At 51.6% G+C, this 56,530-nt stretch overlaps 4 protein-coding genes across 11 annotated transcripts; 2 read left to right on the top strand and 2 right to left on the bottom strand.

Annotated features, from left to right (window-relative positions):
* The first annotated feature begins 15,588 nt into the window (after positions 1-15,588).
* On the top strand, positions 15,589-18,404 carry SLC51A (solute carrier family 51 member A). The gene is made up of 9 exons (XM_061452202.1): positions 15,589-15,954; positions 16,133-16,227; positions 16,577-16,731; positions 16,846-16,919; positions 17,001-17,159; positions 17,293-17,404; positions 17,521-17,667; positions 17,811-17,916; positions 18,033-18,404. Exons 1-9 carry the CDS (start codon positions 15,920-15,922, stop codon positions 18,167-18,169), a joined length of 1,020 nt encoding a protein of 339 aa, XP_061308186.1. The 5' UTR covers positions 15,589-15,919; the 3' UTR covers positions 18,170-18,404.
* A 2,129-nt stretch (positions 18,405-20,533) lies between these two features.
* Positions 20,534-40,377, bottom strand: PCYT1A (phosphate cytidylyltransferase 1A, choline). Of its 4 annotated transcripts, none has more exons than XM_061452198.1 (11): positions 40,209-40,377; positions 38,110-38,293; positions 36,996-37,100; positions 33,473-33,612; positions 30,597-30,696; positions 28,797-28,913; positions 26,749-26,900; positions 25,876-25,954; positions 24,969-25,111; positions 23,714-23,902; positions 20,534-23,133 (listed from the first exon to the last, which is right to left on the bottom strand). In XM_061452198.1, the coding sequence occupies exons 4-11, from the start codon at positions 33,587-33,589 to the stop codon at positions 22,927-22,929; spliced, it is 1,104 nt and encodes a 367-aa protein (XP_061308182.1). In that variant the 5' UTR covers positions 33,590-33,612; positions 36,996-37,100; positions 38,110-38,293; positions 40,209-40,377; the 3' UTR covers positions 20,534-22,926. The 4 variants fall into 4 exon arrangements, with proteins under 4 accessions (XP_061308182.1, XP_061308184.1, XP_061308185.1 ...); XM_061452200.1 differs by having other exon boundaries at positions 38,110-38,276; XM_061452201.1 differs by having other exon boundaries at positions 38,110-38,131.
* Positions 40,378-41,478: 1,101 nt separating this feature from the next.
* DYNLT2B (dynein light chain Tctex-type 2B) lies at positions 41,479-46,771 on the bottom strand. 2 transcript variants are annotated; one of them, XM_061452195.1, is made up of 5 exons: positions 46,645-46,771; positions 46,052-46,185; positions 44,412-44,481; positions 42,531-42,594; positions 41,479-41,908 (listed from the first exon to the last, which is right to left on the bottom strand). In XM_061452195.1, exons 1-5 carry the CDS (start codon positions 46,710-46,712, stop codon positions 41,861-41,863), a joined length of 384 nt encoding a protein of 127 aa, XP_061308179.1. In that variant the 5' UTR covers positions 46,713-46,771; the 3' UTR covers positions 41,479-41,860. The 2 variants fall into 2 exon arrangements, with proteins under 2 accessions (XP_061308179.1, XP_061308180.1); XM_061452196.1 differs by having other exon boundaries at positions 46,052-46,168.
* A 413-nt stretch (positions 46,772-47,184) lies between these two features.
* PDCD1 (programmed cell death 1) lies at positions 47,185-54,871 on the top strand. Of its 4 annotated transcripts, XM_061452192.1 has the most exons (7): positions 47,185-47,558; positions 49,196-49,413; positions 51,089-51,433; positions 52,381-52,536; positions 53,146-53,180; positions 53,559-53,605; positions 54,012-54,871. In XM_061452192.1, exons 1-7 carry the CDS (start codon positions 47,536-47,538, stop codon positions 54,520-54,522), a joined length of 1,335 nt encoding a protein of 444 aa, XP_061308176.1. In that variant the 5' UTR covers positions 47,185-47,535; the 3' UTR covers positions 54,523-54,871. The 4 variants fall into 4 exon arrangements, with proteins under 4 accessions (XP_061308176.1, XP_061308178.1, XP_061308177.1 ...); XM_061452194.1 differs by lacking the exon at positions 47,185-47,558 and having other exon boundaries at positions 49,082-49,413; positions 53,559-53,622; positions 54,012-54,126; XM_061452191.1 differs by lacking the exon at positions 47,185-47,558 and having other exon boundaries at positions 49,102-49,413.
* Positions 54,872-56,530: the final 1,659 nt, after the last annotated feature.

The raw sequence follows: 56,530 nt of genomic DNA, 5'->3' as shown, positions 1-56,530 counted from the left end.
CACACCTGGCAGGGACGCTCCCTACTCCCCCAGGAGCACAGGGTCCCCCCGAGTCCCTCATAGCCCAAACCCCTTCACAAACAGGCCAGGCAGAGAGCCAGCACTCCGGGCACCTAACGGGGAAGGGAAGCTCCCTCCTCCCTCCACGCAGCCCAGGAGACGGCCAACAACCACAATCCCTCGAAAATAAGGAGGGCAGGAGGAAAAACCAACAAATAAAAGCATAGGACTGGGCTCCCGAGAGGGGCTGGGCGGCCCCGCTATCGCGGGCAGGGCCCGGCTGCGGGCTGCCCGATAAGCGGGCCGGGCGATACGCCGCCCGCCGAGGGCACGTCTCCCCTCCGCAGCGGAGCCCTGCCCGCCTTGAAGGTCAGGCGGTTATGGCAGCCTGCGCCACGGCCACGTGCTTGCGCGCACGCCCAGCCGCCAACGGGACTGCTGCTGCTGCTGCCACTGCACCGCCAGCGCGGGCCCTGCAGCCCCCGCACCCTCTGGCCGCGCCGCGCTACCTCTCCCCGCCTCGCCTCAGGTCGGCCGCCACCCCTTCCCGCCCGCCTGCCGCCCGCCCGCCCGCCCGCCCGCCTGCCGCCCAGCGCGCCCCGCTGCTCACCGCCACCGCTCCCGCTCGCCCCGCCGAGACCCAACTACTGCAGCCACCGCCGCGACGCGGCCCTACCCCTGCTCTGCGCGCCCCGCCCCTGCGCACCGCGGGGCCAATCAGCGCGCCCGTCGCAGCCACAGGCGCGCGCGGCACGGCTCTCCCCGCCCCGCCTCGGGGTCCTTAAGGGCTGCTCTCAGGCTGTGCCCGTGGCTCGGGCGCAGGGGCCGGGGTGGTTTTTGCCGCTCTGGTGAGGTTAGGTCCCGGAGCTGCGCAGGGGAGCGTCCTCGGCGCGGTGGCCCGCTACTGCTGCGCTGCTCAGCGCCCCCCTCCCCCCCGCTGCGGGTAAAGGGATGTAAGGAAGCCGCGGTCTGTCAGAAGTGTTTCTGTGTGTCCCGCGGCTAGGGCTGGAAGCAGCACGGACAGCAGCCTCCCGCATAGAGACGGCGGTCAAACCCCTCTTTAGGTGTTCCAGCACCTCTTAGATGTTCATACTGTGGACGGGTGTGCTCTTGCCACAGCATGCTGCGGCCAAAAGAAGTAGGGTGTCACTGATTGGGCATTCCCACCCTCTCTGTTTCGAGGGAAGAAAGCAGGAAGAATAATTTTCTCCCTAGGTGATGCAAACCAAACTCAGGGCTCGCTCTGGGTTGGGAAGTGCTCAGCATCTTCAGGTCCCAGCAAGTCATGCACGCTCAGGGCTGCCTTTTTAGACCTGAGCAAGCAGAGGCACCCGGGGTGCCTTTCCTTCATGTTGTGCTACTTGAGGTTTCGGTTTTGTTTGCACAATGAGAAGAGTGTCAAGCCTTGACAAGATCCAGCTGCAGTAGTGCACAGAAGCACAGACAGCCCATCTGGTCCTCACCCCGGCCCTCTCCCTGGGGCAGGCAGAGTGATCCCATTCCATGGTGGGAGCTCCCCTGTGTGCAGAGCTTGGTTTTTAATAACCAGCAGGTGCAGAGTGGTGAGGTCCTCTGGTTTGTTTCTGAGGAACTTGAAGGAGAAGTAGAATGCGTTGGTCGTTTGACAGAATGAAGTTCTAGCACGCATCTTTCAGTAGGCTTCATAAGGTGGAGCAATGGGTAAAGAGGCAGCCCAGTGTTTTTAGAGTGAAAGTGGTAAATAATATAATGGGGAGTATTAGGAAACCCATAAACCACCCATGCCCTTTGCAAGTAAGTCTATCTCCAGCTGTGAGTGTGATGCTGGGTTAAGGCTTGCGGCTTGGCGAGGCACTGAATGGGCTGTGAAAGGAGCTTCCCCTGGCAGGGGCTCTCTCTGCCATAGCTTCCCAACGACTACCAGGGCTGTAATATTTGCTCTGCTTCCTTTCAGCTGATGGCTAATCTCATACAGACCCCAACTAAATGGACCCTGCAGAACATCTTGCCCTCCTCACGCACCCACTGATGTTTGCTGCCTCAAGCATTGCCCATGGTCATTAGTGGGCCTTGGCTGTGGTTGCAGCTGGAGCCCTGTCTCTCTGGGCTCCAGCATGAACAGAGGTCCCTGTTTCCACCCTGCTTCTTCAGCTCAGGGCATCCCTCAAAGGCATGACAGAAGCAGGGACTGCTTCAAGGTTTGTGTGTGTATGTGTTCTGCAATGCTGTGCTGATTTGCCCCTTTCTCATTAGAGAAAATAAATTGGTAGGCCTGGATTATTGCCTCAAATCCTCTCCCAGGAAAGAAGGACGGGAGCAGAAAGTTGGTAGTTTGTCAGAACACATGACTGCAAAGAGGATTATGCTTTGTGAAAAGCATTACATTCCTGTGCTGATAAAGGTGGGATTAGCTAGACATGAAATTCAATGCGTCTGTCTAGAGACAAACCTCCTGTAAAGCAGCTCTCAGGCAAGACGTACTGGTGGACGTGCCAGGAGGTTTGAGCCAGGTTCCAGTACAGAGGCAGTCTCCCCTCCAGGCCATCCATCAGCACATGTGGTGATGCCAGTCATGGGGGAACACTGCTGTCACTGCCACAGAGCCCATGCTCAAGAGGCTCCCTGGAGTAACGCAGGAATGTAACCCAGAAAGGGGCAGTCTGATTTGTTTCTCCCCATAGCTTCTGTGCATTGTGTCTGCTTTCCTGCTGCCGGAGGAGCTGCTGTGTGCCCCACTGTGCCAGCCCCGGCTTGCCCTGACAGATACTAGCTGCAGGTGTTTTCTCTTCCCTCTCACAATATGTTTGACTATGCTGAGCAGTTCCTCATTTCTATACCTGCCAGGAAAAAGAGAAGAGAGCTGTCATTCTGGAAACTCGGATGGTTTTGCACTGGCAATGAAACACCTTAAAATGAGAGTTCTTCAGGTGCAACATGGTACCTGAGAGCAGCTGAGCACCCTTTACATTGTGTTGGCTACAGACTTGGCGTGAGAGTGGCTGATGCCACCTCTTTTTGGCCTAGCAACTCTATTGTTTGCAGAGTGGTGCCTGTGCTGTAGATGATGCTGAGCTCATGTGCTCAGGCTGCCCCGCTTGGCCAAAAGGTTTTGTAAGGAACAGAGATAGCTAGAGCTGGGAAATGACCAAAGAAGGAGGGGGGGTGTAAGACTGATGACTGCTGACCTCTGATCCCTCATCCCAGGAAGATGTGTGGTCTCTGTGTGCATGACTTTAGCATGGCTCAGGCCCATAAAAACTAAGAGTCATCACTCTCCACCTGGAGTTTTCTGCTTCCCAAAGACCAGGAGCATTTAAACTCTGAACTGGCTGCACCAGACTTTTGTTTGAGCTCTGCTGCGCCATGCCATAGGTATCTGTGGCTTGCACCAAGCTCCTGCGTGCTTCTGCCCGATCTGCTCCCTGCTTGTCCTGGCTCCTGCCTGCAGTTCAGTGCAGGAGCCTCCATGCTTGTCCTGACACCTCATTGTACCCCAGCTTCCATCAGGGCATTCCTCTTCCTTGCATCTTGGCCCTGGTATGTTTGTCCGTGTTTCCTCTGAGCTTCTGAGGGGCTTGTGAGTGCCTTGACTCAGACTCAAATGCTCCACATTTCTTTGTGCAATACCCCATGATGTGACAGTGTTCCTCCTGCAGGATTAATGCTGAAACATGAGACCAAAATATGGGAAGGAAAATACAGTTTCACTTCAGTTTTGCATGGCTGACCCTCGTGTGACTAGCTGTCCTATACACATTTTGGAAAGGCATTTGAAAAACAGAAGGAAAACAAGAGCATCAGAGGTAAACAGGCTGGAAAGGATGACCAGTGCTTCGTGAGCATCTTATCAAAAACAACACTGGGAGATTACTTGAGCACTTTTATGTCAAGAAATGCAGGGACTAACATGGCTCTTCAATCTGGAAGGGATGGAAAAGCCAAGATCCAAGTGCTGGAGCGAGGTGCCAAGTTGTGGGAGATATGATGGCTCATGGGATGGGAGACAGGCAAAAGGCTCCTATGGGCTTTATGTTCTGCAAAACAGGGGCACTGCAGGGTGCAGGGCCAAACAGACAACAGGCACCTGGGGACAAAGGAAGGACTTTGATCTTCTGCCCTGTGTGTCAGCTGCTTCCTCTGCATCAGAGCCACTGAAAGAAGTGGCAGTGCCAGCTCCCACCTTCCTGGAGCAGATTTGAGTGACACATTGGCTGTGCTTCCTGCTCAACTCATGGGCTGCACCAGCTCCTGAAAGGGAGCTGGGACACCCAGGTTTTTGCAACCTTGGAATCATGCTGCAAACCCACTCCATGCCAGGGATGGCAGGCATGGCTCCTGGGAGAGCCTGCCCTCCCTCCTCCTGTCTCTCCCAGCCACCAGTGCCATATCCAGTAATTTCACAATGCCATGAGTATCCCCTTGCTTGTGTTTTTGGGATTTGCTGCTGCCTTTCTCAACTGCCTTGACTTAAACAGGGGGGAGATATTTGGATCTGACCCTTGTAGAAAAAGCTATTGTGCTATGTTGGAAGAGGTCATCCCACCCTGCTCACTTCTGGCAATCCAGACACACAAAGCCATGCTCTGGAGCTTGGCTCTTCAGCTGCAGTGCCAGCATGTGCTGCCATGCTGCCTGAAGAAGGAGGGGATCGTGGCAGGCACTGGTACCTGGGAAAGGATCTGCTGCCTCTCCTGTAGCAAAGGGGCTGTGGGGGAGGCAAGGATGGGCCACGTGCAGCCAGGAAAATGTGCTCGAGAGAGTGGAAACATGGCAGGTAATTCTGAGAGCTGGCCACAGCTCCATCTTCCCTTCAAAATAACACCCTTGTTTGCTTCCTTCCTGAGGAAGCACCTGCATCTGGCCTGGCTCTCTGCATTGTCTGCATCTGACAGGTGGACAGGAGCCAGAAAGCATCAGGTACCTGGGGGAGAGACATGGGGTGAAGGCGGTGAAGTCCCTTCTTCCTTGGAAAGTGCAGACCTGGAGTATCCTGTGCTATCTCCTCCTTGGAGTCCTCCAGGGGTTGTTTTGCCTCTCTGCAGTGGGGAAGTTCATCTCTCCATCTCTCCTACCACACAAGGAGGGAAGTGAATGTGGTGATGCTCATTACCACTGCTCTGCTTGCCAGGGGCTGGGCACAGAGGGCCAGCATAGGTGTTCATGCTTGGACACTGTCAAAGTGGGATTAAAACAGGCTGGCTCTTCTAATGGGGCTTCCTTCTTTGCAAAGACTGGGGTTCACTGGGATTTTAACCCCCAGACCTCTGGGGACCCCTCTGTGCTCCTTCCACTAGTGACCCTGCCTACAGGGAGCAGGGCTGGCAGTTATCCCTGCTTTATCCTTGCTCAGAGGAAGCGGGGAGATGAAGCGATTAGCAAAGCGCAAGGCTTCAGCATTGCTTCCTGCCTGACAGTTACATCTTTTGGCAAGATGCTGTCCCTCCCAGGTGCAGCCAAGGGGGACAGCACCACAAGGACAAGCCCTTGGCGTGCGCAGGGCTGATACAGCTCCTGCCAACAGACAAAGTGCCCAGGCAGCCCTGCGGAGGGCAGCTGGGGCTGATGGAGATGGAGCAGGAGCTGTTGTTGACCTGGAGCCTTCAGTGGCACAGGGTCAGCCCTCTATCTCAGCGGCTGCACCGCGGGGCTGTGCTTCTTGTCGCTGCGCTGATAGCAACTGCCCAGCGAGCCCGGCTGCTTTTATCTGGCGGTCAGGGCGGCTGCCGCTGCGGCAGGGGGCTGCAGGGCTGGGTGCCGCAGACGGGTGTACAAACAAGCTCAGGATGTGAGCACAATAGCCAAAGACGGGCCTTTGGAAAGCAGGAGGACACAGCGCGGCTGCCCTGGGGCGCATCAAAGGTCTGTCTTGCTCTGCACCGCCAAAAAAGCCGGTGTGTTTGATGGCTACCTGTGGACCTGGCCCCAGCATCGCGTCACACGAGGGGAAGAGGGTTTGAGCGGTGGGAAGCGGAAAGGGAAAAGACAGCAGTGGGGAGAGGGACGACACAGGAGCTGGAACACAGTCCCGGGGGGTTCTGCCTCCAGATCGTGGGTCGCTCACATGTTTCCTCCATCCCACTTTGTTCTGGTCCTTGCTGATCTGTATCTGTGCACAGCATACAGCCCCTCTCTTTCCTCCTTCAGTTCACCTCCAGGCAAGCATTTCAGGCCACTTTTGCTAAGTGCTTTGTGTGCAATTTTGTAAGCACTTTTCTTGAATCAGCAATTGACACAGCTGGGGGGTGTTGGGGTTTTTCTCTTCTAGACTTGGTGGTTTGAATTCTAATCAGTCAGGGATGCCATCCAAAATTTGTGGTGTTTTGTTTTGAAGCCCACGTAGCCAGAAGGAAAGTGACTGTTGCCCAAAAACCTCAGAAAGCTGAGCTCTGAACGATGCCTGGATGGAGTTGTGGAAGGACATGAAGACGCTGTGAGAGGGGCCTGCTTTGTAAGCTGGACATGTGCCTGCCCTGCTGGAACCTGCAGTACCTGCTGAACCTCACTAGCAGGATCAGTGGGAAGGCCTGGGAAGGGGCTGGAAAGTTTTGCCTCCGATTTGCTCCGCATTGTATGCACATGCTGCCTTATCCTTTGGATAAAGGACAGCCCAAGCCTGCTCTGTGGGAACCACCCTCTGCGATAAGGGCACATGTTGACTCAGATTAGGCTTGTCCACTTATAAAGTGCATTTATTGGCAAAAGAGCAGCCCAAAGCACAACGGAAAAGAACAATATAAAGAAGAAGCCAGCACCATGCACAGCATCGGAGGCTCTGCTGGGAAAAAGTACTCCCAAGGCGGCTGGACGATGGTTCTGCTCTTGAGAAGCGGCTGTACTCTAAAGAAGCTGGCCCCAGGCATCCTGGAGTAGCAGGCTAAGCCAGTACCTCCTCTCTGGGTTTCTGATTGCAGGGCTTTCCTGGCCTCCGTGGCTTTTCTGCTTTTGAAGCCATTGTCAGGGTAATTAAAACCTCCCAGACAGATGCGGGAGCCATTGCCAACCTAAGGTTTGGCTTTGTCCTGTCCACCTGCTGGAAATGCCTTGTTTTAGAGCAGATTAATGCCTCACAGTAATATATGAAGGCAAAGAGGGGTCTTTAATTGGGGTGGGATTAGCACAGCAGGGCTGGGCAGGGGGAGCAGGAGCTTTCTCTCTACCTACTAATTGTCCCTTTTCTGCACTGGCAGTGGCTGTGGCACCTGCCCATGGCTGCCTGCATGCCAGCTTTGTGCTACGGGGGCCCAGGCAATGCCTTGTGCCTTGTAGGTTTTACAGAGCAGAGGGTGAGATGCAGTGTGCAAACAGGGGACCTCTGACAGCCAGAGGGCTGGGGATGCTTTTGGCACTCAGGTGCCTGGCATAGCCCTAGGCGGCTCATGCCTTTCCCTTGGGCTGTTGTGGGATCCCAGGGGCTGAGCTGTGTTGCAGGGGCTGCAATTTGCAGCCAGACCCTGCCCTGGATACAGACAGGCAGCAGGCATGGGTCATTTAAATGTGAGCCGGCATATGAAGCAGGGCAGTGCCTCAAGGGCAGATCTTCTGGGAGGTGTGTGGCTGGAGAAAGGCCATGACTCTCCCAGCTCTGGGAATCAAGAGATAAGCAGCCTTGTGCCTCGGCCAAGCTGCTGACCTTCCCATCCGTGCTGGTCTGCCCCATGACAGCCTTCTGCCCCAGGAAGGCACTTGTCCCCCCATGTCTCCTTGAGGGACAGGGTGCCAAAGGCAAATGTCCATGGTGGGCTATGCAGAGGCACAACCTTGTCTACCCTCTCCCTGTTTTGGCAGGCATCCTTTGGGATACACACATGGCAGAGCCAGGCCACTGCTCAGCTGGAAAAGCTGACTTTGAAAATGTCTGTGTTTTTGTCTCAATGTGGCCTGAAAGTTTGTCTTTCCTGCAGCTGAAAGAACTCTCTGGTCAAGTCAATGGAAACAATCTTTGCTCCTCCCTTACCCACTTCCCCAGTGGAGAGCTGGCTGGTATTTGCTCTTAACTTCTGACTTTTAGTCATCCTTGGCCTGTATGGGAATGGCCAGCAGGGACAGTTTCCAGCACCAGCCTCTCCTTTAGCTCTGCTTGGCTCAATCTGTCCACAAGAACTGCCCCGGGGGCTGCTGCACCCTCCGTGTTGGTGCAGGCACCTGCCCTGGCTCCCTCCTCAGCTGGGTGCAGTTGTGGGTTGTGTTGGGTGTGATTACCCCTCTTTGGAGAAAGCGCCTTTCTTTGCCTGTGCACGTCCCAGCATCTTTTACAGCTTCCTCCAGATGTGAATTCAGAGGTTTTATTTATTACCCCATGATGCAAAATGGGCAAAGCAGCATGTGGTTATGTGCACCTCTTTGGAGGAATTAGAGCTGCCACAGCCCTCCCTCCCCTCTTCCTCCTTGTTATGGGAGCCTGGGGCTAAAACTCCTTGTCCCTTTGCTTTGTGCCCTAGCAGGGTCTTGGGGGAACAAGTGAGTCCCAGGAGACAGGCTTGTCCAGGGCTGAGTGCTGCTTTGCTGTCAGCAAGCAAGAGCTGGTGATGCTGGGCCCCTGCCACCCAACAGGGTGTTGTGCTTACAGGTGTGGATGCCAGCCTGGTGGGCAAAACCACATGTACCCACACATTTATGTCTCAAGTATGGGCACACACACACATGTACATCCACATGTATGCCCCTGTCCACACACACACCCGACACACACTCACATGTCTGCCCACAGCTCTTGAGTATACCCAGCCCTCCCCACCACACTGCCTGCTTGTCTACCAAAGCAAGAAGGAGCGGGCAGCGGAGCTGGAGCACTGGATTCAGCACCAGTGGAAGTGACGAGGGAGAAGGAGATGTTTTTCTTGGTTCTGCTGAACTGCACTTGGGATGTTTTCCACCTCCCACCTGTGATGGGAGGCAGCATCACTCAGGAACAGCCCTGATCTGCTGAAGACCCACCGAGGGCCAAAGGCTTTCCCCTGGCAACTGGGACCACTCACTGTGCCTGACCCACGGCCATTGTGGGTGTCCCTGTGGGGTGGCTGGAGGGTGTTGTGGAGCCGGGAGGGCTAAGGGCCATCAGGGAAGGAGCACCCCCCTTCCATGAACACTGTGTCTCTACTGGCTCTCTGCGAAAATATTTGTCTGTCTGAGGCAGGGCTTTTAAAAATCTCAGCATTTTCACCTGTGAGCTTCTTGCAGGCGGCAGACAAGTATGAAAATAAAGATCCCAACCAAAGAAAACGCCTGCAGCCCACACGTTAGCTCATCATTCCCCCAAAGCAAACATCAGCAGTGATGTGCAGCATTTTAGGTGGCTGCAGCAGAGAAGGCCCCTCTGTTTTTCAAACAAGGTGCCTTTTCATTCAGAGGTTGGCGGCAGCCCTAAGAAACCAGTGGCATTTCACTGGGGCCCCTGCTGGAAATGCAGATGTTGCCTTACGGCAGCAAAACACCTCTTTGCATCCGAAGCCCGGGAGTTGGGAGGAAGCGGCGCCCGAGGGTGTTGACTGCAGCATTTCCGCAGGATCCCCCCAGCGGGGTTGGGGACCGCCGGCCGTTTGTTCGTGCCCTTTGAAGGAGACAAAGCCCCCGCCATGGCTTGGTCGCTTCCGCTCCGGCCGAGCGCGGCACCGTCGGACGTGGGGCTGCTGGGAGGAAAAGCAAACAGAAGGGAGGCCAGGAGGACTGGGCAGAAGGAGGGGATGTTGTCAGGTGCCCCATCTGCGAGACGCTGTTCGAAAGGGAGGAGAATGCTGGAGCCATCAAAGCTGTTCTGATGGCCTTGATCCAGATGGGGAAGGGTTTGATCCAGATGCTGCCAGGCTTCTTCCCACTCACAGTGGGCTTCCCTTCCTCTCACATCAGGGCAAGCCCCACTGCTCTCCTCTACTCTGGAAGACAGACCCTTGGAATGACAGCTATGGACTCCTGGGCACTATGAAGGGCAGCAGACTGCCCTGGCCATCCCCTTCAGTCACTTTTGGGGCTGGGGGAACCCTTGGGCAGGAGCAGCAGGGTTAGTCCCTTGGGAGCACTGGTTTGTAAGCGTGATTGAGGTTACAGCTCAGGCGATAAGGATGAGCTGTCCCACTTGAGGGCACACCCATCCAGCTCACTGCAGTTCATATAAGATCCTATACAGTATATAAGGTCATATACATATTTATAGATGTGTGAGTATACATTATGTATGGCTTTTCAATGAATATATGGTCAGCCTCAGAAATTTTGGGAAGGGGCATTTTGCTGACATGAATTGCAGAGTTGGGCTGCCTTGCAAGCAGGTTCCCTGAGGGAAGGCCCCTCTAGACGCTCTAAGACAGATGTGGTGATGCTCCTCATTGTGCCAACATCCCACTTCTATCCCCAGCCTCGCCCTGCAGCACAGGAGCCTGGTCAGGGTGGCCGCACCTGTGGGGACACCCAGACCTGCCTGGGGAATGGGGACAGGAGGGTCCCTGGGGGTATCACCAGGGTTGTGCACAGGAGCTGGCCCCATGGCCATGACTGGGCAGTGTTTCTGAGAGCGGAGCTGTTGGGGAGCAGGGAATAGGGAGATTTTGGCCACTCACCCTCTGTACCACTTCTGCTTCCCAAGAGGGCAAAGAGGGGGATGATGAAACATCCCAGACATGGCTTTTCCATGAAGTAGCGTGCTGCTCTGGTTAGTGAGAATCCCCAGCTCTCCCTCACACTCCCTCATGTGATGCATGCCTTTGTTCTCACCCCAACATCACTGTCACTAGTGAGTCCCATTGCCCATGGCTGGGAAGGGAGCTGCAGTGGGAATGATCCTTGCCCCCTTGTGCTAGGAGAAGGGAGATTCTTCCTGCCCAGGATGGGAAGCTGAGGCCAGCAGGACTCCAACCCCACCGAGCCCCTCTGAGGCCGGCTGTTCTCCTGGTGACCCTGCAGCAGGGGCCGGAGACAGCCATGTGGCTCCAAGGGCAGTGTGTCCCCATCTGAAATGCCAGCTGGATCTGTAAATAACACCTGGCAACAACAGGGGCTCTCCTGGCACCGGACTGAGGAGACTGAGCCCTCTCTACTGCTGTGCCCAGGGCTCCTTCCCCATTGTACAGATGGGGAAACTGAGGCACGGTGGGGTCCTTGACCCTGCCTAGCAGCGAGCCTGTGATGCAGTCCTATGGGTTTGCAGGGCTCTGGAAGATGTTTTCCAGTGTCAGAGTGACTTCTCCCTGCTGGGAAGGGGAGGGTTTGAGGGTGGCTGTTGCTGCCAGGGGTTCCACACATTGTGCCACCCTCTCGGGGGAGCCAGGGCACCTTCCCCTGCCCACAGGTGTCTCACACCCCTGCAGTAGCCCCCCACCCTCCTCACCCCCTGCTTCCTCCTGGCCATATCTCCCAGGGATGGCAGCTCCCACCCCCCCGGATGCCTCCTGGGGCAATCTGTGGGGACCACACGGGCCTTATCTGTGAGCTGGCCATGGGCAGGGCTCCCTGCCACCCCTATCAGTGAGCCAGCTCCTGAGCTGGAGCCGGGGGGAACTAGCCCCATCCTGGCTGTGTTGGGGCCAGGGCTGGGGGCATTGCATGGCCCTACAATGACTGCTGCAGGGGGATGCTTATGGTGCCTAGGACCCCTCTCTGACACTGCTGGATTTGAAAGGCTTCAGCCGAGGTTGTCACACTGTGTGGCTGTGGGTGGTGGTGAGTAGTGAGTAGTGCCCACTCTCCTGCTTCTAGCAGCTCGGTGGAGTGCTGTTGGGATGCTAGCCAGCTGCAGATGCTGCCTCTCCCCTGAGCCGTTGGGGTGTGGGGTAGCAGGGTCATCTGTGGTCTTGCAGACTGTGGGCATCCCTGTGGTGCCAAGCATCCCCCTGCGCCTCAGGGTCCCATTGCTTCATGGCTGCTGGTGCTGCCTGGCACAGGGACCGAGCAGAGTGAGGGATGTCCCTTGGGAGAGGGAGTTCTCCATCCCACTGAGCAGGGACTGTTCTGTGCGCTGGGACACCAGTGACCATGGATCACCAAAAGCTCAGGGTGAAGATGTTTATTGTTCAGCTGTTGGATGGACCAGAGCCTGAACTGGGTGTGAGGTTCTCACTCCTTGGCATTCTTGCTTTCCACTGCAGCCCCAGGATCTGGGTGGGAGAGGAGAGCATAGGGAGGAACAAATTTTGGCTTCCTATTAGGGCTTTGAATGAGGGTTTTGCATCCTTGCCATGTCCTCTCCATAAGGAAAATAGTAATGGTCAGCTGGGAGCTCACCGTGCCTGCTGGAGTCTGCCCATCTGGCCATAACCGCAGGGAATTAGACATGGGTGGAAAACTGTCTAAAACCCACCCAAATATTTGCATTTCAAGCACTTTTACAAGTTTTGGGGAACGCTGACAAAGCAGCAGTGTGGGCGATGCAGGCTCACTGGGGCAGTCTGCACGGGGTTTTGGGGGCAGGATTTCAATGGTCAAACAGCTTTGGTTAAACTAAAACAGCAACTGAGCAAACAGGGAGATTCGGCAGTGCTCCCACTGCCCCTCTGCCAGCTTCTCAGGGCAGTACAGCCGCCCCACTGCAGGGGAGCCTTCAGACCACTCTTGCCCTGGTACGGGGGGTACATGGCTCTGGTCTCAGTACTCCCTTTTTCTTCTCAATCGAAGGGGTTTTGAGCATGAAAGGGGCTTCTCATGCCTGGAACATCTCAGGGGTCTGGGGCTGAGGCTGAGGTTGAGCTGGTGGGGATTGCCCGGAGCCTTTGTGGCTGCCCCATCCTATCCATGGGAGAGGATGCTCACCTGCTGTTTGGCTCCTGCCCATCCTGACAGCTTTTGACTTTAGTAGCAGCCTGTGTGGAGAAGGGTGACTGGGGAAGAAGAGACTGCCCACCCCAAGCATGGACTGGAGCTGGAATAGGGGAGAAGTTTGGGGGGACCTGGGGCTACCCCATCCCGCTGCATTTCCCCTCTCCACACCCAACTCTGCCAGCTCCTGGGGCAGGTCAGAGCAAGCAAGCTGCAGGCATGTCCTGTCCTGCTGTTGCAGGGAGGGCTCAAGGCCGTGGGCTGCAGGGGTGAGAGCCCAGCATGTCCCTGGGGGACAGCTCTGGGCTGGTGACACCAGCAGGATGGTGACAGATGTGTCCTGGCCCCATGTGGGGTGAGGCAGGGTGGGCTTGGGCACAGTGATGCGGCTGGGGCCTCGGTGGAGGTAGAGGGGGGTCTGTGCTGCCGGCTGCCACTGCTGCATCCGGCACCAAGGGGGGATGGAGAGGGGAGTGTGTGCAGTGATGGAGGCCCCTGTGCATATGTACATGCATGGTAGGACCAGCTCATGCAGAGCATCGATCTGTTGGGCTCTTCCCCACAGCTTGGGGTCCAGCCATGTCTTGTATCCCCTCCCGTGCTGGTGGGATGCTCCATGCCCCACAGCCACACCTGGCACCTCAGTCTGTGCTGTGCTTGGGGAAAGCAGGAGACTCAGAACTCAATCTGGTAGACAGTGATGAGGAGGGTCATCATCATGCTGGATCAGTGAGTCAGGGAGTCAGGGACAACAGATACAGGTATGCTGGGCAGGGGGACTAGAGTGTGCCTCCAAGGAGTGGGCACCCATGAGTGGTGCTGGCCCCAGGGCTGTGTGCAGGCAGGGGAATAGGTTCCTGCACGTGACAGCCTGGGTGGTGCAGCACATGTATGTACATGCTAGGGCATGGCTCTGCCTCCCTGGGGCAAGGATACGTGCAGATCACTGCCATGGCGATGGACCACGGGGCAATGAGCACCAAGAAGATGAGGCAGAACAGCAGGACTACCATGATGTAGCCCGCCGTGACCATCACAAAGAGGCAGATGCAGCCAGTACCACAGGAGCTTATGTGTTTCTTCAGCCATAGGCAATGCTGGTGAAACTGGTGCAGTGCAGGGGTGTTAGTGGATGTGGGGGGCCCATAGGCCCTGTGCACCCCACAGCTGTGGCTGCCCTCTGCACTGTGCTGCACACAGGGGCTGTGTATGCAGCGAGGGGGTGTTGTGCTTGTGCAAGGCAGGGGTGAGTGTGTTTGTGTGTGCAAGGGTTATGCAAGGGATGTCTGAGGGCACAGGGCTGGGTGTGCAGTGTGCACGATGTATGGACAGGGGTATAGGGGAAACATGGAGAGCTGCGCATGCTGGGTGCATTGTATAGGGCTAGGTGTAGGGTACAGTGTGTAGGGGCTGCAGGGAGGAGGGCTGAGTGTGCAAGGTATAATGTATAGGGATGGGTGTAGGGCTTAGCATGCAAGCTACATGCAGTGTGCAGCATGCAGTGTGCCAGGTTAGGTGTAGGAACACAGTATATAGGGCAGGATGGGGCGGTATGTGGTGTGTAGGGACAGGTGTATGGGGCTTAGTTATGGGGCTGAGGGATGGGGTGGGTAGAACCTGGTGTCCACAGCACTTCAGGCATACACAGAGCCCCCAGGATCCATGTCCCTCACCTCCATGGAGCAGTTGAAGCAGGGCTAGCAGAGGATGTGTGGCCAGCAGTGACGGTGGCACCCGTGCAGGCAGTGCTGTCTCGCTGTGCTGCAGAGCCCCTGCTTCAGGCTGTCCTCCTGTTGCTGCAGGACACACATGGGGAGACTGTGTCCCCATGGAGCCACCCTGCCATGAGGCAGCCCCTGCTCCCCTGCCACCCCACCAGGCTGGAGGAGTCCTAGGTTGACTATGCGGGGCAGGACCAAGATAGTGAGAGACAGGAGGAAGAGGATGGAAGCATGATGTGCGGGGCTAGCTGTGGCACCTGCCGGCAAGGGTACAGGGGGGCTGGGGCTAGACCCTGGGGCTGCCGTGGCAGAGGTGGAGAATGGGCAGAGTCTTGGGGTGCTCAGCCCCAGGGGCTGCTGGAGCAGGGGGTGGTGGGGAAGAGGATGCAGATCCAGGCTGTTTGAGCTGATGCCTGGTTCTAGCATCTTGAGGACACTGGAGTCAAACAGCAGCTATGCTGCTCCACGTCCCCAGGGGTTCTGGGGTGACTTACAGGAGGGAGGCCAGCGAGCTCAGGTAGATGAGGGGTGCTGAATCAAAGCAGGGTGGGAAACTGCATGATGGGATGGGCAGCTGTGGAGCCCTGGCCTCACAGAATGGATCCAACCACAGCAAAATATCACCCCATTCCATTCCCATGGCAACTGCAGCATCCCATGCCGGGGTGCAGGGGACCCATTTGGGATGCAGCTGCCACTCTGGCTTCATCAGGAGCCCACTGTTGAGAGGGCAAAGGGTTGGGGCTCTAAGGTCCCTGGGGGCCTAGTATAAACCAGCCCTCATTTTCCTTGGGGTGCTGGGAGGACACCAGGAGCCATGAACACCCCTGAGACCCATGAGGATGCAGGGATCCATCTAGGACAAAGACACACTGCTCCCCAAGCCTAACGCCCCAGCTCCCCACCCCAGCGTGCTCCCTCCATCCCACATTGCCTTCCCAGGCCCGCCCTGCTGCTGTCCCAGGGTCTGGACGCTGAGCCGGGCCAGCCCTGCCCTCTAGTGCCGTGGGACCGACTGCTCTCAGCAGGGCTCAGCGCCGCAGGGCGCTGTGAGCTGAGCCATTGCCAACTGCTCACACGGACACAGCGCTGTGCGGGGCCCGGCAGGCTCCAGCGCCCGCAGCATCACCTCCCGCCCGGGCACTGCTGCTGAGGGGACAGGCGGTGCATCCCGGACCCCATGTGGCACCATGAGCCCATGTCCATGCTGCCCGAGGGGGTGCACAGGCAGGGTCACCACAGCACGGGTGCCCGGTGCCCCCGGGAGGCGCAGGCGCGCTGGCACGGGTGATGTCCGCCTGCCGCGGCTCGCCGGGTCGGTAACCGAGCGGCCGAGGGCACGGCAATGGGCGCGGGCAGCGGCGGAAGCTGCTGGTTAAACTGGAACGAGGCGCGGCGTCCTCCCCGCGTTCCCTGCCCTGGGACTCTGACCCCGAGGCGAGCGGTGCTGGGACGGAGCCGCGGAGGAGCAGAGCAGGATGGACACCGCCATGGAGCTGGCAGACGACCCTAGGTGGGTGCCGGGACCCCCGCGCCGCTTTGCGGCCTGGCAAATCCAACTTTCTGGGGGAGGATTTGGGTTATTCCCTCTATAAAGGAACGGAGGTGTTTGTGGGTGAGGCGAGCCAGCCGGGGGACCGCGGAGACCCTGCGGGCCTGGGTCCGTGCGGCTCTCCTCTTCCTTCCCGCAGGTTCCCGCGCCCACTGGTGGAGATGCTGATGAGGAACTTCAGCGTGCCGGCAGCATGCTTCTCCCTACCTCCCACCTCCCGGCACCTGCTGCAGCGTAGGTCTGGGGACGGGGGGAACCCTCCTTTTGTCAGTGGCAGAACAGGGCAGGGAAGGAGGAGGCAGGATGGATGTGGACAGTGCAGGCAGAGGCAGCCCTGAGGAAGGGGGAGGCAGCAGGGTGCTGCCAGGGCCTCAGCCTCCCACCCCATAGCCCTGCCTGCAGGGATGGGGGCAGCACCAGGGCAGGAGACATGGGAGCAGCGGGGCAGAAGCACCAGCTCCAGAATGGCCAGAAGGATGCAGTAAGGGGCTTCCCAAACCTGTGGAGTGGTTGGTCATGTGGCAGTGGTGGCCCCACGGGGGACTAGAAGGGACAGAGCTGGTTTCTCATCACTCCCCTGCAGAGCTGGACATGGCCCAACTCGCCATCATGGGTCTTGCCACCATCATGACACTGCTGTCGGTCGCAATCTTTGTGGAAGAGGTTTTCTACCTCATCCGCAAGATCCGCTGCCCCATCAAGATGAAGACCCTCTGCTGGAGCAGCTCAGCCCCTACGGTGAGCTGAAGAGTGAGGATGGTGGGGACATCACCCAGGGGGCCAGGGCCACCCAAGGGCTGCCAGCCCACAGGAGTGGGGAGAAGCAGTGTGCCAAGCTTGTGTCTGCCCCAGGTTGTGTCTGTGGTCAGCTGCTTCGGGCTTTGGATCCCACGCTCCATGATGGTGGTGGAGATGGCTACCACAGCGTGAGTATCACCTACCCCAGAGCAGTGGCACCAGTGAGCCCACAGGGCTTGACCTGCCTTCCTCCTCCTCCTCCTTCACAGGTACTTTGCTGTCTGCTTCTACCTCCTGATGCTGGTCATGGTTGAGGGCTTCGGGGGGAAGGAGGCAGTGCTCAGCACCCTGAAGAATGTGCCCATGGTTGTCAGCACTGGGCCCTGCTGCTGCTGCTGCCCCTGCCTGCCCCGAATCACCATGAGCAGGTCAGGGAGAACTGGGGTAACCCCCTGCCCCTGGAGAGGGCTGTCACACCCCACTACTGCTGGGGGGAAAGAGGAGCCCCTGGGCCAGGGCTCGGGGACCTCAGAGTGCTAATGATCTCTCTTGCTGTGTCAGGAGAAAGCTTAAGCTGCTGATGCTGGGGACTTTCCAGTACGCCTTCTGCAGGGCAGCTGGCGTCTTCCTGGGGCTGGTGCTGGCCACCGATGGGAACTACAACCCTGCTGATGTGAGTGCCAGTTCAGAGAGGTGGGCAGGGTGACACCCTGATGGAGAGCCTCCACCAGCCCTTGCCTTGCCTAGCAGCTCTTTCAGCCCAGGTGTGTTTCTGTGTGTCCCCCCCAGATCTCAGCAGAGAGCGTGGCCCTCTGGATCAACACCGTGGTCGGTGCCTCCACGCTCTTTGGGCTGTGGGCCCTGGGCATCCTCTTCCGGCAGGCACGGCTGCACCTGACCGAGCAGAACATCAAGGCCAAGTTTGCCTGTTTTCAGGTGAGCTCCCATCCTGCCAGGCTCCATGCAAGCATGAAGGGGATAGGGAGGAGATGGGGCAGGCTGTTGGAGAGTGGGGAAGATGAAGGGCAGGAGCCTGGCAGTGGTGCAGCCTGCACTACCTCACGTGTTGGTGGTTGTAGATCCTCCTCCTCCTTACGGCACTGCAGCCCGCCATCTTCAGCATCCTGGCCAACAACGGCAGCATCGCCTGCTCGCCACCCTTCTCCTCCAAGGCCAGGTCGCAGCGTAAGTGGGGAGATGGGGGAGCAGTGGTACGTGCTCCTGGCTGAGCTCCTCCATTGCACATGGGGAATGGGCATGGTGGATGAAGGCGGCTTCAAACAACCCTTCTCCTTTTCCAGAGATGAACGTGCAGCTGCTGATCCCGCAAACCTTCATCTTGGCAGTGGTGACGCGGATATACTACCGCAAACAGGATGACAAGCCAGGCTATCAGCCTGTCTGCTTCACGCCTGCATGCACCAGCACCAAGGCGTGAGCAGGAAGGAGCAACTGGGGTGCCAAGGGGCAGAATGAGGTGAGGGGCTGTTCTGCCTGTACAACCATCTCCTCCTCCTCCAACCCTGGGGAGCTACTGGCAGCAGAGGAAGAACATCTTGGCATGGGGTGAAAGGGTCCAAAACCTGAAAGCCACGAGCCAAAGGGATCTGTGAAGCTGCCTCCAGCCTGGGGGTCTCTTATCTGGCACTGAATAAAGATAAGTTTGTACCTGAGGCTTGCACTGGTGACTGGGCTCAGACTGTCTCTTGCCCAGGCTGGCTGGGAGATGACTCCACACAGAGAGAAGACGACGGAGCCCAGACCAGGACAGCTATGGCACGGGCCTGTCACAGGGTGCTCAACACTGACCTCTGGGTGCTGCTTGCTGGGGTCCAAGGCACTGCCAGGGCAGCAACATTTTCTCCTGAGACCTCTGGTTGGGTCTGGCCTGTTCCTGAGAGCACAGTGGGAGCATCCACATCTGCCAGCCTGGGGCCAGGCACAGGAAGAAGCCTTGAAGCACCTTTGTAATACAGGCTATTAGTTAACGCTACCTTAACCAGCCTTGTCCAGGATAGTAGTAGGTAGCAGTATCTGCTTGTCGTGGTTTAAACCCAGTCAGGTAACTTGTTCACTCACTCCCAGTGAGTGGTGCCGAGCTGACAACAATCAAGGTCACCCAGGACACTGCTCCACACTTAGAACAGAGGTGGAGGTGGACATGAGGAGGAATGATGGCTTGCAGAAACCACTAGGTAATCTTTTGACCTGCAATGAAGCACCTTCTCACTCAAACCATTGCTTAAGATGGCAGGTGAGGAGGCCACAACAGGAGTTGGCAGTGTTAGGATGGCAGAAGGGATCTAGCACACAGCGAGTAAAATGACTTGGCATTTATTTGGCTAAACATAAAAGCCAAACACCCAACTCAAGAACAAGCTAGTAAGATACATAGTGTGCACAGAGGTCCATATGGAGAAACCACCACAGCAAACAGTCTGGGACAAACCAGCTTAAAGCAACTGCTGCTGCGGGGCTGAGGTGACAGCAGGACTGGGTGATGCAGCATAGCTGGAAGCGGGCAGCAGATGCCAGATCATCTGTACTAAGACCAGAGCCTGCTGCAGGGCACCACCAAAGCTTCCCCTGAACTGGTGTCCTTCCACTGTAATACCTTTGGCCAGAGCAACCCCTTGGAGAAGCAGTCAAAAAGACTGAGCTCCCAACTTTTACTTAATTGATTCATTTTGGGGAAAAAGCAGGTTTTTGTCCCATGAGAAGGGGGGAAAAGTGACTCAGAGCTTTTTGCAGGTGGCTGTGTTCAAAGCGAAACTGCTCAGCTGTAAGATGCACTGGTGTTTTGTTATGAGACTGCCAAATTTGACCGTCTCCAGGCAACAGCACATGGCCTTTACCAACACGGCTTTCTAGGCATCAGCAGAAGCACTGGGACCAAGCAATCTCATGGCTTTGCCAAGATGCAACGCACAGGGAAGAGCAAAATATGGGACTCATTTCCCTCGATCAGACAACCAGACCCAGCTCCTTACCTGAGGCAGGTAGGAAACCCAATCCACACCTTTACACCAGGGAGACCCTGGCAGCAAGAAGCTCACCATGAAGACGAGGGGCAAAACATGGGGTCAGTCCCACCAAAGTCACCACTACTGCCAGGTGTACTTGGTGATCTAGCACCTGCCTCTGGTTACAAGAGCCAGACTGCACAATAAAGTCCTCCATAAAATGCACAAAATCATTTCAGTACAGGTGTGTGCCATACTTTTCCCAAGAGGTTAAAGACCTTCTACAACTGTAAGCATTATGCTGTTAAAGTGCCATGCTCTTCATTTCTTGCTTTGACCAGCATCCTTGGCACCTTCCAGCTTTGCCCTGCTGCTGTTCTTTGCCATCAGAAAATCCTCTCCCAGGGGATGGTTGCTGGTGCCAACACCCTCACCCCCGCATCTGTACAGGAACTGAGGTAGGGCTGTCTTGCAGAAGTCAATGCCTCTGGATTTAGCAGCATCAAACTCAACACATTCTTCAATGCATGCTAGTGAAGATTTATTTTTCCACGCTACCTCTTGACTCCACAGTCAATTCCAGCATGCCTCTTCTGGGTGCTTCTTCTGAGGAGTGGGATGAGTTAAGGGTGTGCAGGACAGCCCTGGGAAGCAGCACTGGGTACATCTGTGGATAACAGGATATTCTGAAGAACTTGGCTCATGTGTTTTGCCCAAAGATCAAGCTCTGTCCTGTTCCTCAGAAGACAGGGCAGTGCTGGAGATGAGGCTGGTCCAGCAATCCATAAGGAAACAAAAAAAATACAAAGGGAAAAAAAAAAAAAAAAGAAAGACTAATCTGGGATTTGAGGTTCCAATTTAATTTAAGTGCAAGGAGGAAGCAGGGATTATTGGTTACAAGAAACAGCTCTGTTATTCCAAGCTACATGTAAAACCATAGCTGGCTTCTTACCAAGTACCCCAGGTTTTGCAGAGACTGAGAAATACATTAAGGTCTCTGCAGAACAAATCATCATTCAAAACACCATTGTTATCTGAATTTACAGAACACTGTTGCATAACTTGTGTTTAAAACAGTAGTAAGGCTCTAGAGCAGCCTGGCCTTTGTGATCTGGCTTGGGAAAGCAACACAACACCCATACTGAGGGAAGGGTAAGGAAGCGAAAGTAGGGAAGATGAGGGAAGAGAGAATGTAGGTGATATAAAGCAAGTGCTCTACCACTCATAAACTAGGGGATTCACAACTGGCTTGTACCAAGTGGCAATTATTTGCTCCTTAATAGCAAAAAAATCCATAGCAGCCAACCACGCTCCCAGAGCTGTGCACATCCCTGCTGAGAGAGGTCCGAAGTGGCAGATAAGAATCCCCAAAATACCCTTCCAGATACCAGCTCTGGCCTCAACAGAAGCACAGAGTCTCTGCCAAGCCCTCTGGGCAGCATGACAACGGATCAGCAAGATGAAAGCTGGAAAGAAGCAGCAGCCTGCTCCCACCACAGGGCCATTGCATCCCTGGAAGCATCGCATCATGCAGAGCTTGTCGCAGCACGTGATGATTTGCCTCCTTGCACCCACTGCTTTGCAAGCGTCAAATCCCACTCGAGAAACTTCCCTGCAGTGTTCCTGACCAGCTCTGAGCTGTCCTGTACTCCCAGCATTGCAGGATACAGGCAACTCTGCCCAGCAGCTCCACCCAGAGACAATGGATGTCACAGGCAAACCTGAACAGAAAAGGAAGCAGGAGCTTTGCAGCTATGTGACAGCAAGTCCAGTTCCTCCAGTGCTTGCCTCAAGGACAGAGTACACTGACCTGCTCTGTGCACAGGCACGCAGCATGGGGAGGGCAACTGCCCACGGGGAGTCGCAGGCCACAAAGCTCAAGTGTTTATTACAGACATGACAGCAGGTACAACCTGCACCATGGTTTCAAACAAGCAGATTACATATTTAAAGTGTAAAAAAGCTGCAGCTCTCTGATGCTCTTTCTGGCCTTCCCCAAGGAGCGGAGCAAGCAGGCACTGATTTGTGCATTTATTATGCAAGCCAGGTAACCGTCACACGGGACCGCGACCCTTCACTGGGGTAAAACATGCCCTTCATCTGTCCAGCTGCACACGCCAACATGGGCAGCAAACTGGCTGTACGAATTCATGTTCTGTCCTCATAGCAGCAACTTCACGGCACCAGTGTAAAGGACTGCTCCAGCCCTTAGAGCACAGCAACTGAAACACAAACACGCACAGGGCACAGTCTTGAGGTGCTGTTTGGACAGACAGTAAAACTTATTACACACCAGAGACTGGGACAAGGAACTTCTCAAAGGAGTACACACATTCATTTCCTACCTGGGCTCTCACACACCTGAGGAAACGTGCAGACAGCAAGTGCCCTGAAGCAAAGATTCATTCTCTTCTCTCCAACAGCAACTGAGGGCTGAATTTTAGCTCAAGAGTTAGCAGTCTTGTTAAGATTAGCTGGAAAGGCCCTTCTCCTGCAGCCCCTGTACAATTTGGAGCTGCGAATGCTGTGTGCTTATGGGGTGCACGAGTCTATGGTGCTGCGAATTCCTCCAGGGTGTAACTCCTGTGTGCTAAGCTGGTAGCCCCCTGCTCAGCACATCCTCATGACATTCTGGGAAGCTCAGCTAAGGGGCACATGAGCACTACAGCATCTGCTGGATAGATTCCTATGGGCTCCAGTGCAGCAGAGATGTCTCTACTTCCTAGAGGCCTCTTTACACCACTACCTCCTGCATGCTCTCAAGGTCATGCTGATTGAGGAACCGAGGGGTCTTTCATTTGGCAGTGGCACAGACGCTGCCTGGAGGTGGGGGGGGAATAAGACAGAAGAACTGAAGCAAAGAAGAGACACATGGGTCTTCCCACTCTCCCTCTTGCCTGGAGGTTTAACAAGGGAAAAGAAACCAAAACAAAAGCCACACTTGAGTGCTATTCTTTGCGCTTTAAAAGTATTTTCTAAAATATAAAAATGATCTTCCCCCTGGAAACTACTAGAATGTAAACAATAAAAAGGGGATTTGGGGAGGAGAAGGGAGAGGAGGTTCGAATGTGCTTCCAGGCAGCAGCCCTTGCTAAGAGCAACAGGTGCCTCCAATGCCCTGTGCTCACCATCAGCCCTGTTCCTATGGCTCTCTCGCTCATTTAGAGTTCCCCAGTGGGTTCAGACTTAGGATGCGGCGGTTAGCGATTTTCAGCAAATCCTGGCTGGTAGCTTAATCCTCCTCATCCTCACTGATGTCATAGGTGACCGCAGATTCATTCCTGGAGCGGTTGGCTGGCGAGGAGGGAGGAGTCTTGGTTGAAAAAGGCCAGCGGAAGGAGGGAGATGGGGAGCGGTCGTGCGTGGGGCTACTGCTGGGACTCTGCTTTGGGCTGATGGCCTGCAGCATCCGGCCCTTGCCCTCCTTCAGCATGTGTTTCTAGTGACAGAAGCAGGGACATAGTTAGCATGGCTCAAACAGCAATGGAAGTAGACGCTACCTACAGCTTGTGCAGCATTTTGGGTTGCTGCGTCTCTTCAATGCTTCATACAAGAGCAGAAAAAGCCCAAGCATTGCTCCAGACTTTGAAAACCATCTATAGTGTAACCATCACCAATCTTCTAGCACTTCTAACGTGAAGTGCCTGTAATATTTACCCAGCTGTACAGGAGAATCTGGCACAGAAAAGTAGCTTTAGGCTCATCCTAGACCAATGACAAAGTGACCACCAATCTCTTGGCTGCTCAGTAGCTGGTAGGACACAAGCTGGAGTTTACAGGCTAGCTTATGGGATACAGGGAGTTTTTGTATTACAATCGTAACTGGCATTATCCAATCGGAAAAGGTGAAGGCTCCCTGTAAACAGACTGCAAAAGCCTGGGACAAGTTGTCTGCAGACTGGCAGCACATTGAGCACTGCAACAAACTGTGAAACTTTGTTTGCGGACCTTATGCTCCACAAGCCCTATAACAACTGCCAAAGTCTCCAAAATCCCCTTTTCCCAGAGCAGCTCCTTACCAATGCACCTTCTGGACCAAACATCTCCAGGAAATTGCCAATGAACTCCCGGGACTTCTCTTCCCACTTCTGAATGAGATCAATACTCTTCTCCTCCACTTTCTGGACAAATTCCTTTGACTTCTCCTCTACGTCCTTCACCCTCTTTTTCACCTTATCCACGCGCTCCTGGAGGTGATATTTCTTCTCCTGTACAGTAAGCATTGGATCAGAATACAGCTCAGCAGATCCGAGTGGTGACTACCTCTGCTCTGTGTTATTACACTGAACTGTTGCTTAAGACTCAGCATCTCCGTTAGTCTTGTGACACTTCTTCACCTCAGTGACACGTCTTCCCTAGACTAAATGGCAAACATAGTGGGGCTGTGAGATGCTTTGTGACAGGCACTGGCACAGCACACACTGTGAGACTAAATCCAGAGATTAGTGCTATCTAATAGGAGTACGTGGAAGAGGGAAATATTTATACAATATACCGATTAGATTCAAGTGACCTGCTGTAGGTCTTTCTGCATATCATGATGGCACAAGTCTTTTTACTGGGTGTTTTTAAACAGAGGTAGAGTTACATGCCAAAGAGAGGCCAAGCAGCCATTATCTCTCCTGTTTTGTTTTTGTATTTGATTGTATTTTTAAAAAAATAGGCATAGTATCTGAATGATAAAAATAAAACCCCCAAAACATTTACTACTTTACACCCAACCTCAGAGTGCCTTCTGCTTTGTATTCTGCTTGAGGGTTAGAGCTGCTCAGCACAGGATCAGAGGATATCCTTCTCCCCTACCCAAGCACTGCAGCTCCTGAAAGAGCTCCAGGAAAGGAATAGTACAGCTAGAATGGGACCAGATTTCATCCTAACAAATGACTCTACCTTAGGAAGGTGGGAGAGAGATTACACACAGCAGCTGCTGCCAAGACCAATGCACACTTCATTCAGCTCATGAAAACACACATTTCACCATGCACCCTGTCTCCAGCTCTTTCAACAGGTAAAACATCACACAGACATTTCTGACAATGGAGCAGTGTTAGCAAAACCCCAGCTCCTCTGGGTGGGTCCCTGAGGCAGTTTCAGGGGCAGAAGTCATCTTAGTTTCTACTCCCCAGACACTGGTTTGGTGCATCTGTTTAGCTCTGCAGATTGTCCCTTTACTGGCAAGTGTCAGGATTGTGCTACCACTAAACAGACTCTACATCTCCACACTCTCTAAGATTCTGCTTCACGCAGCTTGAGGTGAGAGACACTGCAACTCACGTTTATGAAGCTGACATTGAGCTCTTTAGCTGTGTAACCCCGCTGCAGGTTCCGTCTGGCATAAACATCATAGTCCCGCACGATCCTGGTGATGATATCAGATGTTGAGATCCCCTCAGTCCTCTGAGTTGGCGCAAACATACCTAAAATTGGGGAACAGGACCCAGGACAGCTGTAGCAAGACACATGGCAAAAGAGCTGCTGCCACCTCTATTAGAGAATAATCTCTCCTGTTAAGAGCTCACTTCCAAACTGTTCTCACATCGCCACATCTTTGCCCTTGAATGCACAATACTAGGGTCCTTCTTTCTGGGACTATGAGGAAGACCTAAGTAAGACCAAAGCATCTCAAAACCCTGTCAAAATACCATGTCTTCTAATGAAAGGCTTTTCACATTAGCAGGTTTAAAAACTCCCAACTATAATTCATGGCATATAGAACAGCATGACTACAAGGACAAGACAAGGAGTCCTACAATTTTGAGGGTGAAAATATAACAAGCTCTGATGGCTAGGTTTGGATAGACTTAAATAAACTGCCCCCCCCCCCGAGTTTTACAGCAAACAGCTAGAAAAGCCAGTTTGCTGAGTTCGTGGGATTCCCCATTTGTGAGAATCTGTAAGCCAAACTTTAGTATTTTTTCAGAAGGTGCCTGTTAATTCAATCACAGTAACTAGACTGGAAGTAGGAATTAATACTGGGCAATGCTCGGCCATGGGCATGGAACATGGAACAGTCTCCTACGAAGCAGGGCCCAAAGCTGGGCTTCTTCCCACCCTCCTGGATGGACCTTGTTCTCAGGAGAGCACTGCCACCTTCCCAGGCATAATCCTGCCATATAGGGGCACAGAAGAAACTACAGCAGACCTCTGACAGGAAGCCCTGGAGAATCTGGCCCAGACCCACCTGCTTCTTTTATATGCTTATAAACATCATCACTGCCAGCAGAAGAATAGGGGATGTCATCGTGTGCAACAAAGTCGATCTGAAAGTTAAGAAAGCAATGAGACTCAACATTTTTTCCTGCTTTCTGCCAAAGGATGGTAACTTTTTGCTCAACACCTCAGTGCAGGGGTGTGACAGAATAGCAAGATGCTTTCCTGTGTTAAAAAGCAACACAGAGCAGTCCCAAGTTCTCAATGGTAATTGCATATCAATTGTAAGCACACACCAGAGAGGAAAGGCTGAGACTAAGGACACAGCTGTTTTAAGCTCCACAGAGAAATGGCTTGTTAATGCTAAGAAGGTTAAAAAACTAAGCAAACTTCCCTGGAGACTCCTTCATGTCCCAAAGCAGTTCAACAGATGTTACAGACTCTTTTCAGTTTATCTTACTGACTGATAAAAGACTCTCAAGACAGCTTGCCTGGTTTCCTGCTGCAGGGAAGCTGATGTAAATCTGAGTTGCTCCTGCTGTAAGAAGAGTTGGACCAGACACCCTTCAGAAATCCCTTCCAACCTATGTTATCCTCTCCCTACTGTGCTTCACACCAATCTATAATCAGCATCAACTTCTCCTGGAACAGCAAGAACCCTCTCAGGCTTTTTTACCATGTCACAATCTCTACCTTATTTTAACATTACCTGTCAGCTCAGCAGATGCTTCTATGCTTTCAAGAAGCCCACTTGCTTACCATAACCCCATTAGTTCCCTATTTAAGGGGTTTCAACAGAAACGGGTTGCTCAGGCAGAGGTCACCCCCATGGATAAATTCTTGCTATAAACAGCCAGCACAGAGGCTAATCAAAATGCAGAACAGATCAGATGTCACAAATTACCCTGTGCTCTGCCAGGAACTCGGGGGTAAGCGTCCATGGCGCATTTCTCACCACTTCATCCACATAGCGACAATGCTGCACAGCGTCATACCGCTCATTTTCATTCATTACTGTGAAGCCCTTGAAGTTATGGGTTAGCTCGTCACTGCAGACTGAAGAAACAGGCAGAGAAGAGTGAGCCTGAAGTACTTACCCCAATGCTTTACTGTAAAAAGACCTTGCACATACTCCTGCTACACCAGGCAATGCCAGCCTGGTTTTGACAGGTTGATGGAGTGCGCTGGCAGTTTCAAACCCAGCCACAAAGCACCAAAAACAGTGAGCAGTGCAGGGAACTTAGCTCCTAAGCAATTCTAGGAAGGCTGTTTGGGGAATTTCTGCCCAAGCTGGGTACCTACATGAGAATCCCTCAAGGTCTGTAGAGCTCTTAGCTAATACAGAAGACAACTCTCCTGTATGAAATGGCACCTGGGGGCCTAATGGGCAGAAATCTGCTTTTTAACCTGTGGATGTCTCAGGCTTGGAAACTGAAGCCCATGAAAAAAGCCCACTGCCAAAGTGTCTGATTTCATAAAATGAAAGTCTAAGTCTTGGAAAGCTGTATTAAAACAATGGGTGAGTTCACAGCAAATCAAGTTAGCTTACTTATGTTCTATGGGAAACTAAAAGTAAAAACCCTTCAAAATCTGCAATGTAAGACATTGAGGAGGGAGTTTTATTTGGTTATCAGACTCAAAAGTAAACAAGGCATTAGCAGTCTCACTGGCATTGGATGTATTTATGCTCTGGACAAACAGATGATAAAGAGCGGGTGAGATTGCTCCCAGCTTGGAGCTAACGTTCACTGGGCTGTTGCCTCTTGTCTCAGTTCAAAGGAAGCAGTTCATTGCCTTCCACCTCCTCACCAGTCTCCCAAAGGCAGAGAACATGGTTACACACCTTGCTACATTAGAACATTTATAGTTTGACCCTGTTTGAGGTACACCATTTAGGTACATGGGGATATTTTTCCACCTGCAAGATTTCTAAGCTCAGTGCATTTTGTAGGTTGGATCAACTATTTCAGCTCTACTCCCTCCCTTCCCCTTCCAGACACTACTATAGCACACACAAAAAATGCAGAAGTACCACTATAAAAATGCCCTCAGCAGTGAGTGGTAAGGAAACAAACCACGCAAAGACGTTATGATCACGCTATTGCAGGATCACGGTTTCAATTTGCTTCAGGAAGCTAACAGTTGTTGAGAAAAGCAGTTAAAGGTATTCTGAACTCTGATACTTTAACATCATTAGGCACCCTGACCAGAGGTCACCTCCTGATAGACAACACACAGCCTTTAAGGTGGGTGAAGTCATGGGCACAGAGGCCAGTATACTACAGCAGCCAGAAAAAAAGGTTTCTTTTTTTCCCTGTTATATTCCTGAAGGAGGCCTGGCTGAAACACCTCTTCCAGATCCCCTTAGGCAGTCAAGCAGGATATTCCTGGCAGCATCTAAAGACCTTTGAATCTAACAGACAAAATAGGAAACTTTTATTTGGAGAAACGGAGCCTCACTGACTTCCATGGCCATGTGCCCAGAAAACCATGATTTCCACGCTCCTAGTGGGACCTGTTAGGGTTTAGCCACAAAAATCCCCAGCAAAGAGTTGGAGTGGGGAAATGACATACACCGTGATACAGGCAACACAAAGCTCAACCAGCCATGGAGGGACTGCTACTCATTCTTTAGCTGTCTAATTCAAGAAGCAGATGCTCAATTGTCCCTAATATATTTTGATACTCAGATGTGCAACTCACCAGCATCTGTCACAGTGTGATCAAAAAAATCTTTTCCTTACACACTCATTTTGTACAGGATATCTTTCTGTGGACATACCCAACTCTCAACATATTGCAGTAAGATTCCAACAATATGGCTGCACTGAGAGCTGCTTTATGGCTAGTGAGGCCATAAAGACAAAAACTCTACTATGCCATCTGCATGTATAACCACAGATGGAGGTAAACCGTACTATGACGGCCAAAGTCAACAAGGTCACTCCTTACCTCCAACAATGAGGTATGTGTTTGGGAAGAGGTTCTTTGCTTGCATCAAGGCCCGGGCATGTCCAGAGTGAAACAAATCAAATATTCCATCGGCATAAACTCTGACAGGGCGATCCACTGTGCCAAAGGGACAGAGAGACATTTGTGAAGATTCCTTCCTGCAGAAGCAGCTGCTTCTAATGGCCACATTTGGGGACCCTCTAAAATTCCTGGGGATGTTGCAGAAAAGTGGCAGAATGCAGAGCTGTGGCCAGGAAAAGTTTGTAAAGAGCTGGCACTCTGCCTTTCCACATGTAAGCAAACACAGCTCAGCTGAAATACAACCATGTTCAAAGACAGACTCAAAGCCTACCACATATTCACTGAACCAAGTTGAAGGGAGACCAGGTGAAAGCAAACCCTGAACATCTCCACCCTATGGAAATCTAAGCACAGCACTAATTTTTTGCACAGCAGGGAGCTACCAGAGTGGAACTGGCCCAGATGTTCCCCCCTACCAGTCAGGATAACATCTCAAATACAGTTAAGCTTCCTCCTCTGCAGCCACTGCTGCAGCTACCAGTCTGGCTGGGGGACCAGGTTGTTCTAATTCCCCACCACTATCATCAGCTTTCTCAGACCATCAAGCGCAAGCTCAATCCAAAAACTCAGCCTGACTACTTAAGGAAAACACAAAGGTAGGGTTGTTAAGTTCAAGCTAAACAGAGGAGTCACTCCGAGGACAGCCTCTTTCAATCCCTTTTCAGTAAATCCACCTCATTAAAGATTCCAGGAGGCTTTGGAGAGCCAAGGATCTGGAGATCTGAGACTGCAAAAGCCTTCTGTATGCCAGGAGGGGGCTGGTCCTGGCAGGCCTTTATGAAAGTACAATAATGTTCTGTAAACTGGCAGGAACATACATCTCTTTTCCTCCATACCTGCAGCAGCTACAGTTCCTGAGCACAGGCATAAATGGCAACAAGGAAGCATGCAGTGTATTTTAGTCTTAGCAGGCAGGAGAGCCACCACTATTGAAATCAGAGACCTTAGGCTGGCTCTGGAGATTTTCAGCTGGGAAATAAATGTGCATTGGATTTCCAGAACCTCTGCAAGAAACCACTGCCAGGTCTCATCAGCAGTCAGGTAGGTAGTATAGCATTTTTATGGTCTCTGTAGACACAACAGAGAGGCCAAATAACACAGCACTGTCTGCATATTCTGACAAGAGGGCAGCCATCCTTCATGAGTCAGCCCTGCCTCTGCCTTCCTTTTAGACTCGCAAAGAGAATAGTTGCTCCCAGCCTGGTTTAGAGAATAAAAGGATAGGTTCTTGTTCTGGGGCTGGCCTACTGTGTTTAAGGACACTGACTAATTCAAAGCCAGCCTACAATGGGACATTTTGGAAAAAAGACCTATGTTAGTTTTGTCTACCCCTTTCAAGTTTCAGAGAAGATGACTTATAAAGTGCTTAACTTTAAGCTGCGTCAAAGTAATACAGAAAAGTGTTCAGCTCTGATACTATTCTGTAGCTGCCAGTGGCACAGAAGAGCTAAACCACAAAAACCTGTTTGCATCAAACAGTCTTACTGGTGAAGGTATGGCTCCTCACACACTTGAGCTCCAATTTCAGCAGTACTGGCAGACCAATTTCACATGGGGACAGCTACCTCATCACCAAAGCATTAACTAAATCACTGACCACAAACCTGGTCTGACACACAGGCTGGTCTGGTCTCAGAGATATGATAATCATACCTGCATCCCACCCCCAACATTTATACAATTCCCTTCCAGTCTGTTTTTCTGGTTTTTTTTACTTACAAGGTGTCCCTCTCATTGCTTCTTCATATGTTACTCTGATGTATGGCTTGCTGTAATCAATTTCCACTTCATCTGAGAACGGAGCCGGTTCCCTCAGTCCCTAAATAGCCAGAGAAGGTTACATGTGAGAATGCAAAGGTGAATGCAGTATGTAGCAGCAGCACTGCCACTGCAGTGTCCTAGTCACCAAGTCCACAATGCCTCACCGTGCACAATTCAAACACGTGTGCTAAAAGACTATTGGTGTTGAACCTCAAAACACCCCTGCAGGGTGATTAGCCTGAGTTTAGAGAGAAACAGAGAGAGAGAAAAGTGGAGTTAAGATGGCAGTCACACCGGACCCAAGAAAACAGAAGGCTCAGATCTGCAGCTGGTAAACCAGACTTTTGACAAAAACCAGTTCACAGCAGCATAAGCCAAGCTTCATCAAACCTCACTGTAGCAGCGCCAGCTATGCCAGCCCAGGCAAGACCATCACTGTGCTGTGCCCGAGTGCTTGGGCTGTGATGTACAAATTGTAACCGCTCTTCGATTTGATTATATGAACAAGCAGAAGAGCAATACCAACAGAAGCACTAATTCCCAGGGAACATGTGTATCATCACCCATTTCTGAGCCATACACAGTGAGAGACAGACCTCGATCTGTGGCATCTAAAACTGCTGCAGGCATCTACAACTGTAGATACTACAACTGAGTATCTACAACTGATGCAGGAAAACCCTTTTAATCTGCTAGCTTGTTTAATCAGCAGCTGAAGTCCAGGTGTAATTTCTGGTCTCCTCTGAAGGAAAACATCTGCCCCTCCCATAACAGAACAAACAGTCCCATTTCCTTCTAGTCAGAAGGTATGAGGCAGCAATAGATGTCTTTTTCTCAAGCCAGAAGACTAGGAAACTAGCTTGCAGATCATTACAATAACACCTTCAAGCTGCAAAAAGCTAATGAGCCATTTCCTCTCTGACCTCCTGTCCCATTGCAGCATCCTGCCATGGTGCTTAGCACCACTACAACCAGAAAGACCACTGCTATTATTGCTAATGTCATTCCTTATTAAAGTGTTCAAAGTGAAGCTCACAGGAAAACAACCACTGACCACTACATTCAAGCAAACTGATACTGCTGAAAATCTCCTGTAACTTACTGAGACTCTAGTACCCCCATTTCATGCACCACCTCCTCTACCAGGATCCTTACTGTTACATAATGCCTGCCACGTGTCTGCTTTCATCACTGCCATCATATCTGGGACTTGTGAATAAAACAGATTCTTTGCATTTGGTTGGCACATACCTGATATGAATCCAGGAATAAAAGCATAAAAAAACCCCAAACCCTATCAAAATTATCAGATGATCACAGAGAAATGTCCTCAGAAGGCCCTGCCAGAGTCTTGCCTTCCTGCACAGTGTCTGCAAGGGCCAGGACTCAACTTGATGTGCATGATAGGACAGGCTTATGCGCCAGCAGGCTTGCTACCACCATCTGCTGCTGAGCCCCGCTGCTCCAGGAGAACACTCTGCTAGCCAGCTGTTGAGCTGGGGAGTGGTAAAGGCTTCAAGGTAATGTCACAGGTGACACCATTACTTTTGCTATGATAAATAAATCTTACTCAAAAGAAAGAAGAAAAAAAATCTTTCCTCAGGAGGTTTGCGCTAGCCCTCTGACTAAAAAACAGCCAGAAAGTTTAGAAAGTGGCTAGGTACTATTTATTGTGTGCTGTTCATAGACAGATGCTTTCTTTCTAATACAGGACAGACACCAACTTGAAGAACAAGTTAATTCCCACGGAACAACCTGCACACTTCTCCTTCCTTAATCAAATACATGCACTGGGTTCCGACAACAGTCAAGGATATAAAGGCTCTGAGAGATAAGTCATGCAACAACTTAAGCCTCCTTTCCCAATGCTTGCCTCCCCAATTCTCAATGTTGGTGCTGCTCTTCCTTTGCTACCACCTGCCAAAAGCTCTGGGACAGGACTGAAGTACTCCTGAGAAGAGCAAAACATTGTTATCAAAGAGGAAAGCTGGAACACATCACCCTATTTTGCCAAGGACTACAACCCCAGTGTGACGTGGCAGGGATGGTAGCTGGCTTTAGACACAGATAAGAGCAATTAGAGCACACATGACACACAGGACAGGTCCAGGAATAGGGCAGAGCTGTAAAAAGCCTATCATCACAATATTGTGGAAAGGACAAGTTAAAGTCAGCCCTTTACACTAGTGCTAACTGGCACAGACCCCTTTTAGAAGAGACCCCAGTGGCTTTAGCTTGCTAAAGCTGTCCCAAGGTTGATCTAGACAGAGAAATTTTCCTGAACACTCTCAAAGTACCAGGAACAAAAATGCAGTCTCCTGCCAGACCAAGAGAATCAAAGGAGCAGTTATCTTCTGGGTCTTTCAGAGTGTGAACTCAATAGACATCTTCTGTAGGTGCTTACAGACCCTACCGCAGTTCTGCGACTTGAACAAGACTGCTTTCTTCGAGGTGCATGGGTTGTTACATGCTTGTTTGGAGTATTTCTCCCTCCTGCTGTGTCATTTAAGAAAACCCACTTGTGAGAAATGCTTACTTCTCTATGAATATCTATATTCATGCCTGTTCAGGTTCAGCTTAAGTGACTATAAACAAGCTAGACACACCACAAAAGCAGCTTAGTGACACTTTCCTTAGGCCTAATTTAAGCCCACGTTGTAAGTACGTTATTAGTATGAACAAAGGAAGATTTTAAACTGGCTTTGCAAGAAGGATAGCTACTGTCATTTGCTTCTCTCCTACCCCCCGCAGAAAAACCATCACATTTATCTTTCTGTTACAGGGCAATGTCCTAATCGTGCAGGCACCTAAAGCTTCTATCTCCGCTTACTTACAAGTGAGCGCCGGGACATTTTTGGAGGGATTCCATCCAGCTCTGTTGCCCCATTGGGGCCAGATCCATCTTTTCTTCTCTTACGGGAATTCAGCCTGGAGGAGGTCGGCGGCTCCATCTTGGAAGCACGGCCAGTAAGAACTGGAACAAAATGAAGGAGAGAGGGAGAAAAAAACCCAGTAAAAATATTTCTCAGCTCTTCCAAAGCAGAATCAGTCAACAGCAGGCACAGTGTACAGAAGGTCAGCGCAAAGACACAGCCACCTAACAAGGGGCTCAGCCAGTTGTATTTGGCATCAGCTGCCAAGGCTTGACAAACAGTGCCTGGTGGGAATACTGAATCATTTAATGCAACTTGGAGCTGTTCTGCAGAGAGAAGTGTGCAGCAGCCAGCTGGCTGGAGAGAAACTCGAATAAGAGTTGCAATGAAAATTATAAATCATTACTACAGTGCTAATTATACTATTTTAGCATCTCAAAAGCAACCTAAGGATTAAGACATGCCTAATCTGTATTCAGCCCTCCCCTAGCTCTCATTCTGATGAATACAAACACTCTTCTAACCTTCTGTGTCCCCTACCCACACATCAAGACAGTTGGTGGATGTGCTGCATCCCTGCACAATCCTGATGGGAGGAAGAAGCAGGTTTAAGCAGCAGGGTAAGGGTGAGGGAAGGGGTGCAACCCATGCTCATAACTTCAATAACTACCCAGCTTGCTATTTGCTTTTTTGCTTGTGTAAGACCAAGCTGCAGATCCTCAGTGCAAATGGCTCACCTTGGGATGGCTGCCACTGTGCTGCCCTCTTGTCCCCTGTCCCCACTGCAGTGGTGACTCAGCTGATGGCAAAGCAGCTGCTGCTATCACATTAGGGGCACACTTACTGCTGGCACTTTATGTACCAGGTTGTAATTAGCAGTGGTTCAGCTGAACCGCTTCTGTGATGAACTGACAGACAGACCACCAGTTTGGGATAGAAATCATGACAGCTATCTGTGCTTCTGAGCTGGAGTCACTGCACCTTCCCAAAAAGGCCCTGGAGCATTAGGAAGCCCAGCACTCCATGCAGCTGAAGCAAAACTAAGGATTTATAGAAAGACATGGCAGCAAATATTCCCTTTTCAGCTGCTGCAGGAGTTAGAAATGGGTGCTACATTTGCAAAGTTTATAACTAAAGAGCAGCATTATCTTTCTGGCTCACTTGAAGTATGGAGCTCTCTGGCAGCAACTGGCAGTTCTGACCTGTTCCCGAGAGCAGCATGACCCCTTTGCCCAGGAATGATGCTTACGTGTGTGCCTCAACACCCTAATAATAAGAGCCGTGTGGAATTTAAAACGTCTCCCCACCCATATGCAGTGGGTGTGCTGGAACACGTTAGGTGGGGCAAGTAGGAGGTATGAGACAGGGCAGATGTCCCTCTGAACACCACCCCTCTCCTCAGCAGAGCATTACTGCTGAGCATTCCTGCTTGGGACAAGCTGCAACTGTCCTCAGTAAGGTCAACTGAGCAAAGCTCTACCATTCAGCAACCAAGAAGGGTGGGCTTTGTAAAAGAGAGCTGTTAAAAAGCAGATTTAGTGATCAGGCTTACTCAAGTGCAAATGACTCCAGGTTAAGGAATGTTCCTAAGTATGGAGTCAAATGCAGTTTAGTAACATATGAACATACCAATCTCCCCACCGTCAAGTAGATGATATCTTAGGAACAGTGTTAGGATCAGACACAACTGAACTAGTTTTGGGGTAAATACATATAAGTATCCGAGACAGCTCTGCTAGACCTAGCATAATGCACTGAGAACAGGAAAAGAGAATCTTAGGTGAATGGGAAGCCAAAACAATACTGGGAAGAAGACAAAAATACTTGGCAAATGTTTAACTTTCAGGCAAGATTTGTGCTATAAATGCAGCAGCTTCCAGAGTGCCTCTGTGAAAACAAAGGGTATGAAACAAGCAATTCCTAGGTTTTGCAAAGTGCCATCTTGCAAGCACACTCTGTATCAGCTGTTTACTTCACCACCATGGTCCTAGCAGAAACCATCTAGCTCACAAAAAGCAGCAGGTCTCTGCCTCTGGTTCATGAAACCCCAGCATTTGTGGAAACAGTGGGGAGAAACAGCAGCAGATTTTGTTGTTATGTGGTCAAAATAATTTCACTGTGCTTCAAGTCACCTTTTGGTCTCTGAACACTTGCTTTCCTTCCCTTTGGAGAGAATCAAAAGGTCTGTTAAAGTGCTGAACACATTTAATCAGAACCACTGTCCATCAAAACACTAAAAAGCCCTGGCAGCAGCTCTGGTGCTGAAGCACAGACATAGCAGCCTCCATGCACAAACAGGTGAAGCTCTTCCTGGATTAGCTTGGCACATCAGAGCAACCAGACCTCTCCGCACACAACTACACTGTACTGAGTTATCGCCAGCATCTTGCTGCTGGGTGCAGAGCTCACAACCAAAGCAAGTTACAGCACAGGGCAACACCATGCTTTATGCTGATGTACAGCACCACTGTCCGAGCCCAGGAAAGATCTCCAACAGCTTCTTCCCACACCCAACTAGTTTCTCTCCACCCTAATTCACCTTTGCAGTTCTCACAGTATACCTAGTCAAATGATGACAAGCAATAGCTTAAGTGAATGGATTTTCTTTCCATCAAATAAACAGCAGTGGTCAGACAGCACCAGCCACCCAGCACCAGCAACACCTGATGTATCAAAGGAGAAACCTGCTTCGAGGATGGAGTAAATATGCTCTATCTGCTCTGATTTTACAGGCTAGATGTTACTGAAGCAGCCTCTGCAGCGTCTGGAGAGCCGGGCTGGGCATCTCATGAGTGACACAGCTCTGCTAATTGCTCAAATTAATGCAGAAATTAAACAATTTTATCATTCCTCTTTAAATGAGAGCTTTAAAACTTCTATCCTGTGGTTAGCATGTTAGCCCTCTCAGCACCAAACTTGTCTTCATTAAAAACTGGGAACACATTGTTTTTAAAAATAAACCATACCTTGCTGCTACAAAGCTATTAATCTTAGAATGCTTCATTTTGGCCAAGAGACTAAAATAGCAGCCCAAACACTTACTAACAATGGGATGCAACATCTGTAGCTGAGCTTAACGCATGAGCACACAGCTTTGCTTCCCTAAATGCACAAAACACTGACTGTTCTAAAATTAATTACATTTACAGCAGATGGGGAAGGGGGAAGAGAAGGTAACTCTCAAAGCTCATTCTGAAAAAAAGCCAAGATAAACCCCAGGCATAACCAGAAGAAAGAGCCCTGCTATAAAATATTAACATTGTTCTATTTTGTTTAAGGCATCACCCTCCTGCATTACTGAGTCTGTGCTGAATACCAGAAACTGCTTGTGAGGAGCAAGGCTGGAAGGGCTCCACTTGGGAAAGCCACAAGCAAATCTCTGCAGCACTTGACAGAACACGGGGGTTTGCTTCTGAAACTTCTTTGGTGCAAATCCTGTATCAAAGCAGTGCCTTGCACCACCTCAAGATGCCAGATAGCTCACCTCAAGAGAGTTGTACCAGCTCCACGAGGCCTAGCCAACTGACAGATGAGAGGAGTTGCTCTCCCTGTCAAGGAATCACTGAGTCCCACTGAAATGCAGCCACTTCTGCAAGGAAAAAAGGACAAGCATTGGTTACCACAAAGGAAAAAAAAAAAATAGAGAAAAGTAGGGAAAGGATTTACAGCTCCTCTAGGGTGCGTTAACTACGCCATCATCTGAGCTGGAATTTAACAACACTGCAGTTAACACCTCTGGCAGATGGAAAAAGTCAGAGTAGGTGTGGCAAACCTTCTTGTTCCCCAAAGCCTTATCTCGCTGTCTGCATCTTCATGGACAGTACTGATGTTTTGTTTAGCTTTGGAGGTGTCAGAGAACTGTGTGCCTTGCACTGCATTGGAGAAACAGATAATTCCTGCATATTTCCGCACCTTAACCACACTGATGGCGTAAGGACCCAGCCCATATGCATTCTTTGTGTTCTCAGGTCCCAAGGAATTTATTGAAGAATATTATCTGCAAATCTACATGCAGTAGTGAGATTTCTTCTGCCACTGCTTTTCACTTGCAGATTTACATGCCAAGGCAAAAACAATCCTGCTATTTAAATTCTAAAGCCTGTGCAAAACAAGACCTGGCTGCAACAATTCCGTAAACACTCTGGCTCAAGGCTGCTGCATTTCCCACCCCAATCCAAGTCAGCACAAGACCGGCAGGCTGGACCAGCAAGGCCCCTTGACATCCACAGTTCCCAGGCTCTCCTATCGTCCCTCTGAACTTGGAAGGTGTTGGCACATCAGATGCGACTGTCATGTGTTGCTTTGCCTACAAGATCACTCCACTTTACAGGAGCAAGCTATTTCTCTTCTGCTGACTCATCTGCAGGCAAATACTACTAAACTTTTCACTGCCAGCTGTCTGCAGAGAATTGCCTTGACACATGGGCAGCACTAAAGTGAGAGCTTCAGGGAAAAGGAGCAAGTCCTGTCACTCAGGCAATTCCCCTGACAGGCTGTATAGTACCAAAATGACCCTGCATTCCTCCATCCAGTGGAGAAGAGAATCCCTTTCTCCTTGTTCTCCCCCACCTCCAACCCCAAGCTTACAATTAACTTACTGGTGCGTATCCCTGTAGAGGTCTGTTTACGACAGAAAGACTCAGAAGACGTTTATGACAGAAGACTCATCACAGATTTCTCTTCAACCCATGCTTAAAAATCTTGCCCAGTCTCCAAGGCAACTTCATTCCCAGCCCAAGCTTGCCAGGCCCAGCTCTGCCCCAGTCTTCAGAGTAGAAATATCTGCTTAAAAACTGAGTGCTAATGGCTGCGTCCCAGCCTGCATCTGCTCTATCTACACAGCCTAAGTCCTCAAACCCCTTTCTATAAAGGTTACTGCAGGATCTGGTAGGCAGATTCCTGTCTACACTTATAACATAGGCTGCTTCAGCTACTATGGCTGAGCAAAAGCAGCTATCTTGCAGCATATTAATAGCCACATGAACATATAAAAGGGATTCTAGTTCAGCCAGTGCTTTACACTGGTATACAATGGCATCCAGACGCAGATCTTTGCTATACTTCCTGAAACAAACCCCCAAACCTTGCATCCTCTACTGATGCAGGGAGGTTGATAATATCTTTTCAAGCAGAGCCCAAGCAGAGAGATCTGGTACCTGTGTCCTGCAGTTGGTGAAAAGATGCTGCTGTTCACCAACAAAGTCCCCAATGGCTTAAGACAATTCTAATACCACAATTGAAAACAGTGCTGCATGATCACCTGGGCAGAGCTGCTATGAAATATATACACAAAGAGAACCTGGTGGCAAGATTTTCTCCATGAATTTGCAGCCATTCTGGGTATATGATAACCTGAGGCACTGAGTGTCCCAGCCTGTGACAAAGCCTCTGCTGTAGCTAGCAAAGACGAAAGAGGAGGGTTTATGCAGAGTATCAGAGAGGATTCAGAGCCTACCCAGGAACAGTAAAGTACAGGGATGAGTTGCCATTCTATCCTGACTTTTGTGTCAGGAGTTTTTTGTGTTGAGTTGCATGTATGATTTGGTTTTGGGGTTTAACGGAGCCTTTTGCGACTTCAGGAAGCAATCTCCTTTGGTAGGCTTACACATCGATACCAAGCCCTTGCGACAACAATTATTTTTTGTGGCTCACCCTACAGTAATTTCAAGATAATTATAATCTAGATTTTGAAGCAGGAAACTTCCAAGTCATAAACTGAAATAATTCCGTAAGTACAGCAAATTCCTTCAGGAAATAAAGCACAGGTGTTTGTCATCTGAATTTCAAAGCAAATACAGTGGCTGTGCTCAGGTCCAGGAATCCTGCAGATAGAAAGCCAGCAGTACTTGCTTCTGACCACACGCTAGCCCCACACTATGGACCTGGTGCTGCAAATGCATAGGGGGGGGACGGAGGAGAGAGGACCACGTGCAGCATCCCGCCCCTCCCTCCACAGCGCACAAGGGCCATTGAGGAGCATGGCAGCTCTCAGAATTCCAGCAGACTTTAATTACAGAACGATTTATCAGTGCAGCACAGACTTTGGTGGACACAAAAAAAGCGGGTTAGAGAGAACGTGTGCCTGCGCAGCAGCTAGGTCACACCTCCCCTCTCCGCAGCCAGGGCCACCTCTTCGTCATTCTGCTCCTTCCTCCCCACCCCAGCCCTTGGCTTCATCTCCTGGGCCGGGGGATGTCCCCCACAGTCCCCATGCTCCAACCCCTGGGGGGTGTACTCCCGGAGTTTCCTCCAGCATCTGCTACTGCCTCCTCTCGCCTGCCCCCACCGCAGCCCATCCTGCCGTCCCCCGAGCATTGTGTCCGAGCTCCAGGCTCTCCCTAAGCTCCCTCCAAGGAGAAGCAGCGCACCACGACCCTCCCCAGCAGACACTGCCCCCCTATCCAAAACCAAGCACCCCACGTCCCTACCAAGCAGCCCCCTTGCCCCACAGCGAGCCCAGGCAGGGCTGCCTCATGCTTAGCCACTAAGCTGGAGAGAGGTCCCCGCTGACCCTGCAGGGCACACAGAGGAGCCCTCCACCTGCCTCCAGCCCCCATGACGGGCACTCCTCTGGTCCCACAGCAAGCACCCTGTCCCCTGCGCCCCCCCTCCCCAGCGACAGACCCTGCAGCCACCCCAGAGCCCCACGGCCCGCTACATGCCACCGGTGCATACGGTCCCGGCCGCCGCCACCTACCAGCAAGCCGCCGTCCGCACGCTCCGCCGCCGTCCAGCCAAGCCCGGCCCGGCCCCGACCCGCCCCGCACGCCGGAGCCGCTCCCGGCGCCGGCCCCGCCCAGCTCTCGCCAACGCCAACGGGGCTACGGGTGGAGCCGCTGCGTGTCGGCCCGGGGCGGCAGGAAGGGACCGGCCGCGCTCCGGGAAGTCGCACCCGGGGAAACCGCGCCTGGAATCTCCGTTCCGGCTCACAACACCGCCCCCCAGCCCTGCGCTGCCCTCGTATGTGTCGGATGCCCCAGGCTCGGACAGGGGGCCAGCAGCGGAAGAAAGGCCAGCGGAGATTTGCTGCTGCCAGCCACAACCTCGCCCCACGGCCCTTCATGTGCCCAATGTAGATTCAGAGGATCGTGAAAGGAGGGAGCCAAGCACCTCTGGGCCATGGTGGTATTGTGTAAGCACCCTCTATTTCCCACCAGCGAAAAAGGAGAGGAAACCACGTTCAAACAAACATCACCGAGAAAGAGGACTATGCTGCCTCCAGTGTTGGAGTGAAAGAGTGGTTCTAAAAGATGCATCGTAATTTGTTACTCCCCTGCTTCCCAAGCTGCGTGGGTAGAGTGCGTTTCGGTCCCAACAGTCAGTAAGGGTAGGGTTCAGGATTCACCTCGCCCCACTTCAGCACTGTAAAAGCTATTAATGCCATTGAAATGGTTCAGCTGTGCTTGCTGGTTGGTCTGCACAAAGAGAAAGGTCATCACCACAGAGCCACTCATCCCCATCTTCCAACAGGCACCTGAGATGTGCTCTGATGGCACCTGCTCTCAGGAACTGACCCGGTCCTCTAACATTTGGGGAGATTAGAGGCTTCAGCACTCCTTTTTAGTATACAACGGCTGTTTCTATAAACAGCCTTTCTGTTTAGGCTGTTTCTAAAAGGGCTGCTCTTTTCTGGAGTTCTAACAAGTTGCACCAAACTAATGAGGAGTTACAACAGGGAGGAGTTCAGTAGTCATGAGGTATGCAGGCTGGTGGCCTGACCTGATGTCCCAAATACCTTGTCTCCCTATCAGTTAATACCATCTCATGTGACACAGCTGGGATTCACAGCCCAATTGCTATGGGAGTCAGAGGAACAAATCTGGATAACCAGAATAAGAGGTCAGCTTTATGGGTTAATTTACAGAGAATCCTCAGAAAATGCTCATCTGAGAAGCACAGACAAATCATCCAGGCTAGTGCATCTTGTAGAGTGGAAGGAGAAATAGTGGAAACACAGGGAGAGGAAATACTAAATACATAGATTTTATTATCTTACATTTCTTATAAATATTTAATCCATTTCAGAAAATTAACAAACATAAAAGCAACAGAACCCTTTCAGGATGAAAGTTGAGTTTGCCTTAAAAACAACGACTACTGGCAATACAGTTCTAGGACAAACCCAACACACTATATAAAATTGAAGGGCGATTTAAATAAAGGACATAATAGTACTGTACTTAAAGCTATATTGATATCCACAAAGAAGAAGGAATGTTGTAGTGTGTAGAACAGGTGTGAGGCATGCTTTGTGGAGCTGTTATTTTGTTATGCTTTTGTGCACTTGAACAAAAAATACCCTAAGGCATTCTCCCTCACCTCTGTCCTTCTGTGCAACATTTACCATCTTCAGTAGTAGAAGCAGCCAAATGCAGCTACTACACAAAACAGGCTGTCCTGGGGAAAACAAAAAGGCTCTGCATTAGTGCAGGCAAGCTCTTTGCTAGCCTAGCTGCAAAAGGCTGAGCTAAGGCAACATTTAGACCAGAGCATAACCCTGTCCTGGGGTAGATCGCACATTTCTGTCTCTTAATTAGTTTCTTACTCACCTCACTTGTGGTGTAACTTAGCACAGTCTGTCTGAATGTCAGAAGTGCCTCAGTTTACTCCCTCCACACACCCGCAGGTGTCTAGGTGTCAGTTTAAAATAGTAAGAAAAAAAGAAAAGAAAACCTTGGCTTTTGCTCAGTCCTGGATTCCAGCCATACTCCACAACAGCAGTTCAGCAAACCATGCAAGAAAATACTTTCTTGCCATTGATTCCTCTCCCCAACTGTAAAATGGTGTGACTATAATGACTTTTGCACAGCACTATATGACCCACTCAAGAAATAAGTTCTACTATGTTGGATATGATATCTAAGTAAGTTTTGTGAAGACGTAAATCATACTGTTTCAATAGTCTTGGTTCCTTCCTTCTAGTGGCTGTTTTTTTCTGCTCCATATTTAAGGTTGCTCTACCTCTCACACAAAAGTAAGGAGCTTTACACTTTCCCATGGTAAACCAGTTGATACTTACATTTGTGAACACATCGTGAGCACAGCTGTCATTGTCAGCATCCCAGAAACATCGCGCAGCCATGCTAGAGAAAGGACACAGAGTTGAGTCATCACCCACAAGGTTCACATATAAGGACCTTAGCAATCAAACTGAGATTTTTTTAAAGATAAAGGAAATGGGAAGAATTCTCCTGAATTCTAAGCCTAGATCCCCACTGCTAAATTCCACCACATGCTGTAACCCCTTCCGTATCTGGATCAAGCTTGATCTTGAAACTCCTCAGCTGTCAACCACCTGCACTGTGCAGCAGGGCTTGAAACCTCATTGCTATGGTGCTTAAGAATCTTTGACTTCTGGCCTGTGCATCAGCGGCTAATATAGCTTATTTGTTCTTGTCCTTCACCTCCTGTACCCTCATAGTACATACCCACAACATATTTATAGGGAGCTATCGTATTCCTTGGCAGACGTTGTGTTACTAGACCATGAGCTAAACTCTTCTAGTCTTCACGTATCTATACTCTATTCCGTGACCATGCTGCTGGCCTTTTTGTACACCTGCTTCAGTCCAAGCCTTACCTTGAAGACAAGCAACCAGACTGTAACAGAATATCACAGATGAGACCTCAGTGCTGCCTTGTCTAGGGTCATTGACACTCCCCTTTCCCTGCTGCAAATGCCACCTCCCTGCTTGCCCCAGTCAGTCTCAGATGACAGGGTCAATGTTTGTGGCAGAGCATGTTGTTCCTAGTCCCTAGACATACAACTCATTTTAGAAGTCTATTGAATTTAATCCTTCCCCCCCCCCCCATTTATTTAGTTTTTCCCTATTACCATAGCTCTCAGGATTACTCTGCTTTTTATTCAGTCCAGTATTCCACTCTGCCTCTGGAATACCCTGGTTTCCCAGTATTTTGCATTAATGATGTTAGCAATCATGCTTCAGTCTCGCCTCCTGCCTCCTGCAAACCAGAAAATTTTCCCAATTGCTCTATCAGCTTGTGCTGGGCTTCACTTTTCAAATCAGACCACTTCATTGAACCATTCACTGGTTCTGAAGCAGTCTGCCTGCAGAGAGACATTCCTAACAAAAGCCTGAGCAGCAGGTATAGATATTCCTTCCTGACCTCCAGAACATTGAGGCCGCAGATCTGATTACAGCTCTGCTGCACTTATCTTCTGCTGCTGGAGCACCGGCCACAGTAATAAAGATAAGCCCAGTAGATAAAGTATATAAACCTTGTAGGCTGTTCTCTTTCATTTTCTCCCTACTCACTAGTAATGGAAAACTACAGCCCACTACTGCAGCTGAAGAGGAATTCTTTTGTGCAATTGCAGTTATCTGGGGCTAAACTAGAACTTCGTCTAGGCTTGGTTCCCATTACAGTATGGTATAAGGATTATAGAAATGTAAACTTCTTAAATGCCTACCTGGGGGGATTAAATGCAAAGCAAGAATTTATGGAAATCTGGCTTTAGACAGAAGTGGGTTACCCTGGCTCTTGTGCTCCAGCCAGAACTTGAGAATGAACTGTGTGTGTGCTCTAGTTCATTGTGAATACAATTTAAAATGCCTTTCTGCAACACTCATCACAAATGCTTTTCAGCATTTCTGCTTGCTAAGAACCCCTGTACAGCCAGTTATCATGAGGTAATTCAACCAAGCACAGTCCAAGCTCTCACTTACCACTTTAAGAGAAAAGAAAGTGCTTTACACTTTATCATCTGCAGAGAGAACTTTGTACCTAGGAAATCTGGAAACAGCTTCCAAAGCAGAAAAAACCCAAGCAAGCAACCAACCAACAAAAAAAAAACCTCAACCCGAACCTGAACCCAAACCCAACAACACCCAAACCTGACAAGATTTATAGAAATACAATTAGAAGACTCAAAACTTACTTCACTCCTTCTCCTCTCTGCTCTCCAATCACGACCTGCACCACCATTTTGTACCTGTCAAATCCCACCTCTGGAGAGAGAGAAAAAAATCATAGTGAGAGCAACTACTTTTTTAAAATAGGAGCCCAAAACAGGGCCCACAAAGCTAAAGATTTCTACAAAGCAAGTGTCTTGTACAAACCTATACATTGGCAAAGCAGACAGACTACCTTGCAGCTTCATCTTCCTAGGTACAGAGTACCACGATTTTATTGGAGTTAAAGGGTGAACAGGGCATTACGCATCATCAGAAGATGCATCTAAGGCAGAAGACACCCCTGAACAGCCAGACAACTTGTCAGCATTCTACCTTAACAGCTTTCAGGAGCTGAACACATAAAAAGAATGGTGGACAAAATCCAATTTGAAGAAAGTTGACTTATTTTAAAACTGTTCTTGTGCAAAAGCATTGTAGAAATTCTTCTGCCACATAGTTGTTTCCTTTACTTCTCACCTGGGATAAAAGGCCACATAAAAGCATATGTGGGTGTATGTTATGTGTCTGCAAAGATATGCAGCTGTTTTACAATAGTAAAGAAATACTTTTGGGGGACAGGACAGATCCAGTCAGGCCATGGCAATGTTCCAGAAGCCAAATGAGAACAAGAATGTTTAAAATAAAATATAGATCCTAATGCCTGTCTTCAACAAATCAGTGTCCTGGGAAGATTCTGGTGCACTGTTTCCACTGGAGGACTAAACACTACGTGCTGGGTTCGGTAACATCCACCCTGTCAATGCTCATCAGAAATGCCAGCTAATACACTGGGCCAGTCTCACTTCAGGCAACTGTGACTGTGTTTACAGATTCCTGAAGCCAAGCCCTGTGCATATTAGCTCAGCATCAACTCGTGCTGGGACTACAGCTGCTGCTGGCTTTAAACAGATGTGTAACTCTGGGAGAAGTGTAAATTCAGGGTTCCTGCCGAGGGTTATAGTAGCTCTGTGCCAACGTGTCAGGCCAGCCCAGCAGATGGAGCACCAGCCTGTTCTCAGGAAGAAGACCAAAAAAAAAACCAAAACACGTGACTGCGCCAACACAAGTCTATGGACTTACTCCAGCAGCAAACACAAGGAAACACCTGATGGAGCCTGAAGTTTAATTCTTGAGCTCAAAAATGGTGGAGGGCATCCTGTGCAGAACCACCACAACCCTTCCCAATGCTGTAAGGCTGTAGTCACACCCCTCCTTGGAGAATGCTCCTCATTCTCTCCCCCTTTACTGCTCCCATTGAGCCTTGTTCTGATCTCCCTGCTATTCACTCTGACGTAACTCTGATCTACTTGCAGCAGGAAAATAGCAAGAATGGTTCTGCTTATTGAAGCAAGAGGCAATGAAGCATCACTTCTTCCTTCTCTCTAATGCAGCATCTTTACCCCTCCGAGGCTGACATCCCACACCAGCCAGTCTATATGAAAACAAATCTTGTCTACTTGAATTAGGCTTCTAGTTCTGCAGGCAAGGAACATATGTATATAGAACAGATTGTTTTGTAACAGTAGCCTTGAGTCAATCAGCAGGGAAAGAATAGGTTTCAAGAATAAAGGAAGGTTCTGTTAAAAGGGAGAGGACACAGTAGGAAAGAAACAAACCTCCTTACCTTTCAGTCTGTCTTTTATTGTCTCTGATAAAGACATTGTAAGCTGAGGCATGTCGTTTGGAATGTACTGTACATTGGCCAGTTTCTCCTTCAGTATTGCACGGATGCATTCCTTTACTGTGGATGATTTAAATCTATCAGGCAATAAAACAGCAACAGAAAACCCAGAAAGTTCACACTATGTGTAGAAATATGTGTAACTTTCACATATTAAAGGAAAAATGAGAAATTAAAAACCACGGGGGAAAAAAGCCCAGCTGAGATGGAGATACTTAAGCAGCCCTGCCACAAGCTGAGCACACACAAGCATAGGTGTGAAACCAGCCCCTCCAGCAGCATCCCCTGCCTGTGCTTCCCTCCTCCCCCCCTGCCCCCCCCCCCCCCCGCCTCCCTTTGTCTGGTGTCAAATTTAGCCTGGGTCCCCATAGCCCCGGGGCTCCCCCATTCCTTCGACCCAGCGCACACGGCTCCATACCAGCCCCCGAGGCCCAGGGACACCCTTCCCGACAGCGCCACCGCAGCTCCCACCTCCCCCGCGCCCCGACCCAAAGCCGCCCTGGCGTCTCTCCGTTCCCGGCGCACCCTCTGCTCACCGGTGCTGGACGCTGGCCCGCAGGCTATACGTGTTCCCGGACCCATCATCCAAGCCCAGGCCGTCCATGGCCGCGGTACCCCGCGGGCCCCCCCGGCGTTGGTTACTGTGGCAACCGCACCACTTCCGCCTCCTGCGCGTCACGCAGCACGTCACGGCGCTCGGCGCGGTGGGGCTCGCCCGTGTCCGCGGGGTGCGGGAGGGGTGGGTGCCCGCGACGTGAGCGTGGCGGGAGGTCACAGCGGGAGAGGCAGCGGCGGGGAAGGTAGCCGCGCATCGCTGGGTGCCTCCGCGCTGCCTTCCTGCCGCCAAAACCTCTGCGGCCGCAGCCCGTGCTTGCTGCCTCGCCCGGGCTTCGATGGGCTGCGGTGGCTGTGAGCTTGTCGCTGAGCGCTCCGGGTGCCAGCAGGGCAGGGGTCCTGTACCCAGAGATGCAGAGGGGCTGCGGCGGTGTCCCGGCCTCAGGAGCCTTGCTGAGGGAGTCCTGGTTCTGCAGGGGGCAGTGGCTGCCGGCTTAGGAGGGCGCTGCCTGAAGTCTTTTCTGTTAAGAAGCCTGTTCCCCCAATTCCTGCCTGTGTGTTGCTGCTGCACCCTGAGCTCCCCTCCTGTCTCTGATCCATACTTCCAAGCCATCAGTACAGAGAGACCAGTCTTGCTCCTTTCTTCCAGGAACTTCTTAAATCTTCCAGAAAGGCTTAAAAGTGTCACTCCCCAATATCCCCCCATCCAGTCACATCCTTGTGCCCTTTTCCCTGCCCACAGCTGCTGACTGTCCCAAGGAGGGCTGTTGGGCGATGGCCACCTCCTGAGAAGCTGACTGACATCCTGCTTCCTTCGCTGTTTATCTTGGTGCAGCAATCTCTGTGATGATTCTTCCTACTTGCAGTGGGTGATGCTGCTAAGAAAGGTCCCTGGGTGCGTCACCCAGCTTCACATGGAAACAGTGTGAAGGTGCACCTGGTGCCAGTGTGGAGCATGCTGCTGCTGGGATGATGCCAGCATGTGTGGTAGGACTGAGGGCACTGAGCCTCTGTGGGCAGGGTGCTACCTGGCCTTGCCACTTGGGAAGCAGGAGGTTTTGAGTTTTGCTTGGGATGCACAGATGCCTCTCAACTCATGCTAGGTCCTGCCCCAACCTGCTGTGAGCACAGGTGGGTTGCTGGGACCCTGAGCAGCAGCAGCATCTCCTGATTTCCACAGGCTTTAGCAGCACCATCTGCTAGAGATGGTCCATGGGAGCCCTTAGTACCTTTAGTAGCTGGGGATGAGCTCTGCCTGCCAGCAGAACAGGAACAGCACCCCGCTGCCATGCCGAAAGTGGTGGTGGCCCCAAGCCATACCTGTGTGGCACCCTTGCATTGCAGTCACCATCACCCTGCCCAGACCCTGCAGATTTCCGCTTGCTAAAGGAACAGTTCTGTGCCTCCGCTCCATTCCTCCGTTTATTCGCTGCTTACTCACCACCCCAGGGCTGCTGGTGCTCATGCAAATTGTTTGCACAGGCCTTCCTAATTTCTGAGAAGTATCTGAAAGACCTCACTGCTCTCCTTGTTTATTTGCAAGCACTATTAACCATTTCCTCTTCCTGCCCCAGCCTGCTCCTCTCCTGCCTGGGTCAGACCAACAGATGTGAATTCAGTTAAACCAGCAGGGGAGGGATCTTTGGGACCTGTGGGTCTCTCTTCTTCAGCCTCTTTTGATGGTAAATTGTGTTCCCCATCTCATTTGGGAAGCTTTGCTTTCCTTGGGCTTTGAGGACATTCAGCTCTGTCCTTCAGCTGGCTCCATCCCAGTTGTTCGATCATTGCTTGCTTTTTCATCTTCCAAATTTTTTGTGCATGTTATATACCCCAGATGCTTTAAAGCCATTTTGGGACTGATGCTTGATCCTTTGAGGTGGTTCTGTGCCCCAGCAGTGAGGGCTGCAGGAGACCAGGGTCTTGTCCAGGTCTCAACCGTGTCAGTGGGAACCTTGCCAACATATTGGGCAAGCTTCTTGTTGGGGGAAGAAGGACATTGTGCATCAGAAAAGTGGTGTGATGTTCTCACTGAAGTTCCTGTCTCTTAGTTTTGAAGAACAAACTGTTTTCTCCTCCTTCTTCCTCCTCTCCCATCCCTTCATTGCAGGAGTAGAGGAGTTTGAACTTGGTCAGAGTATGCTGGTGGGACCAGGCTGCCAATAGGCACCCCATGGCTGCTCAGACCCTGCCTGGCTGCCCAGTGCCACATGTCCCCCCAGCACCACACTGCCATGGGCACTTCATGTGAGCACCCATGGATGCCTGTGAACCCAAGACCACCCTTTTACTTGTGAGCCAGGCTGGAGCTGAGGGTGTCTCCTGTGGTCCCTGCCTGCTCCATCCGTGGGAGATTTCCCCAGAATTGCCTGTCCCCTCTGCTTGGCAGCCGTCTGCCTATGTGGGAGCACATGGGAGGGGAAGAGGCCAGGACTGGTTCAGCTGATCCCTGCCTCCGTGGGGAGGAAGCTGGGGGCGGGAGGCAGATGGGTTTCCCTCTGCAGAAGAGATGGGCATGTTTCATTTCCACCCCAGCTCCTGCTGTGCACATCAGAGAACAAGCCGCCGCTGTGGGGAAGGAAGCACAGAGAAGAGTTGGGGTGGCACAGCGCATCTGCCCGGGCAGAAGACTGACTGGCTCGCCATGGCTCTGGTTACCTCGAAGATGACGTGGGGCAGCATGGAGGTGACCTTGATCAGGCTCTGCACTGTCCTGCTCTGCTGTGGCCCTATGCTGGCTGGCTGCCACCAGGGTAGGTACCGGAGCATGGTGTGGTTGCGACACGGCTTGTGTCATTCACAGTCAGCGGAAAATGTCTATGAGCTGGGAGCTTTGTAGTTAAAAATAGCTCTGGCATCAAGGAGGCAGAAAACCCAAACCTTTTGGGTACGTGTAGCTGAAGCAAGTGGAATGGGGATGCTTGGGGTAGAAACAGGGTTAAAGGATGGAGAAGGAGACAGGGTGCCAGCCCATGATGCCAGCACCTGAGATGTGCTATGGGCACAATTTGCTCTGTCTGAGGTTTGATGTTGAGCCTCTGGGTTTGCCAGTGCCATGCCAGGTCTGGGATTTTCTGCTCTGGGTCTCACAGTTTCAGGCTGCGCCTCCTGGTTTAGACTTGAGACTGAGGGAGTCAGGGTCCTGCATGTACTTTTGCTCAGGGTGAAGTCTGGAAAGGAAAGGGAGCCAGAGAGGAAGGAGCGCGTCTGGGCAGACCGATCAAGAGCATGGTTTCATCAAACCCTGTCCCCACTTCCTCCCAGCCCATTTCTTTCTATGGTCACTTTGGGTGTTTTCTGACCCAAGGGTTGGTGCAGGTCTGGGTGTCCCTTGGAGCAGATGTTACCTTTGATGCTGAGAGGGTGCAGGGAAACATGTAAATCCAATCTCTGCTTTCAGAAGTCCTCTAAGTGCTTCACTCGTTGCTGGCAATGGTACTCATTAGGAAGAGAAGACCCAAGCCTGCAGAATATTTTCTGTTAAACACAAGAAACCCAAAACACTGCAAAAACTACATCTCTCAGTGTGGGCACCTACCTATCAGTGGCTGTTTCTGAAAAGAGAAAAACTTCTTAATGACAGGAACTTTTCAAACCACTGGCAGTTTGAATTGCTTGGTCAGACAACCCATATGAAAAATGCTTCTTGCTTTTTATTGTTCCAAACCAAAGTTAATGCAGCAGCTGCCTTATCCTGCTGGATGGAGCTGGCTGAGCTGGGATGTTGTGAGCCTGGTCTGTGTTAGCAGCATCCCCACTGCCTGTGTGGGATGACCCCAGTGGGTTCACAGGACCCCCTGGTGTGGTTGGCTAGCTGCTCCTGTACATGGCAGGAGCTGGAAAGGGATGGTTACTGTAAGCTCCAGGTTCCTCTGCCCTTTCAGATGGTCTCAGGTGGGAGATGGCAAATACAGTGCCCTGGTCAACCCCTGCCCATGTTGTGTCCCAGCACAGTGGGCAGACCTGGAGCACCCCACAGGCAGCTGGGCACACAATGGTCTGCACTGCAGGGTACTGCCCCAGTCCAGGACTGAGTCCCGGCGGTCCCTCTGCTCACTTTCAGAGGCAGAATCAGCTGGAGGAAGGATGACTCAGACATTAACATACAGTATAGATTTAAAAATAATACAACACCCTAGGTCTGTTTTCCCTGGTATGGGGAACCCTGGTTCGGGGTTAATTTTACGTAGCCCAGAGCAAAATTTGCTCTGCTGAAACCAATTCTTGGTATAGTTACTTCCCAAGGATCCCCCTTCAGCTGGCAGGCACAGACTTGGGAGGGGAGAGACAAGGGCTGATGTCCCTGAAATGTAGAATGATGCCGTGGACTGGCCTTGCATTCCTGGTTCCCAGCAGGGAGTACAGCTGTTCCTGAGACCTGTGCCTGCTGTAACCATGTCTGTGCCTTGTTTCCTCTCTTCCAATCAGTGACCTTCTTCCCAGCAATGTTAACTCTCCCTGCAGGTGGCTCAGCCACCTTCTTCTGCAATATCTCCATGGAGAACGAGTCCAGCTCAGAGTACAGCCTCAATTGGTACAAGGAGACCAACCATAGCCAAGCCCAAAAAATCGCTGAGATTGGCCACCAGATCAGCCAGATCAACGGCCAGGTGAAGACAGAGAAGTACCTGCTCACCAACCACACTCCTGCCTTCAAGCTTGAGATCCTGAACCTCCACCAGAACGACTCAGGCTCCTACTTCTGTGGTCTGATCACCTTCTTTGAACACAATAATGTGATGGAGAGCAATAGATCCCAGCTGGTGGTCACAGGTCAGCCTGGGGACTGAGCTGATGGGGACACATGGTGCTCTCAAGCATGCTATAGCCCCAGGGCATAAGGCAGACACTACCCTGCTGGGGGAGGACCTGCTGTGGATCAGGGGAGCGCAGCTCTGTCTTTTCCCCTTGCCTTTGCATGCAGGCAAGTCCTCCCATATCCACACTGGCTGTCCTCCCATATCCACACTGCAGCTGGATCTGGTCCTGAGGCCAGAGAGCGCCATCCCACTAGGGTTGTTCTGCTAGTGATGTTGTAGAGAGGAGCAAGTCCTGACTCATGGATGGTGGCAGGAGACCGGCATAGGGAGATGCTTCCACTCACACATGGAGGCAGGAGACAAGTATAGGGAGCTGCCTTCACCCTAAACAGCCCCTTTGGGGATAGGGATTGTGTTTGGGATGGTGACCAGACCTCAGACCCCTCAAACAGTTATTGTAGATAGTGTTGTTGCAAAACCATGCCCTGGGAGGGTGTCGTGGCCCCATGGAGTGGGAGACTGAGATCTTGCAGCAAGATGTGCCATACTCTTGCCTGGCAATGTGGGGGCTTTGTGAGGCTGAAGGTGACCTTTTATAAAAAGGAAAAACACTGCAGAAGTCACTTTCACAACATCTCTTCCCAACGTGAGCTGATGCTGTGCTGGCCCGAGCACATGGTAGCAGTGGAGAGACTTGTGGAAGCCGTGTCCTCCATGGGCTCTGCCTGGCAGGGAGTCATGCTGCAGGACTGCCTGTGGGTGCAGAGCAGTGCCCTGGCCCTCTGCACCCCAGCTCTCAGCGGTGTGGAGGGATGGCAGGGCTGTAGCAGCCTGCCCGGGACCAAGCCCTTTCAGGGGACAGCCCCCATGTTCCCTGGTTGCCTTTCACAAGGACTATAGAGCCCATTTTACACTCCTGACTTGCTGTCTTGTTCCCACTTTTCTGGATGGCTATTGCAGCAGCCCCTGAGAAGACGAATACTACTGATGAGCCTGAGACGGAGGAAAGCAACCCCCCAGACTATATCAAGGCCATGCTCCTGGGGATCCTGTTGCTGGCTGGGGTGGTTATGCTGCTGATCTTTGGCTACCTCACCATCACATACAGGAGAGGAGGTATGATCCCCTGCAGAGGCCATGCTGTGCCGAGGGGCTGGGTTCTGCCAGGGGACCTTATGGGTGATGCTAATCCAGAAAGCCCAGCTGGGACCTTGGGGCAGCCAGATGCCTGCAACTCGCTGGGTACATGGGCTAGTTCAGTGTGCTAAACTCAGCTCTAGCATGCCCCCATGGGACAGGTATCTCCATGCCTAGGGGAGAAGGGTGCTTTTGGACCCTGCTTGCCCTTCGTAGAGACCCCAGACCACATGGTGTGGCTCTGCGCTGCTCATTAGTGTGGTCTGTTAATGCTGTAGGAGTCCCTTCCATATACCTTGTATGGGCACCTTGGCACTCTCATCACCTCCCTGCTGTGAGCACCTGTGGGGCTTTCCCAGGAGTGACCCCTGAAGAATCGCACCCCACTAATCCTAATTAAACCCTGGGCTGGTATCACACTTGTCTTTGTAATGCTCAGTGTGTTAGACCCCAAAGGGAGAAGAAGAAAGTGTGGTGCAATGGTTGTGGTGTCCAGTGCTCTTGCAGGACATGGGGACTGGGTTAGCCTCAGATGCTCCCGCTGTCTTGGCACGAAAGCATCTGCTAACCGAATGTGTTACTTTGCAGATGTACAGAAACCACAAAGTAAAAACGCGCCAGCGGTGAGTTTTCTGTCTCGGATGCCCTGCCGTGCTTCAGGGGAGTGTTGTGGCATCACTGGGGTGCAGGGCCTCCCTTTATCAGCCTTTTACAGGCTGTTCGCTTCTTCTGTCTTCTCTGATGCTGCTTGATCTTTTCTGCACAGCTACAATTGCTTTTCTGCACCTGCAGCACAGCCCATCACAAAATTAAAGTAACTGGGATAGGATAGGACCTCTCTAGTTCAACCATTGCTTGAAGCGGGCTTATCTTTTAACAGTGGATTGCGTTGCTGTAGAAAATGGGAAGAAATGTGCACTGCCCCCTCTCTCTCCCCAATATATTAAGCTAAAATTTATTTTGCTGCAGCTAGTGTCTGTCTCCTCTCTTTCTTTTGCCAGGCACCTCCAGGAGGAGTCTTGCTCCATCTTCTCTGCAACCCCATTAGGTAGCTGAAGGCGGCGAGTAGGTCCCCTTTGCTCCCTGTCTCTCTGAGCCGAGCAAACTCAGACCTGTGGTCTTCTCATGCACCCCATGCCAGCTCAGACAGGTGGGAAAAGGGCTCCTAGCGCCACCCTGCCTTCTATGACTGGGTAAGCAGGGACCCCAACCTGCCTGCAAAGGCAGAGAGCTGAGATCACATGGCCTCAGCAATGACCCCAAGGCTCACGGTCCAGTTTGTCTTGGCAAATGCTATCCCAGGTCTGTGTGTCTTTCTGCTTTGTATTGCTCTTGACCTTGCCCTCCTGGAATGCTTCAGAGCTGGTTTTGGCACTTGCTGTAAAAAGAAGGTTTGTGCTGGGGATGGCAGGTACCTCTGGATGATGAATCACCCCAATGGAATTTCCTTGCAGAAGGAAGAGAAGCCCCCTGTGGTGTCTGTGTCCACTGTGGACTATGGTGTGCTGGAGTTTCAGTGTGACCAGCACATGCAGGTCCCCCCGGAGACCTCACCAGTTGACCAGACCGAATACGCCACCATCATCTTCCCAGATGAGAAGCCTGTCACATCAGAGCCGGGGAAGAAACACCCAGACGAGAGGATGTGGCAGCTGCAGTTCCAGCCCTGCTGAGGGCTGGGTCCCTCCTTGCTTGAGGGGTGCAGGCAGGGACAGGCTGCCCTGGCCCCTCACTCCCACCACAGGTTGTAGACGGGAAAAGTCCAGTGTGCCAGGACTGGAGCAAAAGATGATGCTGCTGGACTTGACACTGGACAGTCCTGGCTTTGGTGGGACCATGGCTATTGGGTGGGTGCCAGGAGACAAGGAAGGTCCCTGCAGGGCTTCTCATGCTACCTCTTCACACAGGGCAGGTAGGAGGGGCTGTGACAGATCAGCGATGCCAATAGGTCTGTCCCAAAGGTGATTTACAGCATGCGTCAATTTTCTGCCTCCACCTGGGATTCTCTGGAGTGGACACGCTCCTTCCCTCACCCAGGTCTGACTCAAGCATGACTGTGGGAGGAAATGCTGGAGGCCAAAGTGGGAGTGGATCCTGGGAGATGCTGCTCAGAGGAGCCCGGGGCTGAGGGATTCTCCTTGCCCAGGGCAGACACTGCCTTCTGTACGGCTATTTAAAGAAGACCCTGGGAAGAGGGCAGCTGGCTCTCCTCCTGCCTCCAGGCACTTCCCTCCTCTGCAAGGGGGGGGAAATATCCCCTTGTCCCTCCCCTCAGTAGGTGGGAGGTGGATATGGCTCAGGGGGTGAATAAAGGGTTTCATGCAGGGGGAGTCTGTTGCCTTGTGATGGCAGGCGTGTGGGCAGCCGAATAACATCTCTTGGCGGCGTGCAGGTGAGAGCCGGGAGGCGGCAGCATCTGTTGTGGTTTCTGGGCCTCTCCATGCCATACGCAAGCTGCTCTTCCATGAAGCTGCTCTTTATAATGCAGAGAGAGGCTGCTACTCTTTTTCTTCCTCTGCTGTATGAGCTGGTTACTGGGATGCAGCTGCAAACCAAGTCCCCCCTTACCAGGCTCACCTCTGGGCACTTGCACAGCCCATTGGGGATGAGCATCCCTTGCGGTAGCCATGGGCCTGGCTGCCGTAAGCCAAGGCAAAGCTTACAGCGTGGTGCTCTGTGCAGCTTTCTGGCTCCAAACTTCCATTATCCCTCTTGAAAGCAATGCTGGGGCTGTGCTGCCTGCCAGAAACAGAACAGAAAGAAGTGACACCACTTGAGAGGGGAGGAACACTGGTAAGGAGTGGTTTTGGAGGCAGCAGAGACCTACTGCAAGACCGGAAAACCCAGAGAGCAGTTACTTGCATCTCATGTTTTAGCAGCACTGTCAATAGGTTTTATTTCCTTTTATCCCCCATAAAACCAGTGCAGCCCTGTGGGTGCCAGACTGGGTGCTGGGGGAAGTGGTGAGGCATGACAGCCACTGCAGTGTGTCCCCTGCGGGGTGCTGGAAAGTCCTCAAGAAACCTCCAGAGGGGACCAGATGGGATGAACATCTGTGTAGGATGGCTTTCACCCTTCCTCAGGGCAAGACAGTGGTTACAGTGGCCCCCCCTTGGTCACCAGTGCTACTGAAGGCTCCCAGCAGTAGCTCCCACATCATTCGTTCACACCAACGCATAGCTCACCATGTCAGGGCTTTTCTCCAGCCAGCAGCTCCACTCCTTGCCCTGATGGCTCTGGCAGAGACCTGCAGCCGGCCGGGCTCAGCTCGCCCGGAAAGCCAAGGCAGGAGGTGGCTGCAGCGGGTGAGAAGCAGGAGCTCAGTCAGCAGTTTTGCTTTTGGCTTTCCCATCAGAGGTGACACCAGCGAGAGGGTGGGTCCTGCTTCATATTTTCCGTCCTGCCTCTCAGGCAGCAGAGGTGCCAGGTCTGCAGCCTGTCCTGCTCCCTCCAGCTGTGGGACCTGGAGGAGGCTCTTTTACCTCTCACCTTACTGAGAAGTCCCCAGTTCTGGCTTTACTAGTTCCATCATTTCACATTCCTCCTTCCCCTGCCCCTGCCCCTCACTCCATATCAAAGCCCTTCTGCTTTTGCTTGCCACTGCACCCATACCAGTTGGCTGCCCACTATTTGTGCCAATTGGAAGGTTTATGGCCCTTCCCTCCACTCCAAATTAAGCAGAGACCCAAACTCATTTGCACTTAGGATGCTAAAATTTGTGTCAGGTTTTCTGGGGGAGCTGAACTGACAACCTGAAGTCACAGAATCCTAGAATGGTTTGAGTTGGAAAAGACCTCAAGATCATCCAGTTCCAACCCCCCTGCCATGGACAGGGACACCTTCCAGTAGACCAGATTGCTCCAAGCCCTGTCCAACCTGGCCTTGAGCACTGCCAGGGATGGAGCAGCCACAGCTTCTCTGGGCAACCTGTGCCAGGGCCTCATCACCCTCACTGTCCTTTGGCTTTCTGTGC

This window comes from Pezoporus flaviventris, unplaced genomic scaffold (assembly GCF_033815535.1).
Source record: "Pezoporus flaviventris isolate CSIRO_AGI_PZ_B2104156 unplaced genomic scaffold, CSIRO_AGI_Pfla_v1 ptg000013l, whole genome shotgun sequence".
Classification (NCBI taxonomy): Eukaryota; Metazoa; Chordata; class Aves; order Psittaciformes; family Psittacidae; genus Pezoporus; species Pezoporus flaviventris.
The sequence above is the reverse complement of the archived record's forward strand: the minus strand, read 5'-3'. Positions and strand labels throughout refer to the sequence as shown.

Bases quoted from the DNA above. Each gene is read 5' to 3' on its own strand.
- PCYT1A (XM_061452198.1), bottom strand. From the start codon at position 33,589: ATGGAGCCGCCGACCTCCTCCAGGCTGAATTCCCGTAAGAGAAGAAAA. The intron at 28,914-30,596 runs GTAAGTAAAAAA...CCTTTGGCACAG, and splicing joins AGCAATGAGAGGGACACCTT to TGGATCGCCCTGTCAGAGTT. The intron at 23,903-24,968 runs GTGAGTTGCAGT...CTTACTGTACAG, and splicing joins TCAATGTCAGCTTCATAAAC to GAGAAGAAATATCACCTCCA.
- PDCD1 (XM_061452191.1), top strand. From the start codon at position 49,170: ATGGGCATGTTTCATTTCCACCCCAGCTCCTGCTGTGCACATCAGAGA. The intron at 49,414-51,088 runs GTAGGTACCGGA...TCTTCCAATCAG, and splicing joins GCTGGCTGGCTGCCACCAGG to TGACCTTCTTCCCAGCAATG. The intron at 52,537-53,145 runs GTATGATCCCCT...GTTACTTTGCAG, and splicing joins CATCACATACAGGAGAGGAG to ATGTACAGAAACCACAAAGT.
- SLC51A (XM_061452202.1), top strand. From the start codon at position 15,920: ATGGACACCGCCATGGAGCTGGCAGACGACCCTAG. The intron at 15,955-16,132 runs GTGGGTGCCGGG...TCCTTCCCGCAG, and splicing joins GAGCTGGCAGACGACCCTAG to GTTCCCGCGCCCACTGGTGG. The intron at 16,920-17,000 runs GTGAGTATCACC...CCTCCTTCACAG, and splicing joins GTGGAGATGGCTACCACAGC to GTACTTTGCTGTCTGCTTCT.
- DYNLT2B (XM_061452195.1), bottom strand. From the start codon at position 46,712: ATGGACGGCCTGGGCTTGGATGATGGGTCCGGGAACACGTATAGCCTG. The intron at 46,186-46,644 runs GTGAGCAGAGGG...ATTGCCTGATAG, and splicing joins CGGGCCAGCGTCCAGCACCG to ATTTAAATCATCCACAGTAA. The intron at 42,595-44,411 runs GTAAGTTTTGAG...TCCTTTCTCTAG, and splicing joins CAGAGAGGAGAAGGAGTGAA to CATGGCTGCGCGATGTTTCT.